Below are 72,089 nucleotides of genomic sequence, written 5' to 3'. Positions count from 1 at the left end.
TTTCTTGTCAGTTCCTAGAAGCACTTACAGAATATAAACACTTTCACCTGGGTCCATTTTGGGAAGAATCAACCAACTTGAAACAGAAAACCGTTTCAAAATCTAAGTTGGAAAAATATTGAAAAATTCCATGGAAATTGACAAGGCAGTTCCCAAGCCGAGATATCATTAACTCCAGTAACCATTTGTCATCTCTAGGAACATAGGGCTATAGGAGCAAAAGTCTTCTTACAAATTCAAACAACAAAATAGATTGTTTTAAATACACATAACGGTTTTAAAAGCCCAACTGTTCACATAGTACCAATAATCGAGGATATGTCTGCAAACCTTGAGACTTTAGACGGACATATCCAGGATAGATGCCCTTGGCTCTCTGAACCCCCAGACTTCCCTGAACCCCCCATGACAGCACAAGTAGCCCACATCCCTTTACTGAAGTTAGGGGGACCCTTTTACTTAAAGACCATGCAGTGTTCCCAAATACTGCAGGTGATCTACTGATACCCTAAAAGACAATGCTTGCATTCCTTAGGATCTACTCTCACCTCCATTCTTTACCTCTCCCCCCACCTCCGTGATGCATACATGATTTGGTCAAATTTTAGCAAAATCTGACTCGCAATATTCTAGGACTGCTAAAACAGGATAGAGATTATATACCACAGGAGCTGTAGAACCCGGCTACCTTGTACAAGCAGGAAACAAAAATATGCCTGGGAGTGAATCCTGAGGCTGTTGGCTCAAGAAACAGAGTTATCAAACTCCATAGGGGAGAGTTTGTCTATATAGGGACACACTCCCTTGGCACGTTTTAACATCCTTGAGGTGATGGGCCAAATATGCTGCTGAGTTTGGCTTTCAGAAGCTTGGCTTTCAGAACCTTAAGACAAGGACGGCCCAAATTAAATAAGGTGGAGATGCCTGAACCACCAATTCAGACTATGGAGGAAGAGATAAAACAAAAACAAAAACAAAACTCAAAGCTGAGGAGATTCTCGAATGGTTCTACTGTTTAAGAATTAACAAAACAATAATTGACTGTGTTTCTCAGAAGAGCCTGGAGCACACTCCATTCACCACAGAAAAAAGGAAGCCAATTGCAAAGCGGCGCTAGCATTGTTGAGAAGCTCGCCAATGGCTGCTGTCTGCAGGCTGGGACTGATGGTAAGAGACATCGTTAAAGTACAGGGCTCTTGAGTAGCAGTGGGATGGTAAGATCGCCAAAAAGCAATGGACACCATTATTGTAATAGCAGCAGGGTCAGAATAGCGAATAGGAAAGATGAATCTGCAGGGATCTATTGTCAAGGCTTATAGAACATGATTTTCTCAGAGGCATGTTAGATGGGTGGCCAACAAGATTATTTCTTAATATATCTGATCAAAGAAACCAAGAACAGAGAAGACTGAGGTCACCTATACATATGGAAAATCATGATATTTTTCCCAGTTTCCAAACCTGAGCCAGTCCTCAAACTCAGAACCCATTACTGAAGGTGGGAACAAGTCCTCATCAAGGGCTCTGAAACAGCATGCAAATTGTATACTGTGGTAATTTCCCCAGTTCTTTTCCCCCAAGGGACCTACAGTCTCCCCAAGGGACCTACAAACTATACATTGAGAAGGAATGCTCAGATCTTTCTAGGGCTGTTGAATAGAGTGGTATCTGACACCAGTATCTGGGGAGCCAAAGTACCCTCATGGCTTCCCTGTTAAAGTAAGAATAAATGGAGTCAGGCAATAAATGGAGTTCTGGCTTACGCTTGGGTCCATCTTTTAGTAGGTCCCTTGGGTGTATAGATTCAACCAGTAGTAATTTCCCAAGTTCTTAAATGCATGATTGAAATGAACAGACTTATAGCCTACAGTTCTGTAGGTCAGAGATTCAGGTGGGCTAATCTGGGTTCTCTGATGAAAGTCCCATAAGGCTGAACTGTTCTCTTATCAGAAGGCTCTGAAGAAGAATCTATCCACTTCCATGTTCATTAATGTTTTGGAGAGAATTCAGTTTTCTGCAGCTAGCTGTTAAGACTGAGTTTCTTGTTTTATGATGAACATCAGTTCTTAGAGGCAGCCATCTTATCCTCGCTCTGTGCCCCCTCTATCTGATCAATGGAGGACCTTCCTCATGTTGAGTCGGTCTCCTAGGTATCTGACATCTTTTGCTTCATCCCACAAACCTTCCTCTTATATATGTTTCCTGGAAATTGTGGCCAACCAGAATCCTAAACAAGCTGTTCTTGAATGTAGCAAACTAAATGTGACAAGTAAGAAGATCTGAGTGGTACAAACAGTAGGCTATAATAGATGCTCTTGATACTCCATCCAGATTACCTTCACTAGATCAGTGAGGTAATCCATCAACCAGCTGCTATATTACCTGCAAAGCTCATAGCTGTCCATTTTCTGTAGGACTGTGCTTGCCCAAAAGCAACCTTCTCTTTCAGAAAGTTACCCAACAGCAACCCTTGGCCAACAACTGACATGGCAGTATGACGCATCAGGGTGCAACCAATGTGATGGTGTCCTGTGATGTATAATTTGTCCTCCAGTGCTCCTGTAGTACCAAACCGAATCTATTTTCCAGCAGAGACCACATTGTTGCTTCTTCTTCCTGTCCTTTCCTGCTTCCTTCACCTTGCTTCCCCTGAGAGAATTCCCCTAATAAGTAACTTTCACAAAAATTCCCATCTCAACCTCTGCTCCTAGGAAACCCAACCTAAGATACTCTCCCTGACTGAATTCCTTCCCTACATCTCCCAGGAGTAAATAGTCTTAGGAAGGTATTATGTTTATTATACATGCACATATATCTAAATATTACACAGTGTTTGAGGATGAAATTTATATGAATTGCATTATTTTATCTTTCTGGTTTTTTTTCACACTTAGAGTTTCTGAGAATATGTATGCAAAATCATTTCACTGCATTTATTAATTTGTGTTACCTCAAGGATTTTTAAATTTTTCTACTACACACACACAAAAATACAGCTATGAGCATTTTTGTACCTGAATGTATTTATCTAAATTTGACTCTTAGAAAAGAAATTGCTAGGTGAAAGTATGTATGCATTTTTAAACTAATTGCCACTTTTTTTTTTCAAAAAGCAGTTGAAGTGATTTATAGAATCACAAGGAAAGTTAATGTGTTTACAATATTCTACATTTTCACTAATACACGTATTCCAATATTTTAATGTCTCCTAATTTCTTGAGTGTATGGTCACATTGTGGTTTCAAATTGCATTTGCCTGTTTACTAGCAAGGTAGACCATCTTTTCATTTGTTTATTGGTAACTCGGGCTTCCTCTTTTGAGAAATGTCTGTATGTAGGACTGGAATAGTCTTCTGTAGAACGGTATTTATTAATTGATTCATAGGAATTCTTTAGACATTCTGAATATTAGTATTCCGTATGGAGGCTGCCTTTTCATTTTACATTGTATCTTTTGATGTACAATTTTTTAAAGGTTTAGTTTAGGGGCGCCTGGGTGGCGCAGTCGGTTAAGCGTCCGACTTCAGCCAGGTCACGATCTCGCGGTCCGTGAGTTCGAGCCCCGCGTCGGGCTCTGGGCTGATGGCTCAGAGCCTGGAGCCTGTTTCCGATTCTGTGTCTTCCCCTCTCTCTGCCCCTCCCCCGTTCATACTCTGTCTCTCTCTGTCCCAAAAATAAATAAACGTTGAAAAAAAAAATTAAAAAAAAAAATAAATAAAATAAAATAAAAGTTTAGTTGAATTTGCTAACTCTTTTACCAGATTCTATTTTCAACTTGTTTAGAAAACTGGTCCCTGCTCCAGTGTCACGAAGATATTTTCCCAATTTCCCCCTAACTTTTAGAATTCTGCTTTCCAACCTTCAGAACAGATTTTTGTTATGAGAGTATCAATTGCCCCACCACAATTTATTGAATTGTCCATTTTTTTTCATCCTAATCAGCAATGGCAGCCCATTTATTAACTATGTAGGTCTATTTCTTAGTTTTATATATTTTTTTTTACAAGTCTTCATATATATCTATAAACCAGTCACATTGGCCTAATTGACATATCTTTATTTTTTCTTGATATTTGGTAGAGCAAGTCACACCATTTGTTCTTTTTTGGTCAAAATTATTCTATCTTATGTCCTCCCACGACACTCGAAAAATATATTTGAGTTCCAGTAAAAATTCTTTTGGGTTTTAATTGAATATATAGAATAATTTAGTGAATTGACATTCTTAACATACTGATTACCTGAATCTTTCCATAATAATAATAAATTATTTTAGCTCATTTTATTTTAGTTATTTAGTTATTTTAGTTTACATGCATTTTGGCACTATTTTTATTGTTTTCTATAGTTTCCTGCTTCTTTCAATGTTTATTTCTAAGTTGACTTCTAAATTTGATGCTATTTCAGTAGTATTTTTCAACATTTATTTTTAAGTGATTTTATTAACTTAGTATTTAATATCTAATTACATGTTTCAAAAGTCTCTTACTTCTTCAAAACATTCTTCCCCTAACCAGAAGCATCTAATATTATGAATTTTTGGTGTGTTTGTATATGAAAGCATGTATATATAGTTTGTTTTTTTATATAAATGAAAGAGCATTTTATATAGAAAATATATGTAACTTGCACAGGCATACCCTAGAGATATTGTGGGCTCAGTTCCAAACCACCACAATAAATGAATATTGTGTTAAAGCAAGTCAAATGAACTTTTGTTTCCCAATGCATATAAAAATTATATTTACACTATACTATGATCTCTTACATGTACAATAGCATAATGTCTTAAGAAGACCACGTACATATCTTAATTAACTATATTACATTGTTAAATGAATTGCTAAAAATTGCTAACCTCATCTAAGCTTTCAATCTCACCTAAGCTTTCAAGTCATAATCTTTTTGCCTGGTGGAGGTTTCTTGCCTCAATGTTGATGGCTGCTGACTGATCAGGAGTGATGGTTGCTGAAGGTTAAGGTGGCTGTGGCAATTTCTTTAAATAACAGAATAATAAAAGTTTGCTGCATCTATTGACTCTTTCATGAATGACTTCTCTGTAGCATATGGTGCTGTTTGATAGCATTTGGCCCAAAGGAGAATTTCTTTCAAACTTGAAGCCAATCCTCCCAAACTCTGCTGCTATTTTATCAACTAACTTTATGCAATATACTTTGCATAAGGTACCTTGTTGTTGTTTTAACAATCTTCACGCATCTTCACCAGCAATAGATTCCATCGCAATGAAATCACTTCATTCATTAGGAGCAGCTCCTCATACATTCAAGTGTTATCATGAAATCGTAGTAATTCAGTCCCATCTTCAGGCTCCACTTCTAATTCTAGTTCTCTTGCCATTTCCACCACATCTGCCGTGACTTCCTTCACTGACGTTTTGAACCCCTCAAAGTCATCCATGAGGTTAGAATCACCTTCTTCTAAACTCCTGTTTATGTTGATATTTTGACCTCTTCACATGAATCACAAATTCTTTTTAATGTTTATTTTTGAGACAGACAGAGAGAGAGAGAGAGAGAGAGAGAGAGAGATCATGAGTGGAGGAGGGGCAGAGAGAAAAGGGTATTCAAAGTGGGCTCTGGGCTGACAGCAGCAAACCCAATGTGGGGCTGGAACTCACAGACTGTGCGATCATGACCTGAGTCGAAGTCGGATGCTCAACCGACCGAGCCACCCAGAAGTCCCACAGATGTTCTTAATAGCATCCAGAATGGTAAATTACGTCTAGAAGTTCTTCCTCCATCAGAGGAATCACTATCTGTGGCAACTATAGCTTTACAAAATATACTTTTTAGATACTAAGGCTTGACTATCAAAATGATTCCTTAATCCATGGATTTCCACATGGATATTGTGTTAGCAGGCATGAAAACAACATTAATCTCATTGTACATTTCCATCAGACCTCTTGGGTGACAAGGTGTGTTTCAGTGAGTGGTCATATTTTGAAAGGAATCCTTTTTTTCCGAATTGTAGGTTTCAGCAGTGAGCTTAAAATATTCAGTAAACCATGTTATGAATAGACGTACTGTCATCCAACCTTCGTTGTTCCATTTTTAGATCACAGGCAGAGTAGATTTAGAATAATTCTTAAGGGCCTGAGAACTTTTGGAATGGAAAACTAGCACTGGCTTCAATTTAAAATCATGAGCTGCATTAGCCCCTAACAACAGAAGCCAGCTTGTCCTTTGAATATATAAAGCCAGACACTAACTTCTCTTCTCTAGCTATGATAGTTCTAGATGACGTCTTCTTCCAATAGAAAGCTGTTTCACAGGAGGTTCCAACAGAAGGCTGTTTCACAGAAACTCTGTGGTTTAGTGTAACCACCTTCATTAATTATCTTAAGTCTACCTTCTGGATAACTTGCTGAAGTATGTCCATCAGCACTTGCTGCTTCACTTGGCACTTTTCTGTTACGGAGATGGCTTCTTTCCTTAAACCCTATCAACAAGCCTCTGCAAACGTCAAACCTTTCTTCTGCTACTTCCTCACCTCTCTCTGCCTTCAGAGAACTGAAGAGATTCAGGCCTTGCTCTGACTTAGGCTTTGGCTTGAGGCAACGTCATGATGATTTGATCCACTATGCAGGTTAGCGAAACTTTCTTCCACGTCAGTCAGCAATAGGGCTCTTTTCTTTTTTTATCATGCATGTGTTCACTAGAATAGAACTTTTAATTTCCTTCGAGAATGCTTCCTTTGCAGTCACAATTTGGCTGTTTGGTGCAAGAGGCCTACCTTTCAGTTTGTCTGGGCTTCTAACATGCCTTCCTCACTGAGCTCAATCATTTCTAGCTTTTTATTTAAAGTGAGAGATGTGTGACTCTTCCTTTCACTTGAACACCTAGAGGCCTTTTTAGGGCTATTTGCTTGCCTAATTTCAAGATATTATGTTTCAGGGAATGGGAAGACCTGACAAGAGGGAGAGACGTGGGAGAATGGCTGGTTGATTGAACAGTAAGAACACACTGAATATTTATTAAGTTTGCTGTCTTATATGGGTGCAATTTGTGGCACCCCAAAATAATTACAACAGTAACAGCAAAGATCACTAATCACAGATCATCATAACAAACACTAATGAAAAAGTTTAAAATATAAGAAGAATTGTCCAAAGTGACACAAATGGATTACGCAAATGCTAATGGGAAAATGGTGCTAATAGACTTGCTCAACGCAGGGTTGCCATAAACTTTCAATTTGTAAAAAACACAGCATCTGAGAAATGCAATAAAGCAGAGTACAATAAAATGAGGTGTGCTTGATGTATTTTTAAAAAATAATATCAAAATTGACAACTGTGTAGTAACCCCCCTACATAAGAGATAGTCCATTAATAATCCTCTAGGATTCCAGCTATCACCTTCCATCATCTATTCTGTTTATTTACTTTATGGCATTTTGGAGATCTGCTTTCTAATAGCATTGCAGAAAAGAAAATCCATATTACTTTTTTTTTTCTCACTAAAGTTCATAGACTTTTTTTGTTTTTTGTTTTTTTTCCTACAACAATGTATAGCTTTTTCCTATAGTGTCTTTTGTCCTTCCTATAATTCTGGAGTGTGTGTTTCACTGCAGGTTCAGTTCTATGTGGAGTGACAGTTTGGACATTATCCAGGAAGATATACAGTGGCACTAGGATGACCTGGCAATGGTTTTGAATTGATATTAACATAGTATTAACTCATCATCTAAGTGAATGGGCTATCTCACCTTAATGCCTGATTATCTGCTATCTTTCTATGTCTTCAGACACTTGAGTTGTAATTTTAATTAGGTAAAATTCTTGTTATTTTATCGTTTGTCATTATAAAAAGCATTTCACTTTACTATTTTCTTTCCTGGTTATTGCTTTAGTAAATTGTTTTTCTTTCCAGAACTAACGAATAGTACTAATTAGTTCTAATTGTTTGTTGATTTTATTGGTTATTTTTTTTCTAGGTAATCATACGATCCGTAAATAGTGAGGTATATCTCTTCTTCTTCAATCCTTATGCCAGTTTTCTATGTTTCTTTTCTTTAAACAGTTGGCCAGAAATTTCAGTTTTCTTTTAAATACTAATGGGCAGATAGTGGGCATCTTTGTAATGTTCCCTAACTTAAAAGCAATTAACGCAATATTTTATTAGGGTTTGGGATATTAAACTTTTTCAAATTAAGGAATTTCCCTTCTTAATTTGAAAACTTTTTCAAATTAAGCACATTCTAATATGCTGAATTTAGTTTTTAACAAAAAACTAAACATTTAACTTTATCAAATGTTTTTCTAGGTTGATTGAAATAATTATTTTTCTCATTTACTCTATTAATATCTGTCACTAAATACATTAATATTATATCAAAAACTTACATTTGTGATAAAACCTATATTTTCATAATATGTTATTTCCAATGTATTAAGTTTAAATAGCCAATAATTTATTTATGAATTTTGCATTTATTTCCATTAACAGAAGACTGCTATTTTTCAAAATTTTGGAGAATTCACATGTAGATCTGCCTCAGATTGGAGTCTTTTGAGAGAGGGAAAGCTCAATGACCACTTTAATTTCTTTATGGCTTATTGATCTGTTCAAATTCTTTTTTCTCATTCTCAGAGAGAAAAGTAATTTATCCAATTTTCTGTTGCCATTTACTGGCAGAGATGAAAATTTATCTCAAGTTTCATTGACTCGATTGCTTATGCTCTTAACAACTATACTATTATCAGCCTTATCTTGTTTAAAAGATGTCTTCCCTAAATATGTAGTATAGAGAAAGAAAGAAAGAAAGAAACAGAGTGAAAACCATGTATATAAAAGATGATTCTTGTTAGCCTGAAATATAGTTTGAAGGCAGACGTAATGAAGGGAGAAAAATAAGGAATATTATTGCAATAACAGAGACATAAGTTGAATAGTACAGAATGTATGATTACTGGTTGGAAATGAAAGAAAAGAAAGTGGTAAATGGTCAAAGCAAGAGAATGTGGAATGAAATGTAAGACCAAATAAAAACCTCTAAAACTGTGAAATCAAGATACCCAGTTTCTTTGGCAAAAAACAAAACCAAACAAAATAAAACACCATTAAAGGAAAAGGCTGAAAAAAGAACTGATAGTGAATGAATTCAGTTGTATATCCTGGAGGTGGGAATATCTATTCTTTTACTCCCTAGTGTTTCCTCTCTTGTGGAGTGAGTATCATTAGTTTAGCCTTCCTGCTTTCCTTCTACTTTGACTCAGTCCTCTCAAAGAATGGAGGAATGATTTAAAGACCATCTTAGAATATCCCAGCTGCTTATTCCCTGTTTCCTTTGGGGTGAGCTATGTATAGAGAGCATCCTGTTCTGTCCCACTTCCAGTAGTTCTAGAAAATCAAAATTGATCTCCTCAGTGAGGCCTCTGCCCCAGCCCAGAGCTGTGAGTGACAAGTGGCTAAATCTGTCTGATTCTGAGTCTCAATATTAAGATTAGGTGTAAACCACATTTTCCCAAACAACTTTGACATTCATAAAGTTTAGATTTGGCTGCTCAATCTGCTTATTATTTTGTCCTACTTGCAAATTAGTTCAAAACTTAGGACAGATGAGTGATATTTTTTGGCTTCTTCAAACACCAAGGATGCATTAAGAGTGATATAATATGCATCAGAACTTTTAAATTTAAAATAAACAGTTGATTTGTTTAAAATGGAAATAAGAGAGGCGCCTGGGTGGCTCAGTGGGTTAAGCGTCCGACTTCGGCTCAGGTCATGATCTCTCGGTTTGTGAGTTCGAGCCCTGCATTGGGCTCTGTGCTAACAGCTCAGAGTCTGGAGCCTGCTTCAGATTCTGTGTCTCCTCTCTCCGCCCCTTCCATGCTCATGCTTTGTCTCTCTCTGTCTCTCAATAATAAATAATAGAATGTTAAAAAAATTTTTTAGATAAATAAATAAAATGGAAATAAGAATTTGTGAAATATTGACAAAGATGTGAATTAAAATCCTGGAAAAGAATGAAGAAAAACGGAGTTTGGAGATCAGGCTTGAGACTTCCATCCATAGGAAGAAACAGACTGTGTACTCCAGGACATAGAGACTTAGTTGGAATGTTAAGAGGTATATCAGAAATCAAGGCAAAAGTAGTTTTTAAGGAGGGGGAGATTTATGACAGTATCAGATATCCCAGCGGATTTGGTTAGAAGATGCAGAATGCAAATGATGTACTTCAAAAGCAGTATTTCTGTCTGTGGTGGGAGCAGAGCACCATGTGGCTGTCCTAGGATTGTGAGACAGACAGAAATTACAGAATTCTTGAGGTAAGAGTTTATAGTGCCTAAGTACCTACTGTTTCTGCCAGTTCTAATACCGTCCACAAATATGCTTAACAAAGACCCTCTTAAAGCTACTTGTAACCTAAGATGAACAAATGGAACATTAATGAACAGCTTTATGGCACGTGTATGTACAGGTGTAGGTGTTGGGGATAGGTGAAGGAATTCATTTGTTAGACATTGTGATAGAAAATGATTTTGCCATAAAACTTCTAGAAGAAAACATAGGCCATAATTTCTTTGACATTGAACTTAGCAACATTTTTCTAGATATGTTGTCTCAGGCAAGGGAAACAAAAGCAAAAATAAACTATTTGGGCTTTCCAAAATAAAAAGCTTTGGCACAGCGATGGAACTATCAATAAAACTAAAAGCCAGGTGACAGAACTGTACTCAGAAAAGTATTAAACACTGATGAAGCAAATTCAGGACGATGTAAAGAAATGGAAAGATGTCCCATGCTCACAGGTTGGAAGAACAAATATTATTAAATGTCTATACTACCCAAAGATATCTACACATTTAATGCAATCCTTATCAAAATACCGACAGCATTTTTCACAGAACTGGAACAAAAAAATCCTAACATTTGTATGGAACCATAAAAAACCTCAAAAACTAAAGCAGTCTTGAAAAAGAAAAACAAAACTGGAGGTATGACAACTCCAGATTTAAAATTATATTACAAAGAGGTAGTAATCAAAACAGTATGTTACTGACATAAAAATAGACATACAGATCAACAGAATAGAACAGAAAACCCAGAAATAGGGGTACCTGGGTGGCTCAGCCTTCTACGTGTCTGACTTTGGTTCAGGTCAAGATCACGTGGTTCATGGGTTTGAGCCCCATGCCAGGCTCTGTGCTGACAGCTCAGAGCCTGGAGCCTGCTTCAGATTCTGTGTCTCCCTCTCTCTCTCTCTCTCTCTCTGCCTCTCCCCTACTCACACAATCTCTCTCTCTCTCTCAAAAATAGACATTAAAAAATTAAAAAAAATAAAACCCAGAAATAAACCTACAATTACATGGTCAATTAATTTTCAGCAAAGGAAGAATGAATATACAGTGCGAAAAAGAGTCTCTTCAACAAATGGTGTTGGGAAAACTGGACAGCCACATGCAAAAGAAAGAAACTGGACCACTTTCTTTCACCATCCACAAAAATAAACTCAAGATAGATTACAGGTCTAAATGTAAGACCTGAAACCATGAAAATCCTTGAAGAGAACAGGCAGTAATCTCTTTGACATCGGCTGTAACACTTTTCTAGATATGTCTCCTGAAGCAAGAGAAATAAAAACAAAAATAAACTATTTGGACTATATCAAAATAAAAAAAAGTTTCTGTCCAGTGAAGGAAACTGTCAATAAAATGGGAGGAGATATTTATACATGACATGTCTGATAAATGGTTAATATCTAAAATATATAAAGAACTTATACAACTCAATACCCCCCAAATAAATAATCCAATTAAAAATGGGAAGAAGCCATGAATACACATTTCTCCAAAGAACACATACAGATGGCCAATGAAAAGATGCTCACCACTCATCATCAGGGAAATACAAATCAAAACTATAATCACATATCACCTTATGCTGGCCAGAATGGTTCAAATCAAACACACAACAAAGTGTTGTGTCCAACAAGTGTTGGAGAGGACGTGGAGAAAGAGGAACACTTGCTCACTGTAATGGGAATGCAAACTGGTGCAGCCATTGTGGAAAACAGTAGGGGGTTTCCTCAATAAGTTAAAACTGGCTACCCTACAATCCAGTAATGTCACCACTGAGTCTTTACCCCAAAAAATACAAAAACACAAATCCAAGGGGTACATACATCATTACTTACATACATTTATTGCATCATTATTTACAACAGCCAAATAATGGAAGCAGCCCAAGTATCCATCAACAGATGAGTGGATAAAGAAGAAATGGTGTGTGTATGTACACACACACACACACACACACACAGGAATATTATTCAGCCATAAAAGAGTGTAAAATCTTTCCATTTGCCACAACATGGATGGAGTTCGCATGTATAACACTAAGCGAAATAAACCAGTCAGAGAAAGACAGATACCATAGAATTTCACTCATTTAAAAAACAAAACCAATGAGAAAAGGACAAAATGAATGGGGAGAGACAAACCAAGAAGTAGACTCTTAACTATAGAGAACAAACTGACGGTTACCAGAGGGCATGTGGAAGGGGGAGGGACGGAATGTGTGAAATAGGGGATAGGGATTTAAGAGTACATTTATCATGTTGAGTAGTGATAATGTATAAAATTGCTGACTCACTATATTGTACACCTGAGACAAATATAACACTGTATGTTAACCATACTGAAATAAAAATAAAAAAGCTTAATAAAAATAATAAAATACTTAAAAAATATTAGCCACAGAAAAGAATGAGATCTTGCCATTTGCAACGTGGATGGACCTAGAGGGCATTATGCTAAGTGAAATAAGTCGGACACAGAAATACAAATACCACATAACTTCAGTTATACATGGACTCTAAGGAATTACATACGAACAAACAAATTTGTTCGTTACAAATGAACAAAACAAAAGCAGAAACAAATGCGTAAATATAGAGAATAAACTGACGGTTGCCAGAAGGGAGGTGGTTTGGGAAATGGACAAAATGGATGAAGGGGAACAGGAGATTCAGGCTGCCAGTTAGGAGATGAATAAGTCATGGCAATAAGAGATACAGCATAGGGAATATAATCAATGGCACTGTAATAACACCGTATGTTAACACATGGCAACCACACTTGAAGTGAACATAGCATACATAAAGACTTATCAAATCACTACATTCGACAATGAAACTACAGTAGCATTGTATGTCAACTATACTTCAGTTCAGAAAATAAATAAATTAATTAAATAAATTAAATGAATGAATGAATGAATGAATGAAATTTGGTTTCTGGGCTTGGTTGAGAACTTTCAATTTTCAGTTCTTGATCCTTCAAGATAAAAAGAAAACGCTAAACAGCAATTTAAAAAAAAAAAAAACCCTGTTATCTTTTAGTCTTTTCTTTTGGCTGTACTATGCAATTCCTGATTTTCCCATCTCAACATCTTTTTTTTTTTAATTTTTCTTTCATATTTCTCAATACTTTAATAGTATTTAATTCTAGAAAAAAATTAATAAGGTTTCATTTTATTTGAGAGAGGATTAGATTGGATTTTCTTTTTACCTCTTGGTTTATCCTCATCTTCAAGTTCTACATTGTAATAAATTAATTCTAACTTTAAAGAGAAGCATGAATTCAGTCTCAATGGGGAAAGATTGGTTTGTATTTTCACCACTGCCTCTATTCAAAGTTATAAATTACCAATATTATTTATCTACATTCAATTCTGTGAATATTGATCCTGAAAGGATATATAAATGCACTATCGTTGTCTTTAGTACCCCCACCCCAAGCAAATAGAGACTGAATCCTCTAAATTTCCCATCTTATTACAAATATTTACTATAGAAAAATTCAAAGATATGAATAAACATGCAATAATAACTCATGGAACTAGTAATTTGGCCATAATTGCTTCCCTAGACCTATCCTTACAGTATTATTTAGACTCCAATTCTACCATTGATTGACTAATTTACCCAAATCTCTATTCAACCAAAAAAGATATGTGTCTTGATACATTAGAACATAAATTAGAACATACATCAGATATATCTAATCAGTTTATAGATTGACTTACTTAGATCAGAGTGCATCAACTCTGGTCAATGATAACATGAAGAGGGAGGGGTCATTGCATGGTATAAATTGTTGCTCATTTGACATGGCTGAAAAGACAAGAAGGATGAAGAGAAAGCAGGAATTAGGAACAGTACATTCAGTACTATGCTCACAAGCATTTTTAGTATTTTCCATACACATAATATTACTCCATGTATGGTTAAGAACACCTACTCTCTCCTCAAAGAGACATTCAGCCAATTCATAATGTTAACAGTAATTTCCACGGTATATGCTGTTTCCAGTATCAAAAATCCAATAATGATGTTAATCTCATTCAGCAACATTGGAAATTTTCAGACATTACCAATATAGCCTATATAGAGTGTTTGAGGAAAGAAAATACAACATTCAATTATCACAACTTCTATGTAATTTTAAGAAAAAAATTACTATAAATGACATTAGTGGGTCTTAATCTCTGCAGCCAGTTAAGAGGCTATTCCTTTATCCATTTCCATGTTCTACAGGCATTAGACCAATACTTCTGTCAAGAGTTTTTGCCAGATATCTTTATTACAGATGAACCTAAGTCCATGTGGATCATGCCCTGAGAGGTTCAGTGAACATTTACAAATGGCAAAATAATGTAACACTTAGGGAATCCTCTGGATTCTACTCACAGCCTATTTGGACCCCATTAATGTAGTAGAAATATTTATTATTGAAAATTAGTCATTTATGTATCCAACAATGTACTATGTCTACATTTTAATAAAACACACACAAAATTGTATTCTCATGTGTAATAAGGAGCCCAAATGTTTTATTTCAAATTTATTGGAACCATTATAATTTCTCCTTGTAGAAGTATCATTTCATTTGGTGGTGAAAACCACCAGAAACCAATATGGAGTTCAAGGAAATTTTTGAGACAGCTTATTATGTGTAAAGTTTTGCAAAATTCTTAGCCATTATTTCCTTAAATATTAAATTTTCCCCAATCCTCTCTCCTCTCCCTTACAGAAGTTGATTGTGTAAATATTAGACCATTTCCCTCTTTCCTCTGTGAAATTTATTTTCCCTTCTGTATTTTCGGCCATTTATCTGATACCATCTGATACATCATTTTGAGTATTTTCTTTTCATCCATTTTGCAGTCCACTTACTCTCTCCTATTATGTCTACTTAGCCTCATTTTATTTCCTGATTTTATTATTTTTGCTTTAGTTATTGTGTTTTTTCGTTGTAAGATTCACAATTGGTTATTTTTAGTTTCCGAAATTTTCAGAATTACCCAGCCAAATTTTTCAGAATTACTTACGTCTATACAGTAAGAAAATTATAGCTTACGTTTCGTTGGGCAGCAAGTCTCTACATAAGGTCCCCAATAAGCAAGCATTTACTTATTCTCATAAATATATTATAAAGACAATTATCTACATTAGAGCCCCTGTAGATTTGGTTCAATTTTTTTTTCTTAGTTTTCATTTTATTATCTTCCCATGTGTCTTGTGTAGATTCAAATGCCTGGAGGCTGTCCCTTGACCCGAGGTGCAATTTCCATTTTACAATGAAACTCTAGGACTTGTGCAGCTTATGTGATTTTGATTGAAAGAGAGCACGTTCAAGAGTTGAAATACTGGGTAAAACTCCTGGAACTCCTGGCTCTGTAACAGAGAAATTATTTATCTCTATTAGGGCCTAATTGCAGATGTACGCATACCACAGAACAGTAGGGTTGGGGGAGGAGAGGTGTACTCCAAAACTTAAAGTAGAGGTGAGTATCCATGCCAAAGACACCAAGTAGTTCTGAAATTTTTGTGACCAAACACTAGAAATTCACGGTCGCAAACACCTGTAATTTTATGGATTCCGAAGGAAATACATGGCTCCAGAGAAGACTTTCTTTCATTGTTCTCAAGATTGTTTCAAGGTTCCTTGTTGTGGGCACTCATTCAAATTTATTTGTTGAGTTAGTAGAGAGAGTTTAGTAAAATGCCTGGGTCTGGAGGAGTGTACGGTTTTCAAATTATAAAAGTCCAATCCAGGACCAAACCTCTGTCTTTGCAGTTAGTGGTTATGGGTGTAGGTTTTTTTGTTTTTTGTTTTTCAATAGGAAGATGGGGAATGTCCTCCTGGGCTCTGAGCAATCACTGGGATGCAGAGCCTTAGATATTGACCCCATTCATGACCCATATATAGTCAGCTAACTGGAATGTCTTGAAATGTAATGAAGGCATTTTTATCAGCATTTCTAAGATTACAATATATCATCAATGGAATACAATAGTTAAATTTCACTCAACGTGCAGAATTTTAGAGTTGGTCCAACAAGGAAATAACATAGTTTGGGATATCAAGTCATAAAAGTGTATTGAATGCCTTTCCAGATAAAAATAAACGGACGCAATTGTATTTCAGGAAAGGTATTTTTATTTTTTTATTAAAATTTTTTTTAACATTTATTTATTTTTGAGACAGAGAGAGACAAAGCATGAATGGGGGAGGGTCAGAGAGAGAGAGGGAGACACAGAATCTGAAACAGGCTCCAGGCTCTGAGCTGTCAGCACAGAGCCCGACGAGGGGCTCGAACTCATGGACCGCGAGATCATGACCTGAGCCTAAGTTGGCCGCTTAACCGACTGAGCCACCCAGGCGCCCCAGGAAAGGTATTTTTAAATAAAAGAGCATTAGGGGGCACCTGAGTGGCTCTGTCAGTTAGGCATTCGACTCTTGATTTCAGCTCAGGTCATGATCTTGTGTTTTATGAGTCGAGCCCCATGTCCAGCTCTGCACTAACAGTGCAGAGCCTGCTTGGATTCTCTCTCTCTGTCCCACCCTGACTCGCGCTATCTCGAAATAAATAAATAAGCATTTCAAAAAATAAATAAAAAAGAGCACTAGGAATATTATGAACAGCATGCCAACTTCCAGTAGCATCAGCAATTTGCAGTGATATCAGGCACAGCGGGAACAATTGTGACTATTTCCTCTGTGGCTTATAGTATCAGTAACCTTTACCAGCCACACAAGCTATTAAAGCAGAAGATAGCATTTCATACTATCTCTATCTGTGTTTTGAATCTTATATGAAAGCACTAAATTCATGTTCTCTTCTTAACACAAGAGCAGTGTTCCCATTGTACAATTCTGGCCAGCTTTAGGTATTCAAGATTTTCTTGGCCATGCATGTAACTGATTGTTACAGAATCCAATAACAGGGCTACAAATGCATTTAATCAACAAGAACATACACACACCCTGGATAGCCCTATCAGGGTGTGTGGGCCAACATAAAAAAATAGCAAGTCAATCAAAAAACAAAAGCCAAAACAACAGCCGTGTTAGTTCTGGTATCCAATAAGTTTAGGAAATTGAACTTCTTCTTTTGGGGAGTTCAGATTGTGTGAACTAGGTCTTAGAATTGGTCTAGTTTATTCTGTGAATATAATTCTCTTAAGTCTGAATTTATATTCAATCAATTGGTTTGGGTTTTTGCTCCCTAGAAATAGCCAAAAACAACAAGAACAAAATTCCAAGTTTGCTTTGGTTTTGTTTTCATGAGCTGGTAAGATCTATTTCAAGTAGGTCTGTTTGTCCCTTTGATCTTAGGAGAAGTCTGCAACAACAGCCAAGATGACTCATCCTTATAACTGTATGATCTAATTTTTAGATACAACACATTATCATTCATGCAGGGTTCCCCCAGACTCTGCAAAATCTAGCCTCCTTTTCACTGGCCCAATTATCCATGTTTCTTTTTGTGACATATCTACTTCACTTTAGAAAGGCTTGTTTGGGGCCTATAGTGGCTTAGTACCACTTCTTCCAGCTCTGGAATTATAGATGAACAGCCACCATAGGCTCTGGGGCTTCTAGAGCCCATGGTTACCTATGGAGTTCAGGTCTTCTAAACACTGGCCACCTGGCTTGGTCCTGGGCTATGAAATAATATTGTGACCGCCCCCTGCCCCCACCCATGGCATATAAAGTGCCTCTCTCAGCAGTTCTGACACTTTTTTATAGTCTCCCTATAGCCACTGTCCCTAAGAAGGAATGTTTCTCATTTCCAAGCTAAGCCAGTTAAACATTGCCACTTCTAAGAACATATAATGCAGGGGACAAAGTGGTATCTGTCCTTTCAGTGTTGCCAATTCTCATGCAAATGGTGTATACATCCAGCAGCTAGTAGAAATATAAAATAGGGTTTGTTAAGAAAAAATAATTGGTGGAGTAGGAGAGCACACTAGAACCTCTAGGCTTCCTCCAATCCCCAGAGGCATACTTAAACCAGATGAACTTGGACTGTATGCATCATCACAAATGTTCTAATAGAACTTGATCTTTGAAATGAGGAGCAGGAAACATCTTTGTGTCTATGTAGCAATGGAAGGTCCCCGGTGGAAGAATGATCTTAATAGTTGATAATCCACTATTCTTCTATTCAGTCAACTCTGTTAAAATGTCAGAGGTGGGAAGAAATGTACCTAAGGACTATCCATATTTCTTTTGTCTCTTAAAGTTACCTCTGCCTAGATTTTAAAATGTAATTCTCTTAGTCTGAGACTATTGCTTGTTGACTACATCTGACTATATCTCTTGCTGAGACTATTGCTAAGTTCCCAAAGTCAAATTTGAGGCCCAAATGCAGGGTGTATACTGAAATTGTAAGAACACCAGCCATGTGTTAGTCAACTATACATTTCTGGCAAAAAGTGGCTAGAAAGTTAAGATGACACTCAAAGAGGATTTATTTGAAAAGAGTTTCTCTAGAGTCTCACCATTTCCAAAGAAGAATACAGAGTTTGCTACCCCTTGAACTCAAGTCTAGCGAAAGGGCTTCAAAGGTATTCAGTAAAATCTTGGTCAACGTCCTCTACTATTTGTGAGGTGATAAGTGAACTAGTGTCTGAGTCATTCTTTAGAAATTTGAAGGGATAGAAGGGCTGGCAGAGAATCTTTGTCATAGAACATGAGCCACATTTTTAGGAGAATTTCATTTCCAAAACTTTCTAGGAGTGAGAACTAGTGTTTCCTTGGACCAAATGTGGACTTTAATTAGATGAGAATTGGTATGGGATCATGGTGGATACCCCCACAAAAACCATATGGAGAACATTAAAAACAAAACAAAACAAAAACACCAAACAAAACAGACTTAACAAAAATAAGATAAAATCAACACTGGATGTATGGCCATTGAAAAACACGTAAGAAACTAGATAAAATATGATACATTTACCCTGTGGAAAACATCGTAGTGGACTAATCCATTGAAATTGGGGGACAGCAGATGGGAACATTTTCAAAAGAAAAATGACAGCAACTGATGAGAGTCTACAATGTTCAGAAAAGGATGATGTAAAAATACTCTTTTTATCTTGTTTGAGGAAGAACTAGGACTACAAATAGAGTATCAGCAGAAAAAGCTAATAAAAATTCTTCATATTCATACTTCATGAGCGATACTTGTTTAATTTACTGATTATAATAAAATTTTTAAAAATAAGTTTTTAAGGTGTTTTTAAAAATTAAATATAAAATTTAATTAATTAATTAAAATTAAAATGTTTAGACTTTAGCTATGGCGAACGCTAGAGTGAGTACTTTAACATTTGCTATTGTAACAGGACTGAGGTTTGCACAGAGAGTTGTGACACAAAGTCTTTTCTTTCCAGGAAGCAACTTTATTTGTGCCGACACCGGCTAAGTGGGCTCATATCCAAAAAACTGAGCCCTGAGTGCAGCAGGGTGTAGCATTTTATACAATTTCTACTTCATCTCCCGTACATGGTAACATAGAGGCATACAGAATGGGCGGTCTATGTTACAGAGTTGTGAGGGATGTCACATACATGCACATAACCAGATTGCCTTCCCTTGTCTTGAGGTTTTTACCATATTCCTTAGGGAGGGGCTCTACCACAGTATGACATCTTTTACAAACCATTTGTTTCATTAACAATTTGGATTCCACTGGTTTGTGGAAACTCTTACAAATCTCCAACCTAACATTTCCTTACAAGCTATTTTTAATCCTAGGTTAGGAAACAGAAGTTTAAATCTCAAGGGTGAGATTGAGGTTTTTTGTTGTTTTTTTTTTTTTAATATTTATATTTCTGAAATAAATTGCTATGTAATGTAACTACCAGGCTTTAAATCATCCCCATGAAACTGACTATATTCAGAATCAAGCAATGTTGCAATAGAAAATATGGAGAAGGAAAGGGGAAAAAAGAAAAATTAATGAGCCATACTTTAGTAAGACATCTGTACTCTTTCCTCTGTTTGGGCTTTCCATTGTCAGTTTGATTAATGGGATGTCTTTAAATGTATCTCCTTTTGGATATCTTATATTGCAACAAGTCCATTTCATGTTCTTGCCACCAACATTTCCAGTAGATTTCTTCTAACATGTCAGAATGACAGATAAGTTTCCATAGTCAGCTTCATAGAGAGCTCATTATTGTTTCAAACCAGTGCAATTGCCCTGAAGGTCCCCTAGGCAAAGGACCTTTGGAGTGCTATGTGATTTCCAAACCTATGCTGAATAAAGGTGTCATTTCTAGGCTTAAATTAAGGGTATAAGTCACCTCTCAAGGTCAAGTACTGGTTTTTGTAAACATTCATGATAATCTCCCGAGTTGATGGGAAATAAAAATGTAAAATATCTTAAATATATCCTATGAACTTTCCATTTTTTCTTATGCAAGCTGTGATTTCTTTCATATTATTTGGCTAAAAGTTGTAAACTAAAATATATGTTAAAATTTATTTAATTCATACATTAATCAGTGCTCATCAGATAAGTGTACTCTTAATCGTTTTCACCTATTTTACCCATTTCCCCCACCCATCAGCCTTCTGCTATCCACAAGTATGAAAATTTTTATAAAACATGCAAATATTTATGTAATTTACTCCTCAAAGACTCTTATCTAAATCATATAGTTTAACTGTAGTTATATCTAGAGATATAAAATTATTTTTCTGTCAAATATTTTTTAAAATGTCTGTGTGTTTATTAAGAATTCAATTTGTTAGTAAATTGAGCCTAATAGAAAAAAACTTGTGTAAAAACACCTATAAATCAATTACATAGTATTTTAAATAGCCTTAGAAGTTTAATGGTCCTGAAAATATAGAAGAATTTAGAATTTTATCAGGTTATAAGGTGTATAGACTTAGACATTTATGTTCTTTAAGAGAAGACACAATGTATAATCCCGTCAAGTGAGTAACTTCGATGAAAGTTGAAGACTGAGGAGAAAGTGCCATTAGGTAGCAGAAATAAGGCAAGATTTTTTAGCTCAGGATACTATAACTCTAAAAAGGGGCTTAACATGATAGTTGCAGAGATGAGAACAATTTAGGGATACTTGCAGCTTCTCCTACTAGGCAGAAATTTATGGTGGCACATGATTTATCTGGAATGCTTTCTTTCTTTTAGTGTGTATCTACCTTCCAGCTCTGGGAGGGTAACTACCTACAGTAAAATTTAAGTAAAACACTGGAATTCATAGTTCTGCATTAAGAAAGACATCGTTCCTCATTTTTTTTCTTTTTTTGGTATTTTATGTCAAATATTAGACTGTTAGGGTGTTGGCCTATTAGAGTGTTAAAGTGGAATTTTCAAAAGAGTAAAACCATGACTCTCATAAAACTATAAAATGACTACTATCAAAGATTATATTTAACTTATTAATTGCCAAGAGAACCCATAAGATGTTAAAATTAGTTCAAATGAAAATTTGACTTGCAGAGATTTAGAGTATCTATGTGGCAAAATTCATTTGTATTGTCATTTGCAGGAATGATTTGTATTTCTGTGATCAACACCTTACATTGTTATCAGTTTCTACAATTTAACTTCTATCTCTACCAAGGTGTACGCCAATCAAAAGTGCACCCCTCCACAAAATCCTATAATGTTGTGATTCTAGTTAACATTGCCAGAACTTCATACCCAGTAATTTTTTATGTCCCTTCCAAATATTCAATTTTTTTTTCCTGACAAGAATTAGAATTCTTAACTTCAAGTTACATATGTAATAAAGTAATTTAGATGTGTGATTATTAAAAAATATTTACAGGGGCGCCTGGGTGGCGCAGTCGGTTGAGCGTCCGACTTTAGCCAGGTCACGATCTCCCGGTCCGTGAGTTCGAGCCCCCCGTTGGGCTCTGGGCTGATGGCTCAGAGCCTGGAGCCTGTTTCTGATTCTGTGTCTCCCTCTCTCTCTGCCCCTCCCCCGTTCATGCTCTGTCTCTCTCTGTCCCAAAAAATAAATAAATGTTGAAAAATAAATAAATAAATAAATAAATAAATAAATAAAAAGAATTGCTTTAAAAAAATATTTACATTCAATTTTGAAATATTAAAGAGACCTTAAGCCTCATTCTATTTAAGTTTAATGTATTATACTTATAATCATTTAAGTATGCAGATTTAAAAAAAAAACTGAACTATTTAAACTGAATATTAAATTTATACATGTAATTTAAAACATTGGAAAGTGGTTAAATTTTTAAATGAGACCCAAACATAATCCATTGTTCAAATAAAAATTATCACTAAAATCTGCCAGGTTTATAAAATATAACAATTTTTCATGCTCAACTGAAAAGTATAAAACAGAATCCGATTTTGAACTGTAGCTTTTTTTAAAAATCTGTAAATAAATTTTTAAAATAAATGATAAATAAACCTACCAGAGGTCTTTTCTTCATACAAATTCTGCCCAAAGCTTAATACATATACAAACCAATCATGTTACACTTCCAACACAGGCTTTTCATTTTGACAGCGCATTTTTTTCTATGTTAACTAAAATGCTATACACTGAGGAATCCTAACATCAACAACATACAAATATTTTAACATCTTATACTAAATTATATTCCTGATCATTAGAAGGCTTCTTTTCTCTGGTGGACTAATTTTTCACATGTGTTATATTTCTCTTTTTCTATACATCTCGAATATAGTATAAACATTTTGAAATTCTTTCTGTTATATTTCTTATCTCCTTAATTCCTTAACAGATATTATTTAAAACAAATAGAGGATACAATCTTCTGGTTACGTGCACCTGATAAGTTCATGAGGAAATTTTGTCTCAATTTTGAGCAATTCACTAATTCACTAGCCAGGTACATTTAATTTAAAAAGTTCAATAATAATTTATGTATTACTAGATTTGAATTCTGAGTTACTGGAATAATTGATCTTTTCTCTCATTAACTTGACCCTTTTGAGTATTTCTTCAGCATAATTTATTGCCAAAACCATTAACAAGTTCCAGGAAGTTATTTTGTGGATATCAGCAAACTGATTCTAAAGGTTATATGAAGAGGCAAAAAACCTAGATTTTCAATGCAATATTGAAGGAGAAGATCAAAGTTGAAGGACTAACACTATCTGACATAATGACTTACTAGAAAGCTGAAATTAATCTTAGAATCAATGGAACAGAATAGCACACCTAGAAACAGGTACCCAAAAATACAATCAACTACCTTTTGCAAGAGAGCAAAGGCAATACAATAAAGCAAAGATAATCCCTTCAACAAATAGTACTGGAACATCTGGGCATCCTCATACTATATATATATATATATATATATATATATATATATATATAGACACAGAAGTTACACGCTTCATAAAAATTAACTCAAGGGGTGCCTGGTTGGCTCAGGTGGTTGAGTACCTGACTCTTGATTTTGGCTCAGATCATGACCCCAGAGCCATGGAATCAAATCCCACAACAGGCTCTGTGCTGAGCATGGATTTTCTCTTTCTCCCTGCCCCCTCCCCTGCTCACATACTCTATCTCTAAAAGAAAAAAATTTTAAAAATTAACTCAAAATGGATCATATACCTAAGTATAAGATGCAAAACCATAAAACTCCTAGATGATAACATAGAAAGAAACCTAGATGACCTCGGACATGGTGATGAGTTTTTATATACAATACCAAGGGCATGACCCATGAAAGAAAAAATTGATAAACTGGACTTCATTAATATTTAAGAATTTCTGTTCTTCAAAAGACAATGTCAAGAGACGAATAGACAAACCATAATCTGGAAGAAAATTGTTGTAAAAGACATCTCATAAAAGGCTGATATCCATGTTATACAAAAATTCCTAAAACTCAATAAGAAAACAAATGACCTGATTAAAAATGGGTCGAAGACCTTAATAGACACCCTACAAAAGAAAACATACAGATGGCAAATAAGAAATTGAAAGATGCCCTGCAAATCATCTGGGAAATGCAAATTAAAACAATGAGATACCACCACATACCTATCACAGTGGCCAAATCTAGAACACAACATCAAAGTATTTGAACTCTCATTCACTAATTGTGGGAATGCAAAACCGGTACAGCTACTTTGGAAGACAGTTTGGCGGTTTCTTACAAAACTAATCACACTCTTACCATATGACCCGGAAATTATACTCCGTGGTATTCATCCAAAGGAGTAGAAAATGTATGCCCACACCAAACCTACATATGGATGCAAATGGTAGCTTTATTCATAATTGTCAAATCTTGGAGTGAGAAAGATGTCCTTTGGGAGGTAAATGAGTAAGAAAATTATTATACAGCCAGACAATGGAATATCACTCACTGCTAAAAAGAAATGAGTGATCAAGGCATGAAAATACAGAAGAAATTTACATTAGTAAGTAAAAGAAGTCAATCTGAAAAGGCTAACACAATGTATGATTCCAACTATATGACATTCTGGAAAAAGTAGAACTATGGAGACAGTAAAACAGACACAAACAAACAAAAAAAACAAACAATCATTGCCAGGGGTTGCAGGTAGTGGGAGGGATAAATAGGAAGATCACAGAGAATTTGCAGGACAATAAAAATACTCTGATACTTTAATGATGGATACATTTGTCTAAACTCAAATATACAACATCAAGAGTGAACTCTAATGTAAACTATGGGCTTTGGGTGACTGTGATGTGTCAGTGAATGTTCATGGAGTATATCAAACATACCATCTAGTGGTAGATATTGATAATGAGAGAGTCTATGCATGGGGTGGGGGGGGCACAGGGGACATAAAGATTTCTGTATCTTCCTTTCAATTTTACTATAAACCTAAAACTGCTGAAAAAAAAAAAACACCACTGAAACCAATTCAAAGATTCACTTTTGGTAGAGGTATTTTGAGGAAAATTACTTAATATTCAGTAATTCAATAATTACTCAAATTACAGAATAATTGTTAAACTTCATACAAAAAAATGAATGCATTTTTAAAGATATTTAATGTTTCATAGTCAACTGAGAATGATTTAGGTGAGTAGTTTTCTAAAAAAGTTTTATTACCATTAAAATTCATCATAGGGGCGCCTGGGTGGCGCAGTTGGTTAAGCATCCGACTTCAGCCAGGTCACGATCTCACGGTCTGTGAGTTCAAGCCCAGCGTCGGGCTCTGGGCTGATGGCTCAGAGCCTGGAGCCTGTTTCCGATTCTGTGTCTCCCTCTCTCTCTGCCCCTCCTCCGTTCATTCTCTGTCTCTCTCTGTCCCAAAAATAAATAAATGTTGGAAAAAAAATGTTTAAAATAAATAAATAAATAAATAAATAAATAAATAAATAAATAAAAATAAAATTCATCATATATTTGCTTAAGCTATTCACCAGGAGAGTTAATTTCTTCCCAGAAGATCATGAACTCCATCATGCAAAAAGGCTTTGTCCTATGCAAAGTTTATAAAATCATCTTTTTTTTTTCCCCATTGGGTTGTGAAAAGTCATTCTTACTTTTCATGACATGGATGTGTGTTACTGGAACTCAAATCTCCAGCATATCTTTTTACTATATTCGTGCAAAATTCATCAGAAAAATTATTTTGTATGTTCTTCAAGGAGTATTACTATTCCTGCAAATGACAATAATTATTTTTTATTTTTGAACAAAATCTAGCAATCTATGAAAAATAACCAAAAGAATGTATTTTGTCCTAACAATTAAAAAATGGTTAAATATGAGTTGGACTGCTTGTTTAAATATTTAAACTGGTTGCTGTTATGCCTTTCTGTGACTCTTCCCATACTCAAGTGTAAGTGTGGGGGCACCTGAGTGGCTCAGTCAGTTGAGCATCTGACTTCAATTCAGGTTGTGATCTCATGGTTTGTGGGTCTGAGCCCTGCATTGGGCTCATTGCTGTTAGTGCAAAGCCCACTTTAGATCCTCTGTCCCCCTCTTTCTGCCCCTCCCCTGCTCATGCTCTCTCAAAAATAAAAATAAGCTTAAAAAATAAAATAATAAAATAAAATGTAAGTGTACATATGAGAAACATTATCCAGCAACAAGAGGAGGCCCTGTGGTACACATTATCAAACATGAGAAGTCTCAGAATTTTAGAATACCTTGCTTTCTTTTCCATGAAAAAAAAAAATACTCCATTATTGATGGTATTTTCCATTATGATATCTCATCTGGATTTCAGAGCGAAAAAGTTGCTTTGATGAAATAATAATGCAGAGAAAGCAAAGAAGAGATTAAAATATTTATTTTTGTTTTAAAGTTCAGCATGTTACTTCAGTAAAAATACACTCAAAATGGAATGTGACTGCGACTATGTAATGTGTGTTTCTAACCACTACAAGAAGAGACACAAAGTGTTGGAAATTACATCCATGTCAAGTACTGTATCATTTAAAAAAATTTTAATGGACCAGTTTACAATGAAAAGACATTCTACATATTAAATATTTAAAGAGAAATTGGGTTTTTTTTGTGTGTGTTCTGCAAAATTTTACATGAATATATATGTAAAATATTTTTAATATAGGACACGCATGTAATTTCACTTTAAATTGTTTTAATGTTTATTTATTTTTGAGAGAGAAAGAGAGTGAGAGAGAGAGCACAAGTAGGGAGGGAGATGGGCAGAGGAGGGAGACAGAACCCCAAGCAGGCTCAGGGCCCTGAGCTGTCAGCACAGAGCCTGACCTGGGGCTCAAACTCATCGACTGCGAGATCACGACCTGAGCTGAAATGGGACGCTTAACCGACTGAGCCACCCAGGTGCCCCATATATATTCACTTTAGATGGTTATTACTAAATGCTTATTTAATTCATGATAGTTTTATCTCATGTTTATTGAACTCTCAGGCAGTAATTATTGATGTCCCACGTATCCTGAACAATAGCAGAGAAATTCACTATAATTCAAGATACACAGTGTAACAAATCAGAAGCCATTGGTTTGGGGTAATAAGAAATTAACCATTAAGATGATCAATAGTGAATCACAGTGACTATTCTGATAACAGAAGAATACTTGTTTGTCACCACGTTTTAATAATTTTAAATAGCTAAATAATAATGTTTGTAGTTAAAATATTGCAATTTGATCATTTTGTTGTTTGTCCAAGTACAAAAATAGGACACATTATGTTTATCAGTCTTAAGTATAATGAAAAAATCATCAGAACAATTTCTTCAGCCTCAAATAACAAATCTAATATAAAGAGATCACCAACTGTATTGTGGGCAATATTATATTGTTGCCAAAATAATGGATAATTTTGAAGTTTCGTTCCTAAGATATAAATGGCACTCAAGATGCTCCTAACACATACGAGAATCTTGTGCAAACTGAAAATAGGTACAAATGCAAAAAGGATCCCCTCCTCAAGGTTGACTTAGTCCATGGTCATGGCACATATCCTGGCAAGTTAGACTGAAGTTAATTTGCCTCTTCACAAGTCCTTTCCTTGTTGAACATTTCTGTGAAAAATCTGTGCCAAGTATTGTTGCACGATGACACTATCTTGTTGTATGTAAGGTAAACATATAATACTGTCTTTATGAAGAAAGTATAAGCTCTGTAAAGTCAAGGACAATAAAGAGTAGAAACTAATTAATTGTTAAATGATAAATATACTGTACCATTTTCAACTGAGCATCCTTTTTAAACTTAAAAATGTAATTGCTTCTATTTGTAGCTTTTCACACTTCATTTGAGATTTTATATTCATTATTGTATATAATCCTACAATAAGTGTATGATGTAGGTAAATTGGGTGTGCTTATTACACTTTTAAAAGGTTACACAGCTGGTAAGCACAAGAACCAAGGTTATACTAAGAATTTTGAATCTCAGTCTACTGTACTTCCCTTTAGAGAAACTTGCCATGGAAGAGCTGCTACCATGAAAACAATGTGACATGTTAAAACATATTATTAAATAGTGCTTTGCATAAAGAATTTATTGAGAGTAAATTCAGAGGAAGCTCTAAGTTCAAGAGACAAGGTACTCCTAGATTCAGTCTATATTAATAGTTAAGATTAGTTTCCCCTTCCTGAAGAATCACGAAAGCAGTTATAAAATATGTCTAATGATTCTGATAAAAAGTAATTGACCTCTCAGTTTTTAATTGAGAAATATTAATCTTTGAGAGGCATATGCCTGAGGCAATATTTTTGCAGTTGCGTTGCCTGAGAATTTCCCACAATTTAATGGGGAAGAAAATGATGACTTAAAACACAGAGGGTGAATTCCCATTCATAGTTTAGCACGAAACCTATCGCGTCCCCCAGAATGGAACGAACACACAAACAAAAATGTCTTTTTCTCTAGAATGCAAGCCTCTTGAAGCCTGGGATCTCCTCCTATTTATCATTCATTGCTCTTCTTTTACTAAGACACTGACAACCATATGGGAAGACACTCAATAAAATTGTGCTTAATTCAATTAAGTCTTAAAGCACAAACGTTTATTTTTAGCCAGTTTCAACCAAATTATAATATTTAACTCTAATTCACTGACTAAAATGGCCTTAATGCTTATCACGTTTTTGAAACTGAGAAGCATAAATAGAATAATAACTAAGAGACAGAAAAAATAAAAACACCTCTTCAAATAAAAAGGGGGCAGTTTGGACCTTAAATTTCTGTTGTTTGTACTCAACCTGATATACTTAAATTTACATTTGATTTAATATTTATTTAACATCACTGAGATATTCTTGATCTGGCCATGGGCTGGAGGTTCAGAGTTGGCTGACTCAGAGTATGTCTTAAGTACCTGTACCTGCCTCTTGTCATTGCCATCAGTTAAGGCAAGAACACTGGCAGCAGCTGTGAATTTATGAAATTAAGGAGTTCAAATGGTTGGGTCCAATTTTAAGTAAGAAAGCATTCAAAAATAAACACGTGTATGTGTCATTTACATGCATGCTTATTTAAGAATCTATTGATATTTATGTAAACATATATAAACTATATCCATACTATTACCAGACTTTTGACAAATTTGGGTATTCTATGTAAATAATATATATGTAAGAAAATTCTTATGTATATAAGAAAATTCTAGTGAAATTTAAAAGAATGAAAACTTATTTCATTCTGGAAAAATGGCACTGCCCCCACATAATCCCATTCATTCCTCAATCCATTGGTGTTGGCAATGTTACTTACATGAAGGCAACTCTCTTTCTCATTCCTACTTATTCAAAGTCTACTCTTTCATCAAGTTCCAACAGGTAGGTCTTCTCTTCCATGGGATCTTTTGGGAAAACTAGAGCCCACATTCAACCATTATTTCACGTACAGGTATTACCCTGATTAATGTTTAACTTTCAAAATTTTATACAAATTTTAGCTTTTATCTGATTCATCAACTCCAGGTTTTGATTGCCAGCAACTCTAGATAACGTCAGCAGAAATAGAATTTACAGAATCAATAAAGCCTGTAGAACCAAGCTTGGGCTATAGGCAGGATTCAAGGATGCTAGGAAACAGGAAAACAGTTCAGGTTGGTTCTGGAAACAGTCTGAATAAGATATACTCTTTACCTTTACTGCTTCAATCTCTCAACCTCAATGCCAAAATAATGTCTTAACCTCCCTGTGTTTCTGCGTTAAATTCTTAGATTCAAAGTCTCAGCAGATTATGTCTTCTTCTCTCCCCAGCAATTAAAAGAAGGAAGATCCAGCTTACTCATCCCTAGTATGGTGGCAGGAGAGCACTGACTCCTAATACAACTCACTCTAGGAAGGCTCCTCCTAATGCAGAAAACATTTACATTTGAGTAAGCTAAAATGTGTAGAGGTGTCTACCGTGTGTTGTTAATTTATAACGTAAGCTTATTGAAGTTATGGATTTACTTGTATCTCATTTTTCCATTCCTCGCTCTGCTTAAAACAATGTTGGTTATATTATATACATTCTAACATCTGCCAACAGGCTAGAGAGTAAGGGTAAGATAGTCTCTTTCAAAGCCAAAATTCCATGTTTTCTAAAGCTTGATTCAAATAACTAGCTTTATGTACCTAGAAATTCCATGATCAGAGAATTCAGCATATGCTACAGAGTATCTTTAGTCACTGAAATCTATCAACAAATATTTGTAGGGTGTGCATAACTTTGTAATATGTGCTTTAGGGAATCCTAAAGAAGTATTGAAGACAGTCTGTGAACCAGACAATCATAATTCTGATACAGAGATGCATGGCAAACTACTTGAAAAAGAGTCTAAGGTAGAAATAAGCAAGCACATTTGATGTATAAAATCTCTTGCACAGGCATTAAGAAAATATCAAGTAACCAAAAGATTAATGTGGACTGTGTTTACTTCAAGATCATGAGTATAAAACGATTTATAAATCCTGAATTCAAGGATGGATAACATTCTCAACATAAAAATATGATGAATAAAAATATTGTGAAGCAGTCTGACTTATACAACACTAGTAAAAAGTCCCCGCAATGCATTGTTAAAACAGGCTTTATAATATCAATTGTGTTTCAACTGAATGTATCGTCTTTTAAAAATTTTTCAGGGAGTAGTCTTTATTTCATTTTCTTGAAAAATCCAATGAGTTTAGCATTTTGAAAGTGACAGATTTAGTTCATTAATTTAGATGTCTGTGAGCATTTCCCAGTGAATGATTTTACTTCATAATGCATGATAGTTGCATTCTTTCTGATAAATACACTTGCAGGAAAGAGACAGGAAGAAAAAAAAATACTTTAACACATGAGAAATTCTTTTGTTGTTTCATCATTTCATTTTGAAAAAGAAAAAAAAAGCTTTGTAGTGATTCAAATAAAGATTTAATGGTATTTTAATGATTTTCCTAAAGGTTCTCAAAATTATCACATCATGTTACTCTTTCCTGAGAAAGGTGATGTTTTGATTCTGTAGCACACAGCATAAAAATAAGAAAGGTCTTTTCGTGCAGGGTCCCAATAGAAAACAGAATGAATATTCAAATTATGATTCTTCTAGAAAGATTTAACCAAGAGTATTAATAAACAAGTGTACAGGGTACATGGAAAGAACCTAGTGGTGTCAGATCACAGGGCTGTTTCTAGATCCTCCAAGGCCCGGCCTCAGAAACAAAGGATGCTATTAGTTACAGGGAAAAGCTGCCCTGAGAGGACCTGCTACTTCTCTCCCACTCCCCACTCCTTCCAATCTGGCGCCTAGGTTCTTCTATTGGAAACCAGTTATGTCCCCCCACTTCAGCCTTTTGGGAATAGAATGGAGAAGAGTGGAGAGATGACCTGAGGGGCAAATAAGATGAAGCTAGCATCTAAAGTCTCAGATCAAGTCCCAGATTCTTAGCCTGTTATCCAAAAAAAAAAAAAAAAAAAAATTGCTGCTGCCTTTTTGCTAAGCTAAAAACCCACATTACTAAGATCCATGGCATGGCAGGGTGCCTGGGTGGCTCAGTCAGTTTCTTGATTTTGACTTAAGTCATGATTGAGACCGAGCCCTGAGCTGGGCTCTGCACTGTTAGTGCAGGCTCTACACAGTGCAGAGCCTGCTTGGGATTCTCTCTCTCTGCCCCTACCCCACTCTCATGTGCTCTCTCTTTCAAAGTAAACATTAAAAACGAACAAACAAAGATCCATGGCAATCTCTGATAGCAGATTTTACTGACTGGTAAGAAAATAGCAAGTAAGATTAGTAGGCATTAAGAGGTTAATGATAAATGAAAGCATGACTTTTAATGTACAAACAAGTCTCCTGTTGTTTAATCAATGTATAAAAAGTAGAGTTTATTCACCTGTGCATTCCTAGGAGTCTCACAAAGTTTTAAAGAAATCTAAAATTAAAATAGACAAAAGTTTCAAATGCAAGTCAACCATGTTCCCTTATTTTTAATTAATAACACTATATATCCATTATTTATAATTCAAGAAACATTTAATATAAGTCTGCTATGTATACAGTATCAAGAGTCCTTGGCCTTTAGGTTCAGTACAGTCAAGATTCTAATAGAAGGCAAATTTCTATGAGCAGATTAGTCATTTAAAAAATACTGATTTGATGAAACTTTCAAAGTGTAAGTTCTCTCAAGTCATTTACCCTTCATAGGAAAATATTCCATTTCCTCTTCCTCTGTTTATTGCTGTTTTGATCTGTGCTGAAAAATCAGCATTTCAAGGATCAGCTGTGTTTGGGTTTACTTTTTAAAAAACATATTGAGTTATTTGGTCTGCATAACATCAAAAGGTCGGAATATCCATCAATTGCAAATTTCCTAAGGTCAGAAATCATGTTCTCTATTCCATTGGCAATTTTACGCTTCCTTATTAGGGGCTACACACAGAGCATACAGTTGCAGATCTCAAATTTAAGTTCAGTACTTAGTGTATCTCTGTGCCCGACTGATTGAGTTATGCCTTATTTTTATGCATATATTAAATGTCAAGCACACAACTGCCAAATATTTTATCATGATTATATCTACCTTCTTGAAATGGTATTCAATTTTGCCACAACATGCAATGTTCTATTAGAGAAGCGTTACTGTTAAATTCGTTGAACTCACGTTTTTTTATACATTTTAATGACAAGAAATGTTTCCGATTCAATGCCTTTAAGACAATATGACTAAACCATCTGCAACCCTCACAGTTCATACAATATCGCATTTGAAACCAAGCTCACCCTGAGTATTCTACTCCCACAACTGAGGTCTGAAAGGGAAGGCTGCAGTGAAATTCTTGGAATTCATCTCAAAACAAGTGAACCAGACCAAAACCATAAAATTTCTCAGCTTACTATATTTTAAATGCTACAGAAAATGTGAAACTTTAAGAACAAGCCTCAAAGACAAGTTAACAGAAATGTGGAATATTTACTTGTCCATAGAAAAAAATAGCACTGATTTTAGGAACTACTAGCCGTGTTTCAGTAATATACGGGTTGAATCTCACGACACAGACTCACAAAGTGGCAAGTTACCTACTGCCTTAAGTCTAAAATTGGTATCAGTCAGAGAAAAATAGGCGGTTGTCTTAATTACTTTTGAGGCAGAGAGTTCTTCTTTCTCCAACCCCTTTTGGCTTTGCACATCAATTCTGCAACAGCTGAAGTCAACAGACCTGGAATAAACCAGGTGGGGAGAGGGGAGTGTAAAGAAAGGGTGAAGGGGACGGGAGGAGGTTGCCAGCATTACCCTGCTTCCTGGGATAAATGATTCCAGAAGGTAAAGTATGATATGGCCAAGAAAATACAACCCTAATGACACTGAGTGTAGAGAATAGAAGGTTTTGTTTGTTTTCAGTGTCTTCTTTAGATTCATAGAAGTAGGACATTTTTGGAAGAGAATATTTTCCGGAAATCAAGTATTAGACTAACGGCTGGACAAGTCAACCTAAACTCCAGCTGTGGGTCCGAAGGGATCCGGGACCATCACCAACTCACCAAAGATCTGAGGCAAGTACATTCCAACCACTTATCTCTTAACCAAAACCAAGTCTTGTGGGAGCTCATCTCATTTTAAGAATGAGCAAAGCACGGAAAAAACGCTCATGGTTGCTGAACAACAAAAAATAAGGGAGCGGGGGAGAGGACCGTGAAATCATCCTGAAGATTTATGGAAAGTAAACAGTTCGGAAAATATTCTCCTGCTGTATCCAGAAAAAATGACAGGAAAACATTCGCCATTCTTTTTTTTTTTTTTTCAACATTTATTTTTGGGACAGAGAGAGACAGAGCATGAACGGGCGAGGGGCAGAGAGAGAGGGAGACACAGAATCGGAAACAGGCTCCAGGCTCTGAGCCATCAGCCCAGAGCCCGACGCGGGGCTCGAACTCACAGACCGCGAGATCGTGACCTGGCTGAAGTCAGACGCTTAACCGACTGCGCCACCCAGGCGCCCCAACATTCGCCATTCTATAAGATATGGCATGTATGAAATTAGAATGAAAACCCATGAGACAATATTAAGCTGAAATGAGAATAAAAGTTAGTATAGAAGGAACTGCAAAGAATCTAAAAATTCTAATTTTCCGCAAAGATTCTCGGAATTATGGGGAACATACCCTGGATATACATGGCTCCGTAGGCAGAGATGACACAAAGAAAAGCTATCCACGGGAAGATTATAATGAAAGGCAATTTTAATTGTGTGCAATAGGTTTGTATACAAAATATTGTGTCCATTTCAGATTACTTTCTTTGGAAGTGTCCTGTGTCACAAATTTCCTGAGCTTACCACTGTATTATCCTCTATTTTCCTCCATGTGGGTCATGTAAGGACTTCAGCTTTTACTGAGTAAAACAGGAAGTCACTGAAGGGGTGAAATGCAGTGAGGCAAGGAAAGAGTAATTGGAGGAACACAAGAAGTTAAACAGGACTTACTCGTGACAGGGTAGGGGTGTTAAGAATGAAAAAGGAAGTAAATATAGCTCCCAGCTTTCACACCTGGGCGACAAGCAGCAGTGAGTCTGAAAAAAACTCAGATATAGGGATATGAGAAAGTTTCAGGTGAAGTGATTAGATATGAAGATACATGTAACACAGATTAATATAGATAGATGAGTAAGGCATCTATTCTCTGATGAGGCTAAGATTTAAAGAGCCAAGGTACAAATTTCCAATGAAATATAGAACATCAATGTCTGAAATCTTATTCAGATTCCATTTTCCCAGTACCATCCGCACTCTGTTCTTAGCATGAAATGGAAGTGTTGCAGAATAGCGAGTTCATCAGCACCAAAGTGCTGCTTATTTGAATTCAGATTTGCTAGGCTGGTTGTGGGAAAATCAACGAGGAACAGAGCCGTGCCACCCAACGAACTGATGGAAGCAAGCACGTTTAAAGATATGTCAGTGACTTACTGGGGCATGACCTAGAGCAATGCCTTGTGCTTTGCAAAAGACAGTAGCTGCAGTTGAGAGAATACAGTTGGGAGGCAATCAACCACAGAGTTAATTCATTTTAGCAAAATCTTTGTGTTTTGCTAAGAGACAAAAAAGAAAATGACTTTATGCTCAAAAATAGGCCATGCAACTGAAAGCCCAAGACTATAATCACAGAAAATAATCTCTCAGTATAGCATTTTGGAAATGACTCTGGGTTAATGACAGTCGCAGCACCATTAGCCCATCTGCATGCAGAAGCAGAAGTGTTTCACAGAGTAAATTTAAACGATGAAAGACCTTAAATTCTGATGTTATACCCTCCTCACTAGTTTCCCATACTGCTAACAAATACGTCCTTCCAAGAGGCAAATAAGTAGCATTTTCAATGTGAAGAACTTTAAGTTGAATAAATAAAAAGACATGGATACAGTTTTTCCTGCTTCCAGTAAAATGTAAACTGAGGTGGTTTTCCACGTGAAGTGTAATCGGTATGATTTTAACCACTTTGGCACTTGACATTTATGATGCTCACGTTTTCTATTGGTATATCTTTTTTAAATTTTTTTTTCAACGTTTTTATTTTTATTTTTGGGACAGAGAGAGACAGAGCATGAACGGGGGAGGGGCAGAGAGAGAGGGAGACACAGAATCGGAAACAGGCTCCAGGCTCCGAGCCATCAGCCCAGAGCCCGACGCGGGGCTCAACTCACAGACCGCGAGATCGCGACCTGGCTGAAGTCGGACGCTTAACCGACTGCGCCACCCAGGCGCCCCTCTATTGGTATATCTTGAATGACACTAAGCTATCATACTTGCCTCAGTTAAAAAGTTTTCTCTTGTGTGAGAAGTCTCAAAATCAATGTAATTTTTAAAAATCTGGCCAAGGATATTATTCTTTGGATACTATGTATGTCATAAATGCATTTAAAATATTTTCCAGCAATGCAGGAAGAAGGAAGTTCAGAAATTATATAAGAAGAAGGGTTTATGGGGGCGCCTGGGTGGCGCAGTCGGTTAAGCGTCCGACTTCAGCCAGGTCACTATCTCGCAGTCCGTGAGTTCGAGCCCCGCGTCGGGCTCTGGGCTGATGGCTCAGAGCCTGGAGCCTGTTTCCGATTCTGTGTCTCCCTCTCTCTCTGCCCCTCGCCCGTTCATGCTCTGTCTCTCTCTGTCCCAAAAAAATAAATAAACGTTAAAAAAAATTAAAAAAAAAAAAAAAAGAAGAAGGGTTTACAGATTGGTTTATTAATCTGTGTACAAACGAAACTGCTGTATGTAAACAATAGTTCCACAAAACGTTCAGGGTGGCTTTAATAATTCAAAGCCTGCATAACTGCAAAAATGAAACTATAAATTTGTATCATGACCACAACTTTAAAAAAAAAAACCCTGAAACTGGAAGTTTATACTTTACCAAAGAGTATCAACAGAATTTATTATGTGTACAACATGTTTGTACTTGACCAATATTGAATTGAAAAGGAATTCTCTCTCCTGGACAATTTTTAACTTGTGTGAAGTCTGAAAATAAGAACAGCATATAAAAGCATCATATCTAACAGATGACATGTGGATCACTTTTATTTCATAGCAGTGGAAACTAATCAGAACATTGACACTGGTGAGACAGACTAAAATAAAAAAGCAAAGAAAAGCTAAGCCAAGATCTAGCAAAACTGAAGGTTTAGGGAAATATTTCTAGTCATTTTCAGACAAGTTATTTGGTTTTTAAATGAAAGAGCTATTTGATTGGTGGGTAGCATTTAAGGTAAACTTTTCTAATACACCCTTCATCATGTCAAAAAGTACAGAAGTTATTTTCTCTCAAATTGTTCATTTCAGAAAGTTTAAAAATATGTATTTATGTATTTTTAGAATCTAATATTCATAGCCTCCTAAAATGCTTCTTCTTGAGAAATACAAGTGTGATAGTTCAGTTTTCATTCTCAGGAAGCACATATGAGCACAACTGTTAGGCTGAGAAAGAATCTAAAGTGTGGAACACATTGTATGTATGTATGTATGTATGTATGTATGTATGTAAGTATTTATACTTTGAAATTGCTGTGACACAAAAATATGTTATCACTATCTGTAAATGTGTTTTGGAGTTTAAGTTCTGAGCAGGATTAATTTCTGAAGGTCCAGCTCTAACCACTGGAAAATATATTTATTCATAATATTTTTGAACAGATACTCAGATTAAGATTGCACCAGAATATAAATCAACTCATTGCTCTCTTCACTGAGAAAGCCTGATGAATATTACCTATACTAGACAGTGTGGGAGAAAGATTCTGTGTTAATGTTTGAATTGTGGAACTCTTAGCATGTCTGAAAATAAGTTTCAGTTTTGTCTAAAGTGTTAAAGATAAATTGTTCCACTACACTTGATTATTCACCTATATCTTAAGTGTTTTAAAAATTATTTTAACACATCCAAGCAATGAATAAATTCATCACATTTTTTTAAATAATAAGATGTAAGGACTACAACAAAAGTTGGATTTGTAGAAGAACAGATAGTCCCTATAGTTTTCAATGAAATAGATGATGGACATAGAGTAGATAATATTGCAGCTCATGAATTAGAAAATTTTAGTTTTTGTTAAAACATGGTGGAGTAGGAGGAGCCTAGGTTCACCTTGTTCCATAGGTACACCTAGGTAACACCCCATCAGTGTATATAATCCAGAAAAATGACCTGAAGACTGGCAAGACTGCAGAAAAACATAAAGAGGGGCACCTGGGTGGCTCAGTCAGTTAAGCGTCCGACTTCGGCTCAGGTCATGATCTTGTGGTTTGTGAGTTTTAGCCCCTTGTCGGGCTCTGTGTTGACAGCTAGGAGTCTGTAGCCTGCTTCGGATTCTGTGTCTCCTTCTATCTCTGACCCTTCCCCACTTGTGCTCTGTCTCTATCAAAAAATAAATAAATGTAAATAAAAAAATTTTTAGAAAGAAAAACATAAAGAAAAGATTACATCACGGAGGAGAAGAAGAACAGAGATGTGGTCTGGACCCGAACTGACCTACAGGACTGTCTGTGGGAGGGAAGGATGCCACAGGCACAGAGAGGGGAGAGAAACAGACCCCACATATCAGGCGTGGGGACCTGCACTGGGAATACAAATCCCCATAACATTTGGATTTGAAAACCAGAGGGGTTTAACTTTGTAAATTCCTATAGCCAGTGAGGCTTAAGACCTCACTGACTTGGCCCCGGAGAGCCCAGGATCAAAGGAAACTGAGTCCCCACCCTGAAAAAGACAGCATAACAAACAACCCCACCAAGATACAACATAGAAGTAGCAGTTTAAAAATGCCTAAGGTATACCAGAGAGAGATTTGTTTACTAATCTTAGAGCATGTCCTGGAACAAAAGAACAGATTAATGCCATTTCCCACCCCTTCTCTACCAACCTAGATTACAGGGACAACTAAGGGAAACAGAAGAGCACTAACACTCTCCATCTGCCTTGCTAACAGCACACCCTATCCCCGAGCTCTTCTGTGAACCTACCCCCTGCAACCCAGCCTCATCATGAGTCTATCCAAAGCGGCACAAGAATGACGGTGTGCAAGCAGCCCCGATGGGGCTGAGTAGCACCCCAAAATAACTCCTGCTCCAGGTAAAGAGGAAGAAAACCACACACATGAGTTTGACTATGGCCCCAGCACTGAGCTGGAGGCAAGCTTCCAGTCTGATAGCAGGTCCCACCCACCAATGAAGCTGCTCAGGGAACAACACAGAGAGAGCACCCTGCAGTTTGGTGTACTCATAGCTCTGGCAAATGCCTGGTGTGAACCAACACAAGACCAAGGCAGCCCCAGACTGGCACGCTATCAACAAAAGAACCAAACCCTGTCCGCAAACGGCAAAGACAGCCTTGCAGATGACTGAATTGAAGGAAAACATGATCAGCCACAATCATGTGATTCTGCACATTAGGGTGTAGGCAAGACACATAGGAGACACCCCTGAAGTACAGGTTCTGGTGAACAAGGGACATTGGCTTACAGAACACTAGAGGACCTCCTCTTCATAAGGCCACTACTTTCAAGGGTAAAAATGTAGCTGACTTTTCTAATGCATAGAAACAGACATGGAGAACCAGACAAAATGAGAATACAGAGGAACGTGTCCCAAATGAAAGCATAGGACAACATCACAGCAAGAGATCTAAATGAAACCGAGATGTCTGACAGAGAATTGAAAGTAATGGCCATAAAGATGCTCACTGCACCTGATAAAAAAAAGTGGATGACCTCAGTGAGACCCTTAACAAAGAGATAGAAAACAAAAAGAACCAAACAGAGATGAAGAACTCAATAACTGAAATTTAAAATACACAAGATGGAATAAACAGTACATTAAAAGAAGGAGAAGAATGGATCAGTGACCTGGAAGACAGGGTAATGGAAAGTAACCAGGCTGAACAGGAGAGAGAAAAAAAAAGAAAATAGATTTAGGGAGTTCAGTGACACCATCAAGTGTAAAAACATTCATATTATAGGGATCCCAGAAGGAAGAGAGAGAAAAGAGGGAAGAAAATGTATTTGAAGAAATAATATCTGAAAACTTCCCGAATCTGGGGAAGGAAACAGAAATCCAGATCCAGAAGGCACAGAGAGCCCTCAACAAAATCAACCTAAGGCAGTTCGCACCAAGACATATGGCATTTAACATAAAATGTCAAAAAATACTGATAAAGAGAGAATTTCTAAAGCAGCAATAGAAAATAGTTACATACAAGAGAAACACCATAAGGCTACCTGCTGATTTTACAGCAGAAACTTTGCAAGTCAGATGGGAATGACAGGATATACTCAAAGTGCTGAAGGGAAAACACCTGCAGCCAAGAGTACCCTATCTAGCAAAACTATCATTCAGAATAGAAAGAGGGATAAAGTGTTTCCCAAACAAAGTTTAAAGGACATCATCAAGGACATCATTGCCACTAAACCAGCCTTACAAGAAATGGTAAAGGGGACTCTTTGAATGGAAAGGGAAGACCATGATAGGAGTAAAAAAAGTAAGAAACACAAAAGCAGTAAAACTAGGTATATCTACAAAAAATCAGTCAAGGAATTCACAAAATAAAAGGATATAAAGTATGACAACTATGCCTAAAATTTAGATAAAAGTAAAAATTTAGTGCTTGTAGAGTGGGTTCAAATTTAAGAAACCATCAATTTAGACCATTATATACATAAGATGTTATATATAAACCTAATGGTACCCCAAATCAAAACCAGCAATAGGTATGCAAAAAATAAGGAGCAAGGAATCCAAGTGTATCACTAAGGAAAGCCAGCAAACCTATGAGAGGAGAGTAACAGAAGAAAGGAACAGAAAAGAACTACAACCATAAAACAAATAACAAAATGGCAACAAGTACATACTTATCAATAATCAATTTGAATGTAAGTGGACTGAATGCTCCAATCAAAAAAACATAGGGTGATAGAATGGATAAGAAAGCAAGACCCATCCACATGCTGCCTACAAGAGATTCATTTCACAATGCAGGACACATACAGATTGGAAGTGAAGGGATGGAAAAGCATTTATCATGCAACTAGAAGTGAAAATAAAGCCAGGGTAGACATACTCATATTGAACAAAATAGACCTTAAACCAAAGACTGTAACAAGAAACAAAGGACAATACATACAATAAAGGGAACAATCCAACAATGAGATACAATAATTGTAAATTTTGTGTAAAAATTGAATTATGTGTAAAAATTTAGAAAGAACACAAATACATGGTTAGATAACATGCTAATAAACAATAAATGGGTCAACCAAGAAATCAAAGAGGAAATCAAGAGATACATGGAAACAAATGAAAATTAAAAAAAAAACAACGGTACAAAATCTTTGGAATATAGAAAAAACCCCAATGCAGGGCTCTAACCCACCAACTTTAAGATCATGACCTGAGCCAAAGTCGGATGCTTAACGGACTGAGCCACCTGGATGCCCTTGTTTTTTTAATTTTTTTAATGTTTATTTATTTTTGAGAGAGACAGAGCTAAGCGGGGGAGGGGCAGAGAGAAAAGCAGGCTCCGGGCTCTGGGCTATCAACACAGAGCCCAATGCGTGGCTCAGACTCACAAGAGTGAGATCACGACCTGAGCCAAAGTAGGACACTTAACCCAGTGAGCCATCCAGGCACCCCTACCAAACATTTAAAGAAGTGCTAATACCTCTTTTTCTCAAACTATTCCAAAAATTGGAGAAGAAGGAAAGCTTCCAAATTCATTCTATAATGCCCACATTGCGGAGACACCAAAACCTGATAAAGGCACTATAAAAAAAGAGAACTACACGCCAATATCTCTGATGAACATAGACACAAAAATCTTCAAAAAAAAATACTTAGCAATCTGAATCCAATAATACATTTTAAAGGTTATTCACCATGATCAACTAGGATTTATTTCTTGGATGCAAAGGTGATTAAATACTTGTAAATTAATCCATGTGATACAACACATCAACAAAAGAAAGAATAAAAAACATAAAGTCATTTCAATAGATACAGAAAAGCATTTGACAAAGTAAACCATTCATTCGTGGAAAAAAAAAAAACCCTCAACAAAGGATGTTTAGAAGGAGCATACGTCAACATAATAAGGGCCATGTATGAAAAGACCACAGCTAACATTACACTCCATGGTGAGAAAGTGAGAGCTTTTCCCCTAAGATCAGGAATAAGACAAGGACGTCTACTCTCACCACTTTTATTCATCATAGAACTGGAAGCCCTAACCACAGCAATAAGACAACAAAAAGAAATAAAAGGCATCTAAATCAGCAAGAAAGAAGTAAAACTTTTACTATTTGAAGACAACGTGATACTGTATATAGAAAACTCTTAAGAGTCCGCCAAAATCTACCAAACCAATGAATTCAGTAAGGTAGCAGGAAACAAAATCAATGTACAGAAATCCACTGCATTTGTATCCACTAATAATGCAGTAGCATGAAGAGAAATTAAGAAAACAATCCCATTTATTACAATTGTACCAAAAATAATAAAATAGCTAGGAATAAACTTAGTGAAGTAAAAGACCTGTATTCTGAAAACCATGAAACACTGATGAAATTGAAGGCCACAAGAACAGTGAAATGATATTCCATGCTCATGGGTTGGAAGAAAAAAAATACTGTTAAAACGCCCATACTCCCCAAAGCAGTCTGCAGATATAATGCAATCCCTCTCAAAATACCAACATAATTTTTCCCAGAACTAAAACAAATAATCTTAAAATTTGTGTCGAACCACCAAAGACCCTGAATAGCCAAAGCAATTTTGAGAAAACAAAATTGAAATATCACAATCCCAGATTTCAAGATGTACTCCAAAACTACTAGTAATGAAAACATTATGGTACCAGCACAAAAAAAGACACAGAGATCAATGAAGCAGAATAGGTAGCCCAGAAATAAACCCACAGGTACATGGTCAATTAAAGAAGGCAACAATATGCAATGGGAAAAGACAGTCTCTTCAACAAACGCTGCGGGAAAACTGGACAGCTACATGTAAAAGAATGAAACTGCGCCACTTTCTTACATCATGCATACAAATAAACTCAAAATGGATTAAACACCTAAATGTGAGACCTGACCCCATAAAAATCCTAGAAGAGAGAACAAATGGTAATTTCTCTGACATCAGCTGTTGGCAAAATTTCTCTAGATATGTATCCCTAAGGCAAAAGAAACAAAGGAAAAATAAGCTATTGGGACTATATCAAAATAAAAACTTTCTGCACAACAAAAGGAAACAATAAACAGAACATACAGACAACCTACATAACGGGAGAAGGTATTTGCAAATGACATCTCTGATAAGGGGTAAGTATCCAAAATACATGAAGAACTTATACAACTGAACAACAGCAACATAAAACAAATAATCCAATTAAAAATGGGAAGAAGACATGAACAGACATTTCTCTGAAGACATACAGATGGCCACCAGATACATGAAAAGATGCTCAACTGGTCACCAGGAAAATGCAAATGAAAACCACAATGAAAGATCACCTCACGCCTGTTAGAATGGCTAAAATAAAAAACACAAGAAACAACAGGTGTTGGCAAGGCTGCAGAGAAAAAGGAACCCTTACACACTGTTGATGGGAATCCAAACTGGTATAGCCATTGTGGAAAACAGTATGGATTTTCCTCAAAAAATTAAAAAAACAAATTACCATATAATCCAGTAATGCTATTCCTGGGTATTTGCCCAAAGAAAATTCCACTTTGGGTATTTACCCAAAGAAAATGAAAACATCAATTCAAAAAGATATATGAAGTCTTATGTTTATTGTAGCATTCTTAATAATAGCCAAATTATGGAAGAAGTCTAATGTCCATGGATAGATGAATGGATAAAGAAAGATGTTTCTATATATATACAACAACATGATGGATCTAGAGGAAATAATGCTAAGCAAAATAAGTCTGTCAAAGGACAAATACCATGATTTCACTCATATGTGAAATTTAAGAAACAAAATAAATGAACAGTTAGAAAAAAAGAGATAAACTAGTGGTTACCAGAGAGGAGGTGGTGGGGGAGAGAATGGGTGAGATAGGTGAAGGGGATTAAGAGTATACTTATTATGATGAGCACTGAGTAATGAATGGAATTGTTGAATCACTATATTGTATACCTGAAACTGATATAATATTGTATGTGAATTATACTGCAATTTAAAAAAAGCCACTATGGGGGAAAATATTCAAACATATGAAATTAATAGACCAAAAGTCTATGTCATTCAAATAAAGGTAATTAGAGTATAAACATAGATTTATTTTATTTTTTTAATGTTTATTCATTTTTGAGAGAGAGAGAAAGAGAGAGAGAGAGAGAGAGAGCGCGCTCGAAAGCACAAGTGGGGGAGGGGCAGAAGGAGAGAGAGGGAGACACAGAACCCAAAACAGGCTCCAGGCTCTGAGCTGTCAGCACAGAGCCTGATGCAGGGTTCAAACTCAGGATGGCGAGATCATGACCTAGGCTTGATTGACTGAGCCACCCAGGTGCCTCAGTTTAAACAGTTTTAAAGGATAAGTTGTTGAAAAAACCTACTGATCAAGGATTTAAGATAAATTTTGAAAATATATAGTCACTTGCCTCATTTTGGTTAAAAAAAGTGGTAAGTATCCTGAGATTGCTGAAATTGCTTTAAAACTTCTCTTTCATCCTCATTATCATACAATTGTGAGATTGTTTATCTTCTATGAATCCTATCAAAACAGTACATAGAAAGAGTTTGGATCGTATAAATTAACAAGCAGAAAGCAAACATTTGGTCACACTTAAAATTTCCCAGCATGATATATATAACGTTTGTTCCAAGTATTCATATAGGCATTTGATAAGGGGAACTGCTATTCCTTTTCTACATTTTGTTTAGTAATAACTGTGGAACAACAGGATTACAAGTGCAATAATTCTCTACATTAATAATCTCCAAGATTACTTTCAAATAAAAATCTCGGCAGTTTCTGTAAATCTCATCTTTTTCCCTCTGTTTTAGTTGCATCAATTATGTTTATTAAAACATAATTTTATATGTATTGAACCTAACAGTATAAAAGGACAGCACACACACACCACAAAAGGACAGCAAAGGGATACGGCTTTCCTGTATCTTGATTAGGTTGCTAAATAAATGAACCTATACATGATATAAATTTCCATAGAACTAAATACAAACACACATAAATACATGTAAAACTAGTGAAATGTGAATCAGGTTGCCAGATAACATCAATGTCAATTTCATGACTGTGATATCATACTATATATACCATTGCAAGGTGTTACCATTGGGGAAAGCTGGGTGAAGGGCAATCTAACCATAATTTCTTACTATGGCATGTGAATCTACAATTATCACAAAAAAAAAATAGTTCCTTTGTAAGGTACTTTAGAAACAAAAGTAATTCAGGAAATTCATATAAGAGAAGTCTGGGAGATGACAGGATCAGTGAAGACAAAAGGTGTTAATTCACAGACAATCACAGATTCTAGTTGTGCTACAGACTTCTAAATAAGATTCCTTGTAATTCACCAGTAGCGTGAGAATGTAGTCCTGGGCTGCTGGAAATCATTGGAAAACATCCTACCCCTGAAAAAAATCAATCTGATCACCACAAATCAGAACATTAATATTAAAACTAACTTTCCATTTTATTCTTCAGAAGCATCTGCATTGTATTCCAGGTTACAGAACACTTGATTTGCATTGTTACTTGTATGATTTGATGTACCTTATGTTCAAGCACCATCCTTCTGTTTTCTTGATGACAGAAGTGCCCTTGATAAATTTGTTTGTAATATCTGTAATGAGGCCCTTAAAGTTTTATTAATCAATTAAGAATACCTTATTTCTAGTAGGATGAGGATATTTTGTTTAAATGTCATAAAATAAATAAATATTCTTAAATGGAAAAATATTACAAAGTGAATCATAATTTCTTTTTTTTTTTTCAACGTTTATTTATTTTTGGGACAGAGAGACACAGAGCATGAACGGGGGAGGGGCAGAGAGAGAGGGAGACACAGAATCGGAAACAGGATCCAGGCTCTGAGCCATCAGCCCAGAGCCTGATGCGGGGCTCGAACTCACGGACCGCGAGATCGTGACCTGGCTGAAGTCGGACGCTTAACCGACTGTGCCACCAGGCGCCCCCATAATTTCTTATCTTCCATTGTACTTACTACTTGGATTAGAACTATCAATTTGGAGGGCCTGGGTGGCTCGGGTGGTTAAGCATCTGACATTGGCTTAGGTCATGATCTCCCAGTTTGTGTGTTCAAGCCCTGCATTGGGCTCTGTGCTCACAGCTAAGAGCCTGGAGCCTGCTTCAGATTCTGTGTGTGTGTGTGTGTGTGTGTGTGTGTCCCTCAATCTCTCTCTGCCCCTCCCCCACTTGTGTTAAAGCTTTCTCTCTCTCTCTCTCTCTCTCTCTCTCTCTCTCTCTCTCTCTCCCTCCCTCCCTCCCTGTCTCAAATAAACTCAAAAAAAAAAAAAAGAACTGTCAATTTATGCTGCACAAAATTATGTAATAAATTTCAATGAATTTAACAGTTCACACATAAAAATTTTTTTAAAACTTGACCTAAATGAAAACGTCCATATAACAAGATGTAATGTTAGGGTTAGATAAGTCATAATTTTGAGTCAATTTCATATAAGTGATTTCAGCTTTAACAATAAATACCCATGGAATTTTCTTATGGCAACAATGTCTTTGACACCTCTTTCATCTAGAGTTGAGGTCTATGCTCTTGAATCTGTATGGGTATGTATTTTGATCAATAGCACACAGAAAAAATGAAGTTAAATAATTTTCAAGGCTAGGTCATAAAAGAAATGCAGCTTCCAACCTACTTGTAGGGCTTCTCACAGTGGTGTACTGAGCCACCACATAAGAAATTCAACTACCCTAAGGCCACCATTCTGTGAGCCACCATATGTAAAAGCTATACACAGGCTCTCTAGTTGACTGTTGTGGTTGAACAACCAGCCAACATCATCAGCTGCCAATCACATGAGTGATTCATGTTAGATGCTCAGCCCACTCAAGCCTGAAAATAACTGTAGGCACAACCAACAGCTGGACCCTTTTTAAATTCCTGGCTCACAAAACTGTGAGCAACCACCAAAAGCAACAAACAAAAAGAGTATTATCTGGTTTATAAATCACTAATTTTGAAAGTGATCAGGAATTTAGCCCAAGTATGAAATGGCAATTAGTTAGACAAATAAGAAAGTAAAAATATAAAAAGCATGCAGAAGTAAATTACTTTTTTTACTTAAGCAACAAAGAATTTTATTACCAGTAACTACAGTATTAATTTTATTCATTGCGATCCAAGGCAAAGAGATCAGTTGCACTTTGTTGTAGAGTGTGGAATTTTATCTTCCAAATAATGTTAAAAAGTCAAGAGAGGTTAAAACCAAAATATGATGAAGATGAGCCTTGAAAGTTACCCAGGGAACACTTTATGCATGGTCTTGAAAAATTAAAATATAAATTCAGGCTGAAAAGCATGAGTTTTAAGTGCCCACTTTCCCTTCATTTATTCAATACACATAGAACTCTATCCCTAAAATAGCCATATTAACCTATAATTCAGGTGGATTTATCAAGTAATCCGGCCCACATTCCATATGCCTGTAAAAAATCTTGTGCCATAATCCCAATCTATAATTGTATTTTGGCACCAAGAAACTTTAGTCAGACTGAGATCTTAATTCCAATACTTTTATCTGTATTATAAATCAGTTTGCAATCCCTGGAAGGTACAGAAATAAATACAAAAATAAGGAAGCAAATAAGAACAACAATATTAATAGTCCAAAACTAAGCGTAGCATTAAGTTTTCTAACCATGGTGATCATTTCTTTGTGCCATTTAAATGTTTGAAATGCTTTTTTTTTTATTTATTTATTTATTTATTTATTTATTTATTTATTTTTGCCATTTTTTGTACATCTTTTTTTTTTTATATATATATGAAATTTATTGTCAAATTGGTTTCCATATATGATCTAATTGAAGAAGTATCATATTAGCTTTTTAATTTCAAAAGTATAAGAAAACTAGCTTAGGTTTTCAAACTATGCTTGGATTGATCTATATAACATGATTTTTATTTTTAAAAATTTACACACTAATTTGTGAGTTTAAGTGCATTAGGTTCTGATAGATTTATAAATCTGTCATTTTTGTAATTAAAGTTGAGAGATTCAGATATATAATCTTTGACTATAGTTTGAAATGTGTTCATAAATATAATCAACTATGTAAGTTAAACTGAGTTAATTTAATAACGATCAAAAATGAATGAAAGGATTTTTTGTTTTTTATAAAAGCTATCAGGTTTATAAATTGAAAGCACAACTTATATGTTAAACTTGATAAAAATAGTTCTTACAATCTATACTTTTAATAACTAAGTTATTGATTTAAACATAGGCAATGCAATATCCATTTTACACACAAAAAAAATCCAATCAGTTACTAATAATATAATTGAAAGAAGTTCCATTGCTTACCTATACCACAATTAAAAAATACAAGAGTGAATATCATTTTTTATAAATAATTTGAAGCCAAATTATTAAATTTGCTTTGATAATCTTATGAGGCCGAGAGCCTGGTTTATTGATTAAAGACATTAATGAAAATATCCTGATGTTGAAGATATCAAAACTAGAGGTACAGGAAGTTCACCGGCTACATAGCGAATACATTAAATAACAGAGGCCATGTACAAGTAAACACTGGACTGAAGGTATTTTGGACCAGAAAGTCCATATGTGCTTGGGCTACAAATTCACTTGAAAGCTGTCCTGTGAATTTTCCATGAAGTTTTTTCGTAGTAAATAATTTTCCTCCACTTGGGAAAGAGAGGCCAGGTTCCCTAACTGCCTTTCTCAATAAAGTAGTTCCTTGAATTCATTCTTTCACTGCGGGTGTACTCTTCTGGGCCTTATTGCATACCTCCTACTCAATATCCTATGTTGGGTGGTGCTAGGTTTTGCCTCCTGTAACCCACACCTCATGTGGCTATCAAAACAGAAGTCAAGGTGGCTGGAGATTATAGATTCTTTCATCTCACCTGTTCATCTCCCTAGATCCCTACATTCAACTTATTTTTAACCATAAAGGATTTTCCTTACTATCGTACAAGGTCAGAAATGCAATTAGAATTTAAAAATACTGGTCTACCATACTTCCACTTCATTCTTAAGATAAACAATTTGAAAACAATTTAGTTATCGACGTATTTCAACTACAAAATTGTAATTCAACTAACCCAGAAATTGGAATTAGACAATATCAGCCAGTCAACCAAAGATAAATGAAGTACATTCCCATAAATTTCACCAAAACGTTTTTATAATCAGGAAAAAAGAACTGATGAATTTTTCATAAGTTACTCTACTCTTTGTTCATCTCAGAGAATCTGACTCAGAAACGTTATCAAGGAGACAGCTTTTGCTAATCAAATAAAAGAGGGAAAAAATAAAAGAATTATCAATTACAAAAATGTAATAAGCTTTAAGCATTTTTGCAAATTTCACCAGGAAGAAAAGACATTAAAAAATAACTCTATTGAATTTTTTTCTAAGTAATTAATGAGGAAATAATGGTAGTTGATTTTTATAGCTGATACTTTCATGTATAGGAAATTGTCAGTCAACATCTATGCAGATATTCCTAGCAAAAGTCAGTTTATCTGAATTATTCATCCCAAATTTATGCTTGTAAATCAACTGAGAATACTTCTAACTCAAGCAAAAATTTTATTCTTTTCTGAAATTACAAGGGCAATATATTAAAATGGAAAAATGTTAGCAGGAGGAAGTGGTTGCTATTTCTCATTACTCTTCCAGTTTCTTGGCTATGAGACCTTGGCAAGTCATTCAAACTTTTGGGGACTCAGTCATCCCATTTAACATATGGGATTAATTTATTGCCACCCTGAGGCCAGGAAACAAGATGAAGTACTGATGGAAATCTCTTAAAATTTTTAGGTCAATAATCTGTCATAGTAATTCTTTTTTTTTCTTTCTTTTTTTTTTTTTCTGTCCTCCCCCACTTACCACCCATCCCACCATGTATTTTTCCAACTGCATGGTACTGTCTTAATCTGAATCTCTGTTTTTTGGGAGACAATTTAGTCTAGAAAGGAATAGCTGTGCACTTACAAACACTGACTTTCTGAAAGACAATGGCTGAGTCAACATCCTATGTAGAAATAAAGTCAAAGTTGATTTCAGTCACTTAAGGTGATGTCAGCTACCCTTTAATTAAGAAAAAATGAACCAAAAATTACTACAGACTTCAAAGGTCAAGGAGAATTATAGCTGAAAGTTCTTAGGACCTTCTTGGTATCCAGAATTAAACAAAAAGTGCAACTAAGAGACTGAATCAAGACATTTGGAGGAGAGAAAAAATAGCCATATCATTCTGTATTCTAAGAATATATTTTACAGTCAATTCTTCTGTAATATGGAGTCATAATGTTGGACTTCTTACAAGTAGACTTTCCAACTAGAAAGCTCTGGTTATTATTAGCTGTTTTGAGTAGCTGAGTTTATGTTTCATTGATTTCTCAATCCACAACACAGAGCATTTTTGCTTAGCCAAAAATGATTTTTATAGTGTGTTTTTTTTTTTAAATCCTAATTATAAAGGAATATGCAATGACTCTTATAGCTACAGACCTGGCTCATGATTTATTTTACGAGACTTTCCTCACACTTCTTGCTAAAGACATTCTTTGTGTTTTATTACAAGTTTCTTCCATTGCATCATGCTCTCAGTGGGATGGTGTGCCTATATTTTATTTTACTCCTGCCATTAATTACCTGTGGGCCTGTATCATGTCTCTCTCAGACCCATTTATTATAATGGTGCCTGCTGGTGTCCCTGCAGCTAGCAGTCTGTCAGCATTTCCATTAGAAACCCCATTTCACAGGGCTTGAAATTCAGCTGTAAAATTGTGCTTTAGGCTGTACATATTTAGAGTACATGCTATGAGCTATGAAGCTCTTTATTTTTAGCTCTAAAAAGACAAATTTGGAAAAAAAAAGTGTGCATATAGGTCCTAACTTTTGTGATAAATTAAAGAAAAATAGTATAATCTTATGACATGTTTATAGGTTTTGTTTCATTCTTTTCAAAATGGAAACATATTTGTGTGTAGTTTATAGGAAATTCAGTATAATCTAGGATTATATGGATATTTTCATATTTCTTTGTTTCTCCATTTTAATTTCTTAAAATATATATGGCCATTAATTTTTTAAAGCATTTTGATGTGTCCATTGAAAAACTCAAGAAGTATTCTAATGGTAATATAAAACTAATTTTTTTAAATGTTTTAAGAGTTAGCTATGGAGTTAATCATTGGACAGCTTTCAAATAGGAATGTTATTTACCATTAAAAATGCTTTGGGATTTAGAAATCATAAGTTTCTGGAAAATGATCATGCCAGGATAAATTAAAATGCCCTTATCTTGGATATGACATCAGTAGGATTGCCTGATAAAATACAGGACACACAGTTAAATATTAATTTCAAATTTAACAAACAATTTTTACTATAAATATGTCCCAAACATTGCATGGAATATATTTATATAAAAATATGTATATAGGGGCGCCTGGGTGGCGCAGTCGGTTAAGCATCCGACTTCAGCCAGGTCACGATCTCGCGATCCCTGAGTTCGAGCCCCGCGTCCGGCTCTGGGCGGATGGCTCAGAGCCTGGAGCCTGTTTCCGATTCTGTGTCTCCCTCTCTCTCTGCCCCTCCCCCGTTCATGCTCCGTCTCTCTCTGTCCCAAAAATAAATAAAAACGTGGAAAAAAAAATATATGTATATATATTTGTTGATGTTCTGAGATTCTGATTTAAAAGTGTGTTTTGTATTTTTATTGGCAAAATCTGGCAACCATAAATACATAGTAGTGATTATTTTTCATATTCTTCTAAGTTAAAATTAGAATTCAATGTTACAGAATATCCAAGGGATAAAAGAATGAGAACATAGTCCTGGATTTTTAAAAAGACTACATATGTTTTAGAAACACTTTTTCAGAGTGTAAGCTTATTGTTCTAAAATAACAGGTTCTTGTGGATAGGAATCAAAGTGGAATAATATGACCAAGGGGAAACAAGAGAGTCATATTTAATGGAAAGAGAATCCTTATGGATGAGAACTGAGATAACTGAACAAAAAGACACTAAGGAAAAAAAATAGTGACAAAAATCTAAGAAGACATTTCCAGATGGACAGTACGCCTTGTGGACTCATATATATTTGACCTGATTCTGAAATACACAACTGCTAAATACATATGAAGTCATTTATTTGATTTTATAATAAAATAAACTTGCAAAAAGACTACATTTAAAAAATGTTTTTCAAAGTATTTCATTCATTCACACAACCAAAAATTATCTTTAAGCAGTTGGAAGAGGCTGGATGGAAACAAATGGAACTAATAATTGGGGGATGGCTGGGCAATTAATAAGTAAGAGTAGTTTGGATAAGTTGCTCTGTCATAGCAGTTGTTAGGGATGAAGAGTCATCTTTTCACGAACAGGGTCTTCACGAAGCATTAATCAAGTCTACCTAACACAAAATGATTCACATAGGATATCATAAGGCAGGAGTAGCATGAACAACTTATGAGGAAAAGACATTGCATAGCATATGCAAGTTAGATAGCATAAAACATAAGCACTATTCTAAAATGTCCCAGAACATGGAGGAATCCACTAGGAGGGAGGTTTTCTAAATGTGAATTTATGTGAAAGGCAAAAAGAAAATACAATCTTATGTAGGAGAAATGTTAATATTCAACAATTTAGTGAATATGAATTTATGAATCAGAAGTATAGAATAAGACCTATTCCATGCTTACAAAAACTTAAAACATAGTTGGACCTGTAAGATGTGAAATAACTCAAAATCATATCTCACCATTTATTTTCTGTCACAAACTGGTTGGTTTTGGTCAGTTTTCAAACTGCTTTTTTAGAATGCTTTCTTTGCTAGCAAATACTATTGTATTTCTCCAGCTACCACTGAATATCCTCCCTGGTAACAAATCCTTGCTTTTTAACGATAGATTTGATTTCTTAAATGTGGTAGCATATGCTTAATATAAAATTTAAGATTTTAAGTGGCATTTTAAGTGGGACTGAGTCCATCCACAACATTTTTTAAATCATCACCATTATCGATGTTCAGAGCTTGTTCGTCATCCCCAAAAGAAACTCTGTACCCATTAAATGATAACACCCACTCTCCCCTCCTTCTAACCCCTGGTGACCTCTACTCTATTCTCTGTCTCTATGAATTTGCCTGTTCTAGGTACTTCATATAAATGGAATCATACAAGATTTGTCCATCCATGTCTGATTTACCTCACTTAACATAATGTTTTCCATGTTCATCCATGTTGTAGCATGTATCAGAAATACATTGCTTTAATGGTTGGCTAATATTCCATTGTATATATAGCCACATTTTGTTTATTCATTCATCCATCTTTTGCTGGACTTTTGGGTTGTTTCCACTTTTTAACTCTTAGGAGTAATGCTATGAACATCAGTGTACAAGTTATCTATTTTAGTCCCTGCTTTCTATTCTTTTGGATATATGCCAAGGATGAAATTACTAAATCATACGATAACTCTATGTTAAATTTTTAAAGAACTACCAAATTGTTTTCCACAGTGACTGAACCATTTTGCATTCCCACCAGCAGTGTATGAAGGTTCTAATTTCCCCACATTGACTAAAACACTTCTTATTTTCTGTATTTTGTTTGTGTGTTTATTTATAGCCATCCCAATGAGTGTGAAGTGATATTTCATTGTGGTTTTGATTTCTTTCCCTAATAACTAATGATATTAGTCATTTTTATATGCTTAGTGGCCATTTGTCTATCATCTTTGGAAAAATGTCTATTTAAGTCCTTCGCCCATTTTTGAAATAGGTTATTTTTATCGCTGGGTTGTAGGAGTTATTTACATATTCTGAATATTAATACTTTATCAGATATAAAGTTTACAAGTGATTTCTCCCATTCTGTAGGTTGTCTTTGCACTCTCATGATAGTGTCCTTTGATACAAAAAACTTTAACTTTTATAATGTCCAACTTATGTTTTCTTTTGTTGCCTATATTTCTGGTGTCATATTAGGTCTGATTCTTTAAAATAGTGTTTTACATGAATGTACTCAATAGAATGATTCTTTAACCACATAATTTCTTCATAATAAAAAACATTGGGAATTTCATTGAAGTAATAGCATGTTAGCCTACCTAGCAGTAAATATCCTAACCATAACAAAAATTCTCAAAGAAAAACATAAACATCGACGTTCTTTGAGAATGATCAGCATATAGCAGAACTGAGGGGATGTGGCTCTTGACAAAGGAGAATCATAGCAGTTGAGGTCGGGAACCATGAAGGCACTTCCAAGTTTGAATGGCACCTGGAGGAGAGAACTACAGTTTCACAGAGCTGAGGAATTGCCAGAAGCTAGATGTTGGCACCGCCAGAACTGAAAATTGCAATGAGCAATCTTGGAAAAGAGCTAACTACCTATTGCGTAATACTAAACTCTGCATATAAATTCCCCTCAAATCTTTAACTGACTCTTAAACTTTGTGTTGACAGGAAAATCTCCAAATGATACAGCAGAAAGCAACATCTGGAAGCTAAAGAGCTACATAGAGACTTTTAGCAGCTACGTAGTTCCTGGGAAGCAGTTTGTAAATCTCACCAAGTCCCACCAAGTTAGGGAAGCTTGATAAATACTCTTACCTCAGAAAGGCCACATATTCAGAGTAAGAAATGTCTCCAAGGACTCAGGATCACTCCCTATATTAAGGTATAAAAACTGAAATTGGCCTGCTCTAATAAAGCAGCTTCCACAAGAACAATATCATTACTAACTTAATAGTTTGATAGTACAAAGGTCAACCATTTTTAGAAAAAAAATATATAAATTTAAGTCTTTGCTGCATATCATCCAGTTTCCAGTGGTCAATCCTATTTCAGTTAGGCAAAGAAGCAGGAAAATGTCCATTAATCAACAGTTCCACAATCAATCAGCAATGGATCTTGATTTTGGAACTAGCAAAAAAAAAAAAAATGGTGTTTAATAGCTATTATAAATATGTTTAAAATGTCCAAAAAAGATGGATATCATCAGTTAAACAATGAGGAATTTCAGAAGAGACATAGCAACCTTTTAAAAAAGGAAAACCAGAGAGCTAAAATATATAATACAGAAAAAAATTCATTGGATGTTACAGGAAATTAGAGTCCTCAAGAGAAAAGATCAGTGACATGCAGATGTGAATAGAAATTATCCCAACATAAACACATAGAGAATTATTATTATTATTATTATTATTATTATTATTATTAAACATAGCTCAATGACCCATAGACTATAACATGTAGTCTAACATTCATGTGGTTAGAATTCCAGAAACAAAGGAAGGAGAGAATGGGGCAAAGACATTTAAGAGATAATAACCAAAAATGTCTAAATTTGTCAGAAAACAAATAGCCTCAGCTCCAAGAATCTCAGTAAACACCAAGAAAAATAAAGACAAAGAAATATACACCTTAGCATATTATAATCAAACTTCTAGAAACCAAAGATAAAGACAAAATCTTAAGCTCAAAAAAAATCATTACATGTATAAGATCAACAATAAGGATGAATACTAACTTCTCATCACTAACAATGGACTCTGATTTGTTTCTCTTCTGTTTCTTCTGCTTTTGTTTTCATATCAGATAAACCATTGCCTAATCCATAGTCACAAATTTACTCCTCTGCTCTCTTCTAAGAGCATTCTAAGAGAATTTTTATGGCACACTATCAATTGATGGTAAATGTAATGGTATTCTCATCCCACCATTCCTGAACTCTATAGCCTCTGCCTCCTTGTCAAAGCTTGGTGGAAGAAGGGGGCCCAAACTATTGACTGCATTTACCTGAAATTTATTCTCTGCAATGCATAGGTGGAAGAGATAAGACAAGTTGGCAGTCTTCTCCTCTTGGGAAGTATTGTAGTTCTTGATTGGGAACTGGGCAGGAGAGGTATCATTGTCTTCTTAGCAACATTTGTTCAGAACAGAGCTTCCATTATGCTAAGCTGGGGGCAGGGAGTAGAGAATGAAACAGATTTTGGCGCAAGTGCCATAGAAACTCACTATTCTGACAAAATTTAGATTTTTTTTAAACATATATACTCATTGGTCAATTAACCTATGGTAAAGGAGGAAAGAATATGCAATGGGGGAAAAGTCTCTTCAACAAATGGTACTGGGAAAACTGGACAGCTACATGCAAAAGAATGAAACCTAACCACTTTCTTATATTATATACAAAAATAAATGGAAAATGGAATAAAGACCTAAATGTGAGACCTGAAACCATAAAACTCCTAAAAGAAAAGGTAGGCAGTAATTTCTTTTACATCAACTATAGAAACATTTTTCTGGAGATGTCTACTCAGTTAAGAGAAAAAAAAAAAAAAAAAGCAAAATTAAACCATAGGGACTACATCAAAATAAAGCTTTTGCACATTGAAGGAAATAATCAACAAAACTAAAAGATAACATACTGAATGGGAGAAGATATTTACAAATGATATATCCAATAAAGGGTTAAAAGCCAAACTATATAAAGAACTTATACAACTCAACACCCCCAAAAAACAAATAATCCAACTAAAAAATGGAGGGGCGCCTGGGTGGCTCAGTCAGTTGAGTGTCCAACTTCGGCTCAGGTCATGATCTCGCGGTTCGTGAGTTTGAGCCCCGTGCTGGGCTCTGTGCTGACAGCTCGGAGCCTGGAGCCTGCTTCTGATTCTGTCTCCCTCTTCCTCTGCCCCTCCCCCGCTGATGCTCTGTCTCTCTCTCTCAAAAATAAATAAACATTAAATTTTTTTTTAATGGGAAGAGGACCTGAATAGACGTTTTTTACAAAGAAGACATACAGAGGGCCAACAGACACATAAAAAGATGTTAACATCACTCATTATCAGGGAAATGCAAACCAAAACCATAATGAGATATCACCTCACACCTGTCAGAATGGCTAGAATCAAAAACACAAATAACAGATGTTGGAAGGGATGTGGACAAAAACTAACCCTCATGTACTGTTAGTGCTAATGCAAATTGGTACAGCCAGTGTGGAAAACAATATGGAAGTTTCTCAAAATATTAAAAACAGAATGACCGTATGATCCAGTCCTTCCACTCCTGGGTATTTATCCAAAGAAAATGAAAACACTATTCAAAAAGGTACATGCCTTCCTATGCTTATTGCAGCAATATTTACAATAGCCAAAATATAGAAGCAACTCAAGTGCCCGTGAATAGACGAATGGAGATAGAAGAGGTGGTGTGTGTCTATCCGTGTGTATGTAATGGAATATCATTTAGCCATAAGAAAGAATGAGATCTTGCCATTTGCAACAACATGGATGGACCTAGAGGGTATAATACTAACTGAAATAAATCAGACAAAGAAAGACAAATACCATGTGACTTTACTCACAGGTGGAATTTAAGAAACGAAACAAATGAACAAAGAAAAAAAGAGACAAACAAAAGAGCAGACTTTTAAACAGAGAATGAGTTAGTGGTTGCTAGAGGGGAGAGGGAACAGAATGCATAAAGGAGATAAAGAGGATTAAGACTACATTTACCATGATGAACACTGAGTAATGTATAGAAACGTTGAATCATGATACCGTACACCTGAAACTAATATAATACTGTAGGTTAATTATATTTCACTAAAAAATATTAACCTATTCCTGGCTCAACCACCCTTCCCCTACCTCTCCTACTCCAACCCAAAGATTCTGGTCTGAATATATATATATATATTTTATATTTTTATATTCATTTCTGTAGATTCTTAGAACAATTTTCAGAGACACTGAATGGTTGTTTTTAACCTAGTTTTCAATTTTCTCCAGTTATTGTCGCTTCACTGGAGAGCAGCCCAAAGACCTCCTCATATGACCATTCCACAAATGGAATCCCCTCTCTATGTGATATATTTATTATATGTGACCTTTTACTATTCTACAAAAATGTCCATAATATGCTTCAAAAAGCAGAAATTTTACTTGTAATTCAAAGGAAAAAAAAACCCTAGAACTAAATTATAAAAATTAAATCCAAAAGCATCTTTAATTTTAATAAAATGAGAATTTTCTGAATAATAGCTAAGTAAATGACAGAATCACATAGAAATGAGATTTCTTGGAATGCAATAAAAGTAACCCCATGTTAAACACATAGGATTTAATCAAATCAGCACTTAGGAATTATTTCTGTTAAAATTATTTTCATCTGCAACTGACAGAACTCCTGTAATGACAGTAGTTTAAACAAGATGAAATTTCTTTCTCATTAAAGAAAAAAATCCTAAATGTAAGAAATCCAGAATAAAGAGATCAACTTAAAGATCATCAATATCCTTCCAGCTCCTTGCTCCAGTGTAATTATTACAACTTCCAATATCATGTTTTCTTTGCAGACAGCAGAATGAGTAAAAAGGCAAGAAGAGGACAGCTCCCTCTAGGGACACTACCCAGAAATTGCACATGCTATTTCCACTTGGATGTACCAACCTATAAAGATAGCTGAGAAATTTTCTTTCTTCTGAGTAGTATATACTCAGTATTCAAGGATCTATCACTGAGAACAATTATTGGGGAAAAACTCACGGACTCTCATATAAATGTAACCATTTTCAGTTAATCAGAAGAAAAGTAATTAGACTAATAATTAAAATAAAAACAAAAGGAAAGAATAAGAAGTATTAAAGTAGAAGTTAATAAAAATTTATAAGAAAAAGTATATTTAAAGGACTAAAATATTGAAATCCATTATTAAAAAAGCACAAACAGAAAATAGAAAAATAAAATGTTACATTAGCTAAAAATAACATGAAAAGATAATGTTTGTTACACCTAATAATATCAAAACTCTTAATGAATGATAGGATTTCTAGGAAAAAAAAATTTCTAAATTCCTTCAAAAATAAAGCACTTCCAAAATGGCAGAGTATGGACTTCAGGAAAATCAGCTGCTTAATAAAAGCAATTAAAATGGCACAACTTTTCAAAATTTTTTCTGAACTCCAGAAATTAACTAAAAACTTGCAACAATCTAAAGAGAACTTATTCAACAAAAGTACTAAAACCCATGTAAGAACAGAAAACTTTGTAACACTTTAACTTGCTCTGATTCCCAATCACCTCTCCCCTGCTCTGTGGTAGTTTTGAAAATCAATAGTGTCATAACCACAATAGTTGTGAAAAACAGCAGCCTAGCAGCCAATAAAGGGGGCAAAATAGGTTTGAATCTCTTCACAAAGCTTTGCCTCAGAGAATACTTACTATCTGATTTATCTGGCAATTGCCTGGAAAAGTCTTATTTATACAGCTTGTCTTCATTTGAACTGACTCACAGCTCATTTAGGAGAAAAACCATATCCCCAGGGTGTTTGTCAGAAATAATCAGCAGCAATTATTTAAAATTGCACCTGCTTGAGTCAGTGAAACAAGGTTGAGCAAACATGTTAAAAAATCAAGAAAATCTGGCAAATGAGAGGTCCGTAGAGGGCTTTGTAACCTTCCAATATATTCCTGGGAATATAGATGATCACTTGCATGTCCAATGCTGTGAACATGACCATGAAAGACTTCAGAAGGCTTAATCTCTCAGTTGGGTAATCTTATGGCTCTGAGCAAGAAGGAAGTGCAGACTAAGGCAGTAGTGATATCTGCCAGAGATATGAAAATGTGTCCCATCACATTCACAAAGCAAAGATGGGGACATTCTATTTCTTCAAGACATTTAAGGAAATTTCTGTTCAGTCATTAGCTGAGAACTAAGCTAACTAAGAGCATTCAGTAGTAGCATTTTTTAAAAAATCCATTCTTTACAGAATCTTCCCTGTAAAGTCATTAAAAACAAACAACCAAAGCAACAACACCAAAAAATGGTGACAAATAAACCCAAGACATAATCTTCTGATTTCCAGGGTTGCCACTATTATTACATAGTCAGTCTTTTATTAAGAAAACAGTTATGAGCCATGCTAAAAGAGAGAATACATATCCCATTTAAAAAGTTAGCTTTTTGGAAATAATAACAAAAATTTCTCTGAATTGACCAAGAAGAAAAGAGAGAAGATTCAAATTAGTAGAACTAGCAATGTGAGACATTACTAGTGACCTTAAAGAAATAAAAAGTATTATAGAGTAATACTATAAAAACCTGTTTTCAAATAAATTAGATCACCTGGATGAAGCAAAGTCCTGTTAAGACAGAAACTACAAAAACTGTCTCAAAGAACAGAAAATCTGAATAGACCTGTAACAAGTAAATATATTAAATTAGTAATTAAAAACAAAACAAGCAAACAAACAAAAAACACTTTCCCCCAAAAAAGCCCTGGACAAGATTGTTCACTTCTGAATTCTACTAAACCTTTGAAGAAGAATTAATATCAATCCTTCACATCCTCTATCAAAATATAAAAGAGGGAGAATCATTTTCCAAATCATTCTAGGAGGCTGCTACTACCCTGTTACCAATACCAGATAATGATATGACAATAAAAGAAAAGTACAGAACGATATCCCTTAAAGACATAAATGCAGAAATCCTCACAAAATTATTAGCAAACAGAATCCAACACATACAAATATTAACGAGTATGACCAAGTAGGTTTGTTAATGCAAGGTTGGTTTGACATTTGAAAATTAACAAATGTACTCTATCAATAGAATAAAGGACAAAAACCACATGATTATCTCAAAGATAAAGAAGTAGGGCTTGACAAAATCCAACATCTCTTCATGACAAAACACTCAACAAACTAATAGTAAGGAACTTCTTCAATCTGATAAAGGACATCTACAAAATCCCATAGATGACATCATATTTAATGATGGAAGACTAAATGTATTTCCCCTAAGGAACAATTCAAGAATGTTTGGTATCATCACATATAATCAACATTGTACTGGAGGTTCTAGGGAAGGCAATTAGTCAAGAAAATAAAATAAAAGGCATCCATATTTGGAAATAAAGAATTAAAACAATCTCTATCCATAGACAATATTGTCTTGTCTTGTATATAGGAAATCCAAAGGCATTAATTAAGGAACTAGTTAAACAAATTAATAAATTCATCAAGGTTGAGGAAGATCTATAAACAACAAAAATTAGTATTTACATATGTAGCAAACCATTCAAAAAAGAAATTAAACATTTTCCAATTTTACCTCAATAAATTCAGAAAAAATAAAATTTTTTTTATTTATAATACCATCAAAAAGAAAAAATATAGTTAAAAATAAGTTTAATAAAGGGTGTAAAAAATTAAATTAAATTAAAAAAGGGGGTTTCCTGGGTGGTTCCGTCGGTTGAGCACCTGACTCTGGATTTTAGTTCAGGTCATAATCCCAGGGTCAAGGGATTGACCCCTATGTTGGACTCCATGATGAGCATGGGATCTGCTTAAGATTCTCTCTCTGTCCCTCTGCCTATCTCCCTCACTTGCACTCTCTTTCTCTTTCTCCAAAATAAAAAAATAAAAAGATGCATGACTTACACACAAAAACTACAAAACGTTGTTGAAAGAAATTAAGGAAGACATAAATAAATGGGGAAACTTCCCATGTTCATGGATCCAAAACTTAATATTCCTAAGATGGCTATACTCATCAAATGAATCTTTTTCATTCAATACAATTTCCATCAAAACTTCAGCTTTCTTTTTATAGAAATTGATGAGCTCTTCCTGAAATTCATATGAAAATAAAAAGGGTTAGAATAACCAAAACAATTTTGAAAAAGTCCAAGTTGGAAGACTCACTTTTTTTTTTAATTTCAAAACTTACTACAAACTAATCAAGACGGTGGGATACTGGCATAAGAACAGACATGTAGATCAATGGAATAGGACTGAAAGCCTAGAAATAAGCTCTTACATTTATGGTGAGAAGATTTTCAACAAGTGTGCCAGGAGAATTCAATGGAGGCAAGAATAGTCTTTTCAACAAATAGTAGGACAAGTAGATATCCATATGCAAAAGAATGAAGTTGTGTCCTTTCTTTACACCATATACAAACATTCATTTAGAATGGACCATAGACAAAAGGCAAGTGATAAAACTATAAACTTCTTACAAGAAAACCTAGGAGTAAACTTTCATGAGATTGGGTTATCTACAGTCTTCTTATATATGACAGCAGAAGCACAAATGATAAAAGAAAAAGTAAATCAATTGGATTTTGTCAAGATTATAAAATTTTGTGCCTCAAAGGACACTACTGGGACAGCGAAAAGACAATTATGTGACCACTCGCTCCTCTTAACCAATGGACTTCCACCCATAATTAGTTTGGATAGCAAGACTGATGACACCACGTATGGACCACGAGGATATGAAATACATACTTTCATCCAAGGACGCTTTCTGAGTGAGCAAGATGACTCCTGAGCAGATGCAAAAATAGCTTGAGAGAGCCAGGAAAGGAGATTGGTTGGGGGTATTTTGCAGTTATAGGATAAGGCTGGGCTGAGAGTCCTTATGCATGGTTTGAACTTCCCTTGAACCAAAGGAAGGACGATTTGGATTTTATCAGCTTACTCAGGTGTGGGGCAGAAGGGGAATTCAGATGGGTAGGGTTTAAAAGTTTCCAGAAGACAAACATTAACAACGGTCAGACCCTTTATGAAGACAATTCACAGAACTGGAAAAAGTATTTGTGAATCCTATAATTGACATGGGCCATGTATTTAGCATATAGAAAGAACTCTTATAATTTAGTAGTTAAAAAAAGAACCCAGTGTAAAAATAGGGGAAATATTTTAACAGGCATTTTTCCGAAGATGATATACAAATGGTTAAGTAACATGTAAAAAGATGTTCAATGTCATTAGCCATAAAAGAAATGCAAATCAAAATTGTAATGAGATATCACCCACTAAGATGGATAAAATAATAATAAAAAAAAGACCGACAATAACAAATGCTACCAAGAATATAAAGAAATTGTAACCCTCATTCATTTCTGTGGGATTGTACAGTGGTGTGGCCACATTGTAAAGCAGTTTGTTGGTTCTTTACAACGTAAAGCATAGGATGACAAGACCAACAATTCCACACATAGGTATATATCAAAGAGAATGAAAACACATGTCCACAAAAACACTTGCACATGGAATGTTCATAGCAGCATTATTCACAATAGCCAAGAAATGAAAATAATACAAATGTCCATCAACTGATGACTAGATAAAATGTAGAATGGACATACAAGTGAATATTATTTGACAATGAACAGAAATGCCATAGCAAAACATGATACAGCATGAATGAGCCCTGAAAATACTATGCTACATGAAAGAATTCAGTCACAAAAGACCACACATTGTATCATTCCATTTATATGAAATGTCCAGAATAGGCAAATACCTACACACAGGAAGTAGGTTAGTGGTTGCCTGACTAGGGCAAAGGAGGAATTAAGACTGTTAAGTGGTATGGGGGGAAGGGGTGTTGGGGGTGTTGTAAACATTCTGAAATCAATAGTGAAGATAGGTACACAACTTTGTGAACATCCTAACAACTGTTCAGTTGTATACTTTAAATGTGTGAGTTGAATGGCTTATGAATTATACCTCAATAAAATACACACACATCCCCCACATACACAAAATCTCTTCAACATGGTGATTATGATCCTTTTTGCATTTATGTGCAAATCTTGAAAGACGTTTATTTTAATCAGTATGTTGTGTTAGTAGAGAAAATTATTTGAAGACTAGAACTTTTTATGACCCAAATTAGAGGAATGCTCTATTCTGCAACTTCTCATCTCTGATGCTTTGAGTTAGGCCTCCCTATTTTTCCCTAGAGGATGTCCTGTTTTTAATTGTTCTTTTATCATTTTATGTATAATTATCCATTGGAAGAGGGAGCCCTAGATGTGTGGGGCTATAAAGTTAATGTTCACTGCTGACGTATCTTAGAAGTAGGGTGATCATACAGACTTGCCTGGGTCAATCATACTTAATGCCTGTGGCTCCAGTTTAGGTTAGGTTATAAATTATGTGGGCTATTTTAAGGGCCCAGGATCAGGAGTCTATTTATTAAGTTATATTATTTTATAAAGCTTTCCAAGCAAAACTACCTTATAATGTTTAAGGATGCATAGTTACATGGTAAAGAATAAAGAAAGGAAGTGACTACCATAAAAGTCAGTGTAATACAGTGAGTCTCACCCAGGGGTGATTTTCTCCCATGCCCCAGTGTCATTTGGCAATATCAGGAGACATATTGGTTTGTCACAATTTGCAAGGAGGGGGTGCAGGAGGGCAGAGAGAAGGTAAGAGTGTTCTACTGACATCTAGTGGGTAGAAAACAGTGATGATGCTTAACATTCTACAATGCCCAGTAAGACTCCCTTCAACAAAGAATTTTCTAGTACAAACTATTTATAGTGCTGAGGTTTAGAAACTCTGAGACAATGTTTACATTTGCAGGGGAGGGATATTAAGTATATGTATATACATACATGCACACACACATATACACACACACGCATATATACATACACACACACACACCTACACACACATGTTAAGAGAACTGAGCTGTTTATGTTTTGTGCAGTTTTTGCATGCATATTATACTTAATAAAAGAGCAGAAGGAAGGAAGTAAATGTGGACGGATGGAAGAAAGGAAAGAAGGGATCTTCCTTGAAAGGAACAAACATGTATCATATAATTATTTCCAAACATTTCAGGTATAAGTTCTTCCAGACATCCAAGAGGAATATTTTCACCCTATATATAGCATTTGAAAATAAAAATATATTAAGCTTGTCAATGCATTTTATTGAGCAAAGAATCCTTATAAAAAAATATCCCTTAAAAGAAGATAATAAATCAATTTTATTTGACTATTAGTATAAAATTTTAATTTGTAACAAAGTAAACTTGGAGGTGGAAATTCAAACATGTTTTAATATTAGAAAAATTACTAAATGTTATAACATCTATAATTCAAAAAGAAACTATCCCAGTTTAGAGAAAATACTCAATGAAATTTATTAGCAATGAGTAGTAAGAAGATATTTCTTTTTTTAAAATTATTTTAAGAGAAAGAGAGAGAGAGAGAGAGAGAGAGAGAGGATCTCAAGCAGGCTCTGCACTGTAAACACAGAGCCCAACACAGGATTCAAACTCAGGAACCATGACATCATGACCTGAGCTGAAATCAAGAGTTGGACACTCAACCGACTGAGGCTCCCAGGTGCCCCGGTAGTAAGAAGATCTTTCTTAACATGATAAAAATATCTATCTCAAAACAACTACTAAATCATTATTAATAACCACTCCAATGCGGTGAGTGCTGTAAGAATTCACATTTAAACCAGAGAGAACAAAAAAGTCTCAATTTTCACATTTCTAGAAATGCAAATTAGTCCAATAAGATTTTTAAATAGAAATAAAAGTTGGAGAGTTGCCCTAGTTTATTCCACATTGTTTTCTGTAAGCTTCTGGATTGTATCTTCATCTATCTTTTTGTCTATAAAAGTCTCAAAATAATGAGAAGCTTCATAATTTACATCCTTAAATATCATTTTTATTACAAATAGGAGTAAAAGACATATCCACATTCAATCCTTAACTTTAATTCAGTCTCCATTGTTACTCTTATTAAACTTTTCTTAATGACATCCCTAATACTCCTAAGCAGGGAAGGGTTAAGATTCTAGCATGGACTAAGAATGTAGGTTTCATGTGTTACTTGGTAATTTTTAAGAGCTATAAGTCCAATAAGTTAATCCTTCCAGCAAGGAAAAACAAAACAAAACAAAACAAAAAGGTCCCCAACTCCAAACTGCTGTATCACAATGCCATGTAACAGATTTCAATCACCAGAAGAGTACTGGTGACAAGTCCATCTATCAGGAGACATTTGCTAATGAGTACTCCCTGCTGGTGCATATGGATGCTGGCACCTTGCTCAGGGCATAAGCCCCAGTGTAAATGGTTCCTGGTTAGTATTTCCATTGTAAAAACCGATTGGTTCAACAGTGGGCACATGGCTGGGTTGTAACAGGTAAAGAAGAAGAAGATGAACTATGGAAGATACAGGGGCACTGTGTCTCTAGCAACGTTAGGCCAGCAGGAAGATTTTACTGCTGACTACTGACCCTTCTCAAAAATGACCTAAGGGTGTAAACCATTCGCATGCCGATGATACTGACCTATGCAATATTCCTTACTGTAGAAAGCATAAAGTATTATCTTTATAACATATGAAATAGGTCATATCATGTATCCAACTCAATGCTTCGTCAAAAGTAAGCACGCAAAGCATTTACTCTTTTACTTCTTATATTTCTTATTATAAAAACTATGTTAAAACTTTTTTCTTCCAGGGGCACCTGGGTGGCTCAGTCAGTTAAGCATATGACTTCTGCTCAGGTCATGATCTCACAGTTTGTGAGTTTGAGCCCCGCGTCAGGTCTGTGCTGACAGTTCAGAGCCTGGAACCTGTTTCGGATTCTGTGTCTCTCTCTCTCTGTCCCTCCCCAGCTTGCACTCTGTCTCTCTCTCTCTCTAAAAAATAAGTAAAAAAACATTTAAAAAAAAAAGCTTTTTTCTTCTGATTTCTGAGTTATCCAAACTAATTTAAAAATTCTCTTGTGTTAGAGAACTAAGGGTGGTGAAAACACATGTTTAAAAGCTGCTTTTCCACTGCAAAATTTTTAATTATATTTCTCTTAATTTAAATGAAGATTATAATATTTAAATACATACTTATTCACCTATTAGTTAATGATGAAACAAAACCATACTATTTTGGAAAATTCTTATTCACCATTAGTAACTTTTAAAGTTCAGCACTAATTACTGACTTGGAATCACAATTTATTCTTGTATTATCTTGATTTTATTTCTTGGCGTCCTCAAAAATATGCATATCCCTTCCTTCAAAATATCTGATTTGTTATATAGGAAGGTGGTTTAAGTTTTATCTTAGATATTTGTGAAAAAAATAAAGACAAAGGAAACCTCTAAGTAAGAGTAGCACAGGGGCACCTGGGTGGCTCAGTCGGTTGAGCAGTTGAGCGTCTGACTTCAGCTCAGGTCATGATCTCATGGCTCATAGGTTCAAACCCCTGCATCGGGCTTTGCGCTGACAGCTCAGAGCCTGGAGCCTGTTTCAGATTCTGTGTCTCCCTCTCTCTGCCCCTCCCTCATTCATGTTCCCTCTCTCTCTCTCTCCTTCCCCACCTCTCTCAAAAATAAACAAAAATTAAAAAAAAAAAAAAAAAAGAATGGCACAGCAAGTCAAAATGACAATATTTTATGCAATAGTTACTCTCCTTTCTGATTCTTGCTCCAGAGAACCAATAAAACATTGGGGTGAAAACAGACCAATGTGTGTCAAATTTAAACTCATTGTCATGGAAGTTAGTAAAACAAACGAAATCCACGTGGGACTTATTAATTTCGAGTTTTGAATCTTCTATCCAGTACATACTGCTTTACTTTAAAAGTTCAAAATTAGAAACATCAAGGTATCTAAATATCTATGGGGAAAGAATGAACTTTTTTAATCAATTTAAGTCAACCATTCAGTAATTGATGAGAACAGTTCAGTTAATTTTATTCACTCTACTGTTAGGACAGCTAAGGGCGGGGGGAATCTCTCAAATTAAGGTTCTATCCTATCAGAGCTACCCACCCACAAGCAAAAGAAAAAGTTGAGCAATTTCTTCGTCAGCTGCATAACGGCCTTTTCCCTTCTCTCTCCGGAAGGTATCTGAGTTAATATAAGTAAGCTACTCTTCCCCATGTTTATAATACCTCTTGCTAAACAAATTACGTTATATTTATTCCTTTCTGTTTATTAGTCAAATAGGAACTCAGAGACAAGCTTGCATTTTGCCCTTGCACGTCTTCAAATAAACTCAGCAGTTTTCAATAAATATTTTAGCAATGTTCTCAGTGTAAATCATCTGTAAAAAGGACATGTACGTGACAAATAAGATGAAGCTACTACATATTGTTACTAAATGATAATCACTGTTAGGGAAGAATCTTGTTGATTTTTCTCACTCTTATATCCCCCAAATGCCTGGACCCTGGAGCATAGTATGTACTCAATGATGATATTCAGAATGAAGTAATCAATACTGCTTAGTAGAGGAACCCTTGAGGAACCTCTGGGTGTTCGTAATTTGAAAACAATTAGTATGAATCATCAGTTTGTCTAAATGTACTTAATGTATATACGGCTGGCTGATTAGAGTTTGACCTGATCCCGGCAGAAAATTAAATCTCAGCCAGGTTTGCTGGAGGGAAGCCGGCAGTGCGAGGAGTCAATGGAGATTTTAATTGGATGAGCTTCACACATTTGCTACCTGGAAAGAGAGCTGTCCTCTCTGGGGCGGGGAGAGGAGTGGGTGGAAAAAAAAGCACTGAGAACTCCCGCAGACTGTTCTTGTTTGAGGATAAATACTCAGGTGGGACTATCCAAGGTATAGCCTATAATCTTAGGGCAGTGACACAAGGACAGTTAATTCGTGGGCTTGGACACACCAGAAGTTGGGAACTATGCCATTAACTTTGACACCACAAGGCTTTGGGTCTTAAAGTTCTCTCATTTTAAAGTCAACAGGATCCGGGGCACCTGGGTGTCTCAGTAGGTTAAGCGTCTGACTTCTGCTCGGGTCATGATCTCATGGTTCGTGGGTTTGAGCCCCACCTTGGGCTCTGTGATGACAGCTCAGAACCTGGAGCCTGCTTCAGGTTCTGTGTCTCCCTCTCTCTCTGCCCCTTGCCTGCCTGTGCTCTGTCTCTCTCAAAAGTGAATAAACATTAAAACAAAATTTTAAGTGGACAGAATTGAGGTGGTCATTATGATGGAGTGGTAGTGGTGGGAAAAAATGAGAAGATAAATTTCAGTAGGGGGAAATAGAATAATTTGTGGTTTACTGTACCATTTGTGTGGGCAATCTGGATTCTCTACCATACTTGTTACAGCATAGCGAAGATTTATGTGAAAGCAACAGTAGACTATAGACTACTTGGAAATAATGGAATTGAAGTTTAGTTTCAACATGTAAATTTTCTAATGTGATATCAACACTAAATGTCTTCAAATTTTTTAAATATTTGTTTATTTTTGAGAGAGGGAGAGAGAGAGGTAGAGAGCGTGAGCAGGGGAGGGGCAGAGAGAGAAGATGACAAAATCCGAAGCAGGCTCCACGCTCTGAGTCGTCAGCACAGAGCCCTACGTAGGACTCAAACTCACGAATTGTGAGATCATGACCCGAACTGAAGTCAGATGCTTAACTGACTAAGCCACCCTGGTGCCCCAAACAATAAATGTTTTGAAAAATATTATTGGTTTGTTTTGATCTTAGTGAATTCTATTTTCTTATTTATTTCCATTACAAAAGCCAGGGTATCATCATAGGAGTAATACTTCTCTATACTGTCAAAACTTTTAACTCAATACTCAATACTCACAATATTAATCATCTTGCTATACTAAAAACCCAAATCACCAAGTGAAAATACTGAGTCAAAATGTAACACTGCAGAGGCGCCTGGGTGGCTCAGGCAGTTGAGCGTCCGACTTCGGCTCAGGTCATGATCTCACAGTTTGTGCGTTCGAGCCCTGCATCAGGCTCTGTGCTGACAGCTCGGAGCCTGGAGCCTGCTTCCTATTCTGTGTCTCCCTCTCTGTTTGCTCCTCCCCTGCTCACACGCTGTCTCTCTCTCAAAAACAAATAAAGATTAAAAAAAAAAATTAAAATGCAACACTGCAATAGAATCTAGAATAAATATTTTCTTCACTCTACACTCTTTTCTACCAAAGTAAACAATAAGATGACCCTTTCATTTCTTCCTCTTGTTGGCCAGGCTTTTTACATTTAGCATGTCTTCCTTTACAACAAAAACAAATATGTTATTTGAGAATTTTATCCTTTGGGCAGTAATGGGTTGTTTCCAAACATAGTAACCCAACAACATCTGTACATCCACAGTTGGCTAATGTGTGCTTATAATGGAGAATGGGAATGTCAAATAACCGTTTAACAAAGATAGTCATTCCCCTTGCTTAAAGGGTATAGATGTGTCAGCACCTAGCTAATACCAGAGTATATATAATAGCAGATTATGTCTATGCTCCTCAGAAAGATCTTCAGTGCCTACTAGAGTCAAATAAGGACCAAAGGTCCTCCATTATTTGTTGGGCCCGGCAAATTACAGACAGAATCTCCCCAGGTTCCATAAGGAGCAGTTGGCTGAATTCTGATATGTAAACCATTAATAAATTAGAAACTGCATGTATTGTTTCATCTGTACCATAAGCTCAGTAATCAATTACAATCCATAAATTTAATTATATCAATTATTTGTTACAAATCTATAGGAATAAATTACATATGGCTTAACAACAGAACATATATCCTAAAAATGAATAGTCTTATTGGTTTACCTGGTATTTACTTTTCTTGTGTGCAGTAATTTTTTTTATGTGTGGTTAATACGAATTTTACTTTCGGTCAAGCATATCATTTCTATGATACACATACAAGAAACAACAGATGATGAAAAAAATTGTACTTCCCAGTAGGTTATATTGTCCTTTCTGAGGACCTTAATGATCACTTTTTCTCTGATGGTAGGACCTGAAAGTCAGTGAATGTCAGAAGCCAGTCTACGTAGTAAAACCTACTAAATCTATGTCAGTCCACACCAATCATTTCTTTTTCTGCACATTTCTTTAAAACGATAGGTATTACCACAAAGCAGCTAATGAAATAAGTATAACAGGCCTTCCTCCCACTTTACTTTGGATTATAAATCCATTTTGAGGATAGAACCCTATTTTATATTTCTACCCTAACCCAATAACATTATACATAATATAGATAAGTTTGTAAAAATCCTTCATACCAAGGCAAATCTGATAAAAACGTGAAAGCTATTGCAACACCAGAGATTGAAGGTAAAATGATTCACCCAAACTGTGCAAAGTTATTATTTAATATACTGAATTATCTGCCTGTAAAAAGTTTGTTATTATGCACAGAGGAGTCATTTGCCTCCCTCTGATCACTAAATCACAAAGGTTTTGCACTTTGCCAGAATTCACAATGGCAAGTTTTGAGTTTCCATCTGTTATGAATTTGGGCCTTTCACTTTGTCATATATCAATCATTTTCCCTGACATTTAAAGAAAGAAAGCTATTAAAAAAAAATTAGCCCCTATATATTCCAGGTCCACTGGATTAAGAATTTGAACCTGATAACAATCACCTCCATATTTTCACTTCTCCACTGTGTAATGTGACCAACAATATGACAGAGATCTTCTCTATTTCATTTTCTACTGTATCCATGAAACCAAGACTGGAGTAAGAGCCTAACAAACACCTTTTAAAATAGTAAGTCAAAGTAGAAAGGCAAATGATCAAAAGACTAAGAGCGTGGGTCCAGACATTCCAGAATAATCTACCCATGACAAATCATGTCACATTACTAGTTATCAATCTTGCTTTGCCTCAGTTTCCTTATCAATAAACTGTGGATGAAAATAGTAAAACGTTCATGGGTTGTAATGAGGACTGAATAAAGAATGCTAAGAAAAGCGCTTAGAAGAGTGTTTTGTACATATCATGTATGTACTCAACAAATGTCAGTGCTTATTATATTAAATATAAGGAGCTTGAAATTCAGAGAATGTTTTTAATATTTACTTGAGAGACAGAGAGACAAAGTTCATGCATGTGTTCAGGGGAGGGGCAGGGAGAGAGGGAGAGAGAGAATCCCAAGAGGATCCACACTCAGCTCAGAGCCTAAAACAGGGCTAGATCTCACAAGCCATGAGATCATGACCTGAGCAGAAATCAAGAGTCAGACACTTAACTGACTGAGCCACCGAGGCACCCTGTGAGATTCAGAGAATTTTTATAGCCGAAGTTATATGTCTGGTAACAGAAGAAAATTCCAAGATTCACTAAACTTTCCCCACAACCGAGGACATTATGGTATTTTATGAAGAACGGAATTTCTAGAAGTAACATTAGTAGGAAAAGAAAAGCAATTGTTTTTATGAGTAGAACATACCTTGCTACTATTAATAGTAATTTTGTACAACTCAGGCTTAAGATGCAACTTTGAGAGAATTTCAGGAAATGAGAATTGCCTTGAAAGCATGAATTAG

This window comes from Herpailurus yagouaroundi, unplaced genomic scaffold (assembly GCF_014898765.1).
Source record: "Herpailurus yagouaroundi ecotype Mexico unplaced genomic scaffold, PumYag 28, whole genome shotgun sequence".
In the NCBI taxonomy this organism is placed as follows: domain Eukaryota; kingdom Metazoa; phylum Chordata; class Mammalia; order Carnivora; family Felidae; genus Herpailurus; species Herpailurus yagouaroundi.
The sequence above is the reverse complement of the archived record's forward strand: the minus strand, read 5'-3'. Positions refer to the sequence as shown.